At 48.8% G+C, this 70,718-nt stretch overlaps 1 protein-coding gene across 1 annotated transcript; it reads left to right on the top strand.

Annotated features, from left to right (window-relative positions):
* Positions 1-30,375: 30,375 nt before the first annotated feature.
* On the top strand, positions 30,376-60,291 carry IGFBP2 (insulin like growth factor binding protein 2). Its single transcript, XM_007520035.3, has 4 exons — positions 30,376-30,894; positions 56,117-56,346; positions 57,874-58,014; positions 59,779-60,291. Exons 1-4 carry the CDS (start codon positions 30,513-30,515, stop codon positions 59,941-59,943), a joined length of 918 nt encoding a protein of 305 aa, XP_007520097.2. The 5' UTR covers positions 30,376-30,512; the 3' UTR covers positions 59,944-60,291.
* The last annotated feature ends 10,427 nt before the right edge of the window (positions 60,292-70,718 follow it).

The following is a 70,718-nucleotide window of genomic DNA, read 5'->3' as shown; positions in this document are numbered from 1 at the left end:
GGTGCTTCTTCCCGAGCAAGTGCTCTCTGTGTTGGAGAGAACTCAACTGGAGCCAACCTAGGCTGCTGCATTGGAGAGGGATCAGGAACTCGTGCCAAGCTAGCATCGCAGGAGATAGACTCTGGAACTCTCAGAGCCAGAAGGCAATTCCAAGTGTGTTAAAACAGAAGAACAGCTGTATATATACTCACCAAGTAGGGTGGAAACAAGATGTGATGTAGAGAGGGTGGAGCGAAAGAGAGTGGTGGAAATCAGGGTGACTACGAGAGGAGGTGGAGCAAAAAGACATCATGAACCAGTGGGGATTAAACCAATGCCCTGTAGGCAGGGTGGTTCCTAGGTAACTAGTTATATAAATAGACCGCAGTGATAAGCAGGGGGAAGTTGGCGTACTGCCCAACAGGAGGTGGCACAGTGATAAAGCTTTTTGAACTCTCAAGCATGAGGTCCCAAGTTCAGTCCCCGGCAGCACATGTGCCAGAGTGATGTCTGGCTCTTTCTCTCTCCTCCTATCTTTCTCATAAGTAAATAAAATCTTTTTTTAAAAAAAGGTTTATTTATTGACACAAGAGAGAGTGAGAGGAAACCAGAGCATGGTTCTGACATATTCAGTGCTGGGGATGGAACTCAGGACTTCATGCTTTCAAATTCAGGGCTCCTGCCCCAGTGCCAGCCTTCCTAAGAATTTTAACCCCTTTGTGTTTGACTTCAAAGGGATCAGACCTGCAGTGGGAAGGGTCACAAGACTGGAGTTCCAGGCCAGGAGAGGAAATGGGACTGGACTACTGCAGAGCTGCAGAGAAGGGCCACGGAGGAATGAATGACACGGAGGAGTCTGTGTGCTTAGTTCCCACGGGCAGAGAGTCCCACTGGCTGCCAAGAGCTGAACACGTCCCTTCCTGCCTATGCTTCCAGGACCCAGTGCCCCATCACAGCTCAGCAGGACCCAGCCACTCCAGAGAGGGATGTTCTCGCAGGCTCTGTCCCTCTGTCCTTTGGTGGAGAGAAGTCAAGAGCACACCTGTGTTCTGCTTATTATTATTGTAGTTATTATTGTTGTTGTTACTGATGTCGTCATTGTTAGGACAGAGAGAAATGGAGAGAGGAGGGAAAGACGGGGGGGGGGAGAGAAAGAGAGACACCTGCAGACCTGCTTCACCCCGTGAAGCAACTCCCCTGTATATGAGGAGCTGGGGGGGCTCCAACCAGGATCCTTACTCCCGTCCTTGCGCTTTACACCACATGTGCTTAATCCGCTGTGCTACCTCCCGACTCCCTGTGCTCTGCTTTTTTTTTATATTTATTTTATTTACTTACTCCCTTTTGTTGCCCTTGTTGTCTTATTGTTGTAGTTATCATTGTTGTTGTCGTTGTTGGATAGGACAGAGAGAAATGGAGAGAGGAGAGGAAGACAGAGAGGAGGAGAGAAAGACACCTGTAGACCTGCTTCACCGCCTGTGAAGCGACTCCCCTGCAGGTGGGGAGCTGTGGTTTGAACCGGGATCCTTATGCCGGTCCTTGTGCTTTGCGCCACCTGCGCTTAACCCACTGCGCTACAGCCTGACTCCCCATCTGCTTTTTTTTTTTTTTTAAATATTTATTCCCTTTTTTTGTTGCCCTTCTTGTTTTTTATTGTTGTAGTTATTATTGTTGTTGTTACTGATGTCGTCGTTGTTAGGACAGAGAAAAAATGGAGAGAGGAGGGGAAGACAGAGAGGGGGAGAGAAAGACAAGATACCTGCAGACCTGCTTCACCGCCTGTGAAGCGACTCCCCTGCAGGTGGGGAGCCAGGGGGCTCCGTTTTTCACCCAAATGGTGCTTGTTCTTTGTCAGCAAGTGGGCAAGCCTCTGCCCTGCTAGGACCCCTGCTCGGACCCCGTGCAACACCCCAACTCTCCTTCTCCTTTGGATGTTCCAACAGCTAGAAGAAATGGCTTTCCAACCAGAGCACCCGCATCTCCAACTCCCAAAACTCACAACTAGCTTCCGGCCAAGTAGGGTGTGCTTTCTTCTCCTAACGGCATTTGCACGTGGCGGGAGGGCACAGGATTTTTATCTAGAAACCCAGAAAACTGGTTTCACTTCGCAAATCAGCCGGTTCTGCGATTGAGACTCTAATTCGACGGCACCAGTACTGGTGGTCTTGGATAAGTCAACCAGCCATACCAAGTGGACCCATCCATCAGCTATAGCCCAGCACGTCCCCCCCCCCCCACTTTCCACAGCAGTCACCCCACCACTTTTTGGCTGGGGTACCAGACATCTGTTCTGGGGTCCTACACCTTCAAATCATATGAGCTAATGGATCCCCCATTAGTTGACACCGCTCACTTTTCTCTTTTTAGTTTTTTTTTCACATAATTTTTTTTAAATTTTTAAATTTTTTAATTTTATTTAAGAAAGGATAAATTAACAAAACCATAGGGTAGGAGGGGTACAACTCCACACAATTCCCACCACCCAATCTCCACATCCCACCCCCTCCTCTGATAGCCTTCCCACTCTCCATCCCTCTGGGAGCATGGACCCAGGGTCGTTGAGGGTTGCAGAAGGTGGAAGGTCTGGCCTCTGTAACTGCCTCCCCACTGAACATGGGCGTTGACTGGTCGGTCCATACTCCCAGTCTGCCTCTCTCCCTCCCTAGTAGGGTGGGTCTCTGGGGAAGCAGAGCTCCAGGACACATTGGTGGGGTCTTCAGTCCAGGGAAGCCTGGCCGGCATCTGGAACCTGTTGACTGAAAAGAGAGTTAACATACAAAGCCAAACAAATTGTTGAGCAATCATGGACCCAAAGCTTGAAATAGTGGAGAGGAAGTGTTAGGGGGATACTCACTGCAAACTCTAGTGTACTTCTGCTTTCAGGTATATATTTTGCAGTAGTTTATGGATACGTGTGAACATATGCTCTCTCTCACAGAAACTGGTGTATGGGACTTTGTTAGAAAGTGAACTACCTGAGATGAAATTAGAGTATACTATGAAAGGAAAGGTCTCACCCGAGTAATGAAGCTGAAGGGTTGTCATTCCACACGTGAAGTCTCTGGACACAGTCTGAAGTGAAGCATGTTGAGGTGGCAATCATTGCATTGATTAGGTTGTGATTGGCAGATGCAACATTATTTGGTATGGATTGGGAGAGCATACGGGAAAGTGGGCCCTATCCAAGGGTTCCAGGACTGGGGGAAGTAGGGGCTCTATAGAGGAGATGTGAGGTTCCTGCTGTCTTAGGGTTCAAAAAGACAATCGATAGTTAATGTTATCATCACATTATTTGGTAATTGGGTTAACTTTGAAAAGTCCTTTTGTTAGGGTTTGCTGTACAGTACCCAGTATCTTGTATATAGCTGTGCTATTGGTTGCTTCTTCTCGTTTTAGTTTTTATTTATTTATTTATTTATTTATTTATTTATTTATTTACCTATTAGAGACAGAGGGAAAATGAGAAGGAAGGGGGAGATAGGGAAAGAGAAAAATAAACAAATAAATTAGGGCAGGGGGTAGATATCATAATGGTTATGCAAAGAGACTTTCATGCTTGAGGCTCTGAAGTCCCAGGTTCAGTCCCCTGCACCACTGAAAGCCAGAGCTGATCCGTGCTCTGGTTAAAAAAAAAAAAAAGGGTGGGGGGAAGGGTGGGGGAAGACAGTATAATGGTTATGCAAACAGACTCTTATGCCTGAGGATCTGAGGTTTCAGGTTCAATCCCCCACACCACCATAAGCCAGAGCTGAGCAGTGCTCTGGTTGAAAAAAAAAAAAAGAGGGAAAGAGAGAGGCAGTTGCAGTTGTGTTTCACCACTTGTGAAAATTTCCCCGTGCAGGTGGAGACAGGGGCTTGAACCCAGGTCTCTGCACACTGTAATGTAACCAAGTGTGCCACTGTGTGGTCCCCTCTATTTTTTTCTTTGTGATTAGTAGTTGACTGTGAGATTGCAAGATTACAGTGTACAATTCCACACCACACCCACCACCAGAGTTCTGTCCCCCACCCCACTTCCCTAGGATAACCACTATAGTTCTCATAATTCTTAGAAACAGTTCGCTTGCTTCTGCCCCTCCCAGGTTCATGTGTATCAGTTCTCTAGATTCCACATATGAATGAAACCATCTGGTAGTTGTCTTTCATCTCTTTACTTACTTCACTAAGCAAACCACCTTCTGTTCTATCCATTTTGCCCCAAAGGCCACAATTGGCCTGTCATCTTTTTTATTGCAGTATAGTATTCCACGGAGTGTATTTCCTGTGGTGTCAGGCCACTGAACCCAGGGCCTCACACATGGGAGCCACATGCTCTCTCACTGAACTCATCCCCAGTTCCTAGTTGATCCCTTGTGATGTCGCCAGAGCTTCCCTCTGCCATTGTCCCCACTGCTCCTGACTGATGGACCACTATTACTTACCGTGTTTGTTTTTCATTTTCTGATTCACATAAACATTTGAGTGTGCAAACCCTTGTCCACACATAGGACTCTCACAGATCTGCTTCAAGTGAGGAAAACAGCACCTGGCAGGGGTCGCCCCAGATAACTCAGCGCCTCCAAACCCAGTATCTGCCAGAGCAGGTCTGTGCCCACAAGAGATGCTGGCTGGTTGGAGGGAGAGGGGGATGGTCAAGTCCATCTGCCAGTTTATCTGGGGCCTAGCAGCCTGTACTCGTGCTCCAGGAACAAAAGATCATTTTGTTTCCAAGGGGAGAACGTGAGTCATGACAGCAAATGGGCTAGGCAGGTGACTAGCTCCCCACCTCCATCACCCATGGGTGTGTGAAGGGGACTTACCCAAAGGTGCTCTGGGGGCGAGTCCATGGTCAAGGTCAGCAGTGTCTCTCTTCCTGGTCTCTCCTTCCTGCAAGCTCTGTTGACCTTGGGCAAACTGCGTTCTCTTCTCAGAGTCCCCCTTCTTAGAGATAAGACTTATCTTGAAGACTGCTGCTGTGAGAGTGAGGTGGGGACGATGGCGTCCGCCGCCGCTTTGCTGAGAGACGGGCCCCTGGCAGACCACCTCTTCTCCTTCCTCCTCCACCTCCTCTTCCTCTATCTCTCCTTCTCTCTTTATCTTTTCTCCTCCTCTTCTTCCCCTATCTTTTCTCCTCTACTTACTCCTCCTCTTCCTTTCCTTCCTTTTCTCTTTCCTCCTCCTCCCCTTCTCCTCCTCTTTCTACCCACTGCCACTCTCTTCTTGTTATCACCAGCTAGCCAGCCACTCTGGTGTTTTTTTCAGGAAAATGCTGATCATGTTTACACAAATAACCCCTTATGACTACATAGGTTTGCCCACATGCATGCAAAGCACCTCAGTGGCACCACTGACTGCAACCCGTGGCTTTCTACTGGGGGCTTTACTGGAAACTGCATTTGTGTTCTCTGTCCAGCGTGAGTCTCTCCTGCTCAGGCTCACGCAGGCCCCTGGCTGCTTCCCACACATTCTACCCACCCAGCAGGGAGAAGCTGTCCACCCAGCCCCAGGGGTACCCCATCCCTCCTAGACCACTTCAAAGGGAAATCTGCCCACCTCTCAAAACCTGTATTTTAAATGAATACACTTGAAATAAACCCTTCAGACCAGGTGGAAAAAAATCTATCCAGGCATATTTAAGTAGAAGTGGGAACAGAGGGGTCGGGAAATAGTGCAATGAGTCAAGCACACAGCGCGAAGCACAAGAACTGGTGTGAGGATCCTGGTTTCAGCCACCCCCCCACTTGCAGGGGGAGGGGTCGCTTCACAAGCAGTAAAGCAGGTCTGCAGGTGTCCATCTTTCTCTCCCCCTCCTTTCTCCATTTTTCTCTGTCCTATCCAACAACGACAGCAGCAGCAACAACAACAACAACTATAAAACAAGGGCAACAAAATGGAAAAAAAAATAGCCTCCAGGAGCAGTAGATTCGTGATGCAAGCACTGAGCCCCAGCAATAACCCTGGAGGCAAAAAATAAAATAAAATAAAATAAAATAAAATAAAATAAAATAAAATAAAATAAAAGTGGTGGTAACAGAAAATCTGATTTTTATAGAAAGGATACCTGCACGTCTGCATGATAGAATGAAGATTAGGGTGGGTTGGTAGTGTGTGTCATGAGAAAGACACAGGGGGTGGGGATGGGCCTTGGTGTCTGGGTTGCAGCTTCCTGGAAGGCCACGTTAACTTCCTGCCTAGTGCGGCAGAGGGTGACCCAACTGGCAGAGGGTTGGACTCACATGTCAGGTGCCTGGGTCGTTCTCCAGTGCCATGTGTACTGGAGGGACACTCTGGTTTGTCTCTTTCTCTCTGTCTCATGTGAAACTCTCTCTTGGGCCAGCAAAATAGCTCCTGTGGGTAGTGTGCTGCTTTGCCCCAGGTGTGACCTGGTTTTGAAGTAAATATCAGTGCTATGGGTTCTGACGGAAAGATTAGGCGTGTTCAGGGGGGTATAGCAGTGGACGGTGCTGAGGTTTCTTTCCTTCTCTCTTGGTCTTTCTGCCTCTCCGTCTCTATCTGAAAAGAGCCAGGCCAGAGCAGTGAAGGTCTAGAGATGACCAAATAATGACAGTAAAATAAAACAAAAGAATCAAAGACAGAAGCTCTCTCTCTCTCTCTCATATATTTAGTAATTAAATCTTTAAAAAAGGGGGGGGTCAGGCATAAGTGCACATATTATGAAGGGCAAGGACACAGGCAAGGATTCAGGTTCAAGGCCCCAGTTCCGTGAGTCGGCTGATGGTGCAGCAGGTTCAGTGCACGTGGCGCAAAGCGCAAGGACCGGTGTAAGGATCCGGGTTCAAGCCCCTGGCTCCCCACCTGCAAGGGAGTCACTTCACAGGCGGTGAAGCAGGTCTGCAGGTGTCTATCTTTCTCTCCCCCTCTCTGTCTTCCCCTCCTCTCTCCATTTCTCTCTGTCCTATCCAACAACAACATCAATAATAACTACAACAATAAAACAACAAAAGGGAATAAATAAGTAAATATTAAAACAATTTTTTTAAAAGCCCCCAGTTCCGCACCTGCAAGGGGATCTCTTTACAAATGGCAAAGCAGGTCTGCAGGTGTCTATCTTTTTTTAAAAAATATTTTATTTATTTATTTTCTCTTTTGTTGTCCTTGTTGCTTTTCATTGTTGTTGTAGTTATTATTGTTACTGATGTTCTTGTTATATAGGACAGAGAGAAATGGAGAGAGGAGGGGAAGACAGAGAGGGGGAGAGAAAGATAGACACCTGCAGACCTGCTTCACCACTTCTGAAGCGACTCCCCTGCAGGTGGGGAGCCGGGGGCTCGAACCGGGATCCTTAAGCCGGTCCTTTCGCTTTGTGCCACGTGTGCTTAACCCGCTGAGCTACCGCCTGATTCCCTGCAGGTGTCTATCTTACTCTCTCCCTCTCTGTCTCTCCCTCCTCTCAATTTCTCTCTGTCTTATCAAATAAAATGGAAAAAAAAATGGCTGCCAGGAGCAGTGGATTCATAGTGCTGGCACTGAGCCCCAGCAACAACCCTGGAGGCGGGGTGGTGGGGTGGGGTGGTGGTGGTGGTTATTGGTGGTAGTTGTGTTGTGGAACTATACCCCTGTAATTCTACCATCTAGTAGAGCACTGGAAAGTCACTAATTAAAACAAACAAGAGTTCTCTCAAATTGGCAAACTAGCTCACCTGCTATATGCTAGTATGCCTGTTTGGAACGTGTGAGACCCAGCTCAAGCCCAGAAGCTTCAGTGCTGTGGTGCCTCTCCAATCTTCCAGCTTCCCCCAGCCCAGTATCCCCCTCCACCTCCATCTTCATCTCCATCTCTCTTTTTCTATCTGAAAAAAATCAGCCCAGAGCATCTCTGGCCATGAAGGGAGAAAACAAAAGTATTAAAAAAAAATCAAAAGAAATCTCACTCTCTCATTCCTTTCCAGTGTTGAGGAGCCGCCCTTGAGTGACAGGAGGGACTCTGGCTCCACTTGCACAACTGTCCCAAGGCCATCAGGACAGTAACAGGACAGATTGGTGCTGAAACACCCCCTCCCCACTCCCACTGTGGCCGAGAAAGGACTAGAACTCCACAGGATCGAGGCAGAGTCACAAACAAGTGCCCTGGCCACATAGCACTGTGCTTATCTCAGCAAATATTGACTCTAGAGAATCAAACAAATGGCCAGAAAAACAATAATATTTTCACCTGGGAGAGAAGGTCTTGTTCCAGGTCTGAGTGTGTGGGGGTGGGGGCTAGGGTAGGGTGGACAGGCAATGACAGAGAAGGTTCATGTGCAGGTGAAGGTCACCCTGGGGATGCTGTCTAGTCCCATAAGCCCCTTCAGTATCCTGGACACCAGTGCAAGGGGGCTACTCAGGACCAGAGTTTGCAAAGTCAGGGCTTGGCCTGGTAAAGCCCCAGCTGGGTTCAGCAAATAGGAAGCTGCACCTGTTCTTTGGGCTGGGGCTTCTGCCAGCGGGGCTTCACAGGCTTGGTGGTGTGACCCCACTTGGCAGATAAAGACACTGAGGCAGTTTGGTGACTTGTGACGGGTCACCTTGTGAGTTACCAGACAGAGACAGCATCAGCAATCCTTTCTGCTCCACCACGCCCCCCATAACTGAGTCTAAAGTACACTGTACTCAATTCAATGTTTTTAAGAGACATGTCCTTGACCTTGTAAACAGATGCCCCTTTTACCCACCGCGGGCCCCAGAGAGCAGAGTTCTAGACAAAGAAGAGGAACTAAGGTTGCTGGCTTGGCTGAGCTGTGGAGTTGTTTGCTACTTCAGAAAGATGGGAATGCAGATAATTATCAAGTCTCTGTTCCTGCTCATGGGCAAGAGTCACAGTTTGGGGAGTAAAAGGCAGATACCAAATGCTGCATTCTGACTATGCAGTGTGTGTGTGTGTGTGTGTGGTAGGGATTCATGGTGACTCCAGACCTACTCTCTGCCTGACTGGAGGAAGCTAGAGGATGATACTGGGAGTCACCAGGTCACTGCCTGTCCCCATAGAGTAGCAAAGCCACTAGAACTGTTTCCTGCAGAAGAGAAGAGCAGGGTCCTAGGGGAAAAGGCTTCTCCATGCCACTGGGCTCTGGGGTAGAAATGATGAGAATCATGATGGAGAAAAAAGAGGGGGCCAGGCAGTGGCACACCCAGTTCGGTGCACAGGGTACAAAGTGCAAGGACCGGTGCAAGGATCCTGGTTTGAGACCCCAGCTCCCCATCTGCAGGAGGGGATGTTTTACGGCAGTGAAGCAGCTCTGCAGGTGACTGTCTTTCTCTTTCCCTTCCTATCTTCCCTGCCTCTCTCAATTTCTCTCTCTAATCCAAAAATTAAAAAATAAATAAAATAATAAAAGACCATAGAAGCAGGGCAACAAAAAGAAAAAAAAAAGACCATAGGAGCAGTGGATTTGTAGTGCAGGCACCGAGCCCCACTACACCTGGAGGTGAGAGAGAGAGGCAGAGTAGGCAGAAAGAGGCCAACTCCCAGATGCACTACAGTGTGACAGAGAGGGGCGATAAAGTGAGAGACAGAAATAGTTGCAGAGAGAAAAACACTTCCGGGAAAGTGAGGAAGACAAGTTCCCCTGGAGGTGGCAGCCTAAAAGACTGCTGGTGGGACCAAGATACTCACAGGTGGGTGGGTAAGAGTGGGCAAGCGGGGAGAAGGGCTGAGGCTGAGAGGGGACTCAGAGTGGCCAGGGGGTGCTGAGCCTTAACAGAACCCCTCCCAGAGACACAATGTTGTGTCTTTGGGGGCTCTGGTGTCCTAAGCCCCCCAAAAAAGCAGTGATGTGGGAGAAGGAAAAAGAACTCTAGAAACAGCCTGAAAGCCCAGGAGCCAGAGTTTTGGTTTCTAATACCACCTCCAAGAAGCCTCCTGAGCTCTCTATTAAGGCTGCAGAGCTCCCTAGGGCTCATCCATGGGTGCCCTGCTTCTTTGTATTGCAGTTATGCCTCCAGAGAAGCACAGGCAGAGTCTTAACCCCTATAGGCTTTCTTATTTGTGATCTCCACGGGGCTGGTCATTTTGTCTTTTAATAGCCTGTATATTCCACTACTATTTCTCTTACATCTCTTTTTCCAGTATCTGGTACAGGACTCTGTTTTTTTGAGTGTATTCATACTAACAGATACATTTATGCTCTTTTAACAATTCATACTTTTTAATTTAATTTTAATATTTATTTATTTATTCCCTTTTGTTGTCATTTTTTTGTTGTTGTAGTTACTATTGTTGTCGTTGTCACTTTTGGATAGGACAGAGAGAAATGGAGAGAGGAGGGGAAGACAGAAAGGAGGAGAGAAAGACAGACACCTGCAGACCTGCTTCATCGTCTTTGAAGCGACTCCCTTGCAGGTGGGGAGCTGGGGGCTCGAAGCGGGATCCTTCGCCGGTCCTTTCGCTTTGTGCCACCTGAGCTTAACCCGCTGCGCTACCGCCCAACTCCCCAATTTATATATTTTTTAAAAGTTCATGTTTCATGTTCTTTTTAAAGGTTTATTTATTCATTAATGAGAGAGAGAGAGCGAGAGGAGAAAGTGGGGTAGGAGGAGGGAGAACCAGAGCTTCACTCTGGCACACGTGATGCTGGGCATCAAACTCAGAACCTCATGCTTAAGAGTCCAGTGCTATATCCACTTCGCCACCTCTCAGCCACTCGTGTTCTTTAGATATATACCTAGGATTGGTATTGCAGGATCCTAGGGTGTTTTCACCTTTAAAAGTGGTAATCAGAGGGAAGGAGGGAGGGAGAGGGGGGATAAGAGTGAGGTTCCACAGGGACAGGAACTTTGATGGTGTACCCACACACTCTCTCATAAAGATGTGACACCATAGTCTTGAGCTCTTAGCAATATTATAAATCAATCTGAAATCAATCAACTTTTTAAAAATAATTATTTATTCCCTTTTTGTTGCCCTTGTTGTTTTATTGTTGTAGTTATTATTGTTGTTATTGATATCATCGTTGTTGGGTAGGACAGAGAGAAATGGAGACAGGAGGGGAAGACAGAGCGGGGAGAGAAAGATAGACACCTGCAGACCTGCTTCACCACCTGTGAAGTGACTCCCCTGAAGGTGGGGAGCCAGAGGCTCGAACCAGGATCCTTCCGCCGGTCCTTGTGCTTTGCGCCACCTATGATTAACTTGCTGCGCTACTGCCCGACTCCCCAATCAACTTTTTTTTTTTAATTCCATGCTAATTAAATTCAATACCAGTGTCCTGGCCATGTCTTCAAATAGAAATTCCCTTTCTAGTGTTGAATTCATAGGCATACAGTGCTGAGTTCAATACTCGGCACTACATATGCTAGAGTGTTTTCTGGTTCTCTCTCTCTCTGCTAAATAAATAAATATTGAAAAGAAGGGGAGTCCGGTGATAGTGCAGTGGGTTAAGCGCAGGTGGCGCAAAGCACCAGGACTGGCATAAGGATCCAAGTTCGAGCTCCCAGTTCCCCACCTGCAGGGGGGTTGCTTCACAGGATGAAGCAGGTCTGCAGGTGTCTTTCTCTCCCCTTCTCTGTCTTCCCCTCCTCTCTCCATTTGTCTCTGTCCTATCCAACAATGACGACATTAATAACAACAACAATAATAACTACAACAATAAAACAAGGGTAACAAAAGGAAATAAATAAATATTTTTAAAAAAGAAGAAATTCCCTTTCCAACTGATAGCTCTTTATACTGCCTCTTGCTCTTCATAGATGTTTATTATTGGGAATGGTAGAGCAGATATTATTATACCTATTCTATAGATGAGTAAACTGAGATTCAGAGACTTGTGTAAACTACATAACCTGGACAAAAGATGAACATATCTTCTACATGCTTACTAGTGTAGGGAACACAAGCTGATTTGGGCCATGTCTAAAGAACTGCTTCTTCCTACCCTTTGCCTCCTCCTCCTCGAAGAAGGCAGACAGGCAGAGGGAGGGAGAGAGAGAGAGAGAGAGAGAGAGAGAGAGAGAGAGAATGAGAAAACCAGACAGCAGCACTAAAGCTTCCTTCAATGTGGTAGGAGTCAGGCTTGCACCCAGGTTGCACACACATCAAACTAAGGAACAGAGGAACATCTTCTATTTGACAGGTTATATGCTTTGCTCCCAGGTAACAGGAAAAGTGACATGTTAACGCTGTGGTTGTACATATGCACCCCTATGTTCACAGCTGCATTATTATTCAAAATAGCCAAGACGCCCATCATCAGATGACTGGCTGAAGAAGTTATGGGATATATAATCCATGGAATATTACTCTGTAGTCAAAACAGATGGTATTGTGTCTTTTGGGACAAAATGGCTAGACTAGAAGGTGATCCTGCTTTGCAAAGTAAGTAAAGCAATGAATGGCAACTATCAGATGGTTTCACTCCTATGTAGAACTGATACACATGAACTTGTAAAAACAAACAAACAAACAAACAAACAAAAAACCCAGGAGCAAACAAACTGTTTCTAAGACATGTGAGAACTATCTTTGAGAGGTGAGAGGGTGGGGACACAGAGCTTTGGTGGGTGTGGTATGCAACTATATACCCTATAATTTTACAATCTTGTAAAAAAAAACCCTCCAAAAAAAAAAAGAGAACCACCATAGTTCTCACAATGGGCACACTATTGTTTGCAGAATTTTGATAAAATAAATTATTTGATTTAGCCATACATATTCAAGAGCTGGGATGGTGAAACAACTCACCCGGAGAGCACCTCTAATGGGCCACACGTGACCTAGCTCAAGGGCAGCCTGCACTGCACTGGAGAAAGCTGTGGTGTTGTGGTGTCTTTTCCTCTGTCTTTCTCTTCTCCTTCTCTTCCTCCTCCTCCTCCTCCTCCTCCTCCTCTTCCTCCTCCTCCTCCTCCTCCTCCTCTTTCTTCTCCACCTCCTCCTCCTTATATAGGATAAAAGTAAAGGATTATTAATCCTTATTTATTGGATAGAGATAGCCGGAAATTGAGAGGGATGGAGAATATAGAAAGGGAGAGAGAGAGACCCCTGCAGCCCTGTTTCACTACTGGCAAAGCTTTCCTCCCTGCAGGTGGGGACCAGGGACTTGAACCCAGGTCCTTAAACATTGTAACATGTGAGCTCAACCAGCTGAGCTACCAGCCTTGCCCTCCTCTGTCTTTCTCTATATCTAAAAACAAACAAACAAACAAATGCCCCCAAATGGTAAGTAACGTCTTAGTAACAACAAAAGAAAAGACTCAGGAGCTAATAATCAAGATGGTTCAGGGAGTTGGGCTGTAGTGCAGCTGGTTAAGCGCAGGTGGCGCAAAGCACAAGGACCGGCATAAGGATCCCAGTTTGAGCCCCGGCTCCCCACCTGCAGGGGAGTCGCTTCACAGGCTGTGAAGCAGGTCTGCAGGTGTCTATCTTTCTCTCCTCCTCTCTGTCTTCCCCTCCTCTCTCCATTTCTCTCTGTCCTATCCAACAACGACAACAACAATAATAACTACAACAATAAAAAACAACAAGGGCAACAAAGGGAATAAATAAATAAAATTAATATAAAAAATAAATAATAAAAAAAATAAAGATGGTTCAAAGATACACAAACAAACTAATAAGAAGCAGATTCTGGAAGACTGATGCTTAGGAAACAGGGCTTGATGGCAGGCAATTCAGTACAGAGAGGCACTTGGTCAGGTTGGGGGTGGGGTGGGGGTAGGGGGAAAGTGCCTGCCCATGTCGAGCCAGGACAGAGGGCTAAGACTGTGCCACTTGGAGTGGGCAGCTCTGGGGGTGACCCATGGAGCAGCCCAATGGTCTTGATGGAGGGAGACTACCAGGTAATTTTTTATTAGTGATTTACAAAATTATAAGATAATAGGAGAATAATCCCATACCATTCCCACCACCAGAGTTCTGTGTCCCCATATTCTTCCAGCAGAAGCTGCAGTAGTTCCCCTAAGGTCACAGATGTGGGTTGACCATGTATAGCTCCTATCTGTCTGGCTATCTATCTATCTATCTATCTATCTATCTATCTTTTTTTTATTCACTTATATAGCCCTGCCTTCATTTCCCATGTCACACCTACACCTGTTACTGTTAGTACTTCTGGATGATTGAAAAACAAAAATTGGGGAGTCAGGCGGTAGCACAGTGGGTTAAGAGCACGTGGTGCAAAGCGCAAGGACTGGAGTAAATATCCCGTTCGAGCCCCCGGCTCCCCACCTGCAGGGGAGTCACTTCACAGGCCGTGAAGCAGGTCTGCAGGTGTCTGTCTTTCTCTCCCCCTCTGTCTTCCCCTCCTCTCTCCATTTCTCTCTGTCCTATCCAACAATGATGGCATCAATAACAATAACAATAATAACTACAACAATAGAAAAACAACAAGGGCAACAAAAAGGGAAAATAAATATTAAAAAATAATAATAAAAAATAAAGTTAAAAATATTTTTTAAAAAATTCCCGCAAGGACCAGTGTAAGAATCCCGGTTCAAGGCCCCAGCTCCCCACCTGCAGGGGAGTCATTTCACAAGCGGTGAAGTAGGTTTGCAGGTGTCTATCTTTCTCTCTCCCTCTCTGTTTTCCCCTCCTCTCTCCATTTCTCTCTGTCCTATCCACCAACAATGACATCAATAACCACAACAATGTTAAACAACAAGGGCAACAAAAGGGGAAAAAAATTCCTAGTGACAAATGTTTTGGGTCCTGGTGGAACTGGGGTTTGGAGCCCTCCAGTCATCATCTTCCCTTAACACTTCCCTTCTTGGTATGGACCAATGTTCTTTTAGGGGATGCAGGAGGAAGTCATCCTGGCTTCTGTAATGGCTTCTCTGCTGGACATGGACGCTGGCTGATCAACCCACACCCTCAGCCTGCCTCTATCTTTCCCTAGTGGGGTAGGAGCGGGGAATCTTCACAAACCTGGAGCAAAGGCAGGCAGGCAAGTGGCTCTCTCTCTTTCTTTCTCTCTCTGTCTCTCTCTCTCTGTGTGTGTAGGAGGCACCCAGGAATCAAAGAACCAGTACCTGCCCTCACTGAGCTTCCCTGGGGGAGGCAGAAGACCCCACAAAGAAACGCAGAGCAACTGCAACTCAGACCTTGGGTGGGGAGCTTCACCCAAGGATAATCTTTTTTTTCCCCCAGTATTTAATTAATTCTTTATTTATTTTATAAAGACAGAGAGAAACTGGGCCAGATTGTGGTGCACCTGGTTGTGTGCACATGTTACAATGCACAAGGACTGGGGTTCAAGCCCCCAGTCCCCACCTGCAGGGGAAAGCTTTGTGAGCAGTGAAGGCGTGTTGCGGATGTCTCTCTTCCTCTCTATCACCACCTCCCCTCTTGATTTCTGGCTGTTTCTATCCAATAAATAAATAAAGATAATTTTTAAAAATTTAAAAAAGAGAGACAGAGAGAAATTTAAAAGGGAAAGGGGAGATAAAAAGGAGAGACACCTGCAGTATTGCTTTACCACTTGGTGAAGCTTTCCCCTTGCAAGTGGGGACTGAGGACCTGAACCTAGGTCCTTGTGCATTGTAACTTGTGCACTAAACCAGGTACCCCACAACCTGGCCCTCACTCCAGGATAATCTTTTTAAAGAGACCCAGACTACAGCGAGTCTGGTACATGCACTGGCAGAGATTAAACTTGGGACCTTATGCTTGAAAGTCCAACACTTTATCCACTGTACCATGAAGTGACTACCCCAAGATCATCTCATCAGGCACCTGGACAAGGCTGCTGGGGGGGGTCCTCTACCAGGAACAAGGCTGCTGGGGGGGGTCCTCTACCAGGAATGAAGCAAGAGCCCCATTACAGGAGAGCCTTCCTCTCAAGGGGAACAGAGACTGCCCCTCACCCTCACCACCCCTGGAAAGGACTCTCCAAATTGACTGAGGACCCTACTCTCAATTTCCAAACTCCATTCTTCCCTCATTTCCTCTCTCTCCCTGCTTGATCTCAGCTGTGTCCTTGAAGCCTCCCCCAGCTGAGAAGGAAAAGGGCTGCAAATTTAGTTACTGAGCAAAAAAGCAGAAAGCAGGCCAGCTTGTGAAACTGTAGAGAAAGCAGGGAGGCAGCAGGATGTTGTTTCACTCACTTCCCCACCAGCCAGCAACACTTTTGCAAGGGACTAAAAGTGCCTGCAGCAACTTGGTGCTGTTCCCATTCTCTGCAGAGACCACAGTTTCTGGAAAGGGGAGTGGGCCCCCACACACTCCACCAAGGCCCCCCCACAGTCCCCTCACACCACCCTCCCATCCCCACCCCTCACACACAGCTGGGCAGGGAAGGGAACAAAGCAGAGGCTGGGGAGAGGTACAGGCCTGTGGGGGATACACAGATTCTGCAGCCCATCACATCAGAGATGGACTGAGGTTTCACCCAGAGTAGGGGCTCTGTTTTTGTTTGTATGTATGGTGATTTGGGTGGGGGTGTGAGGAGTGGGGGGTGGGGAGGCTGTCCCAGAGGGGTGGAGGCCAGCTGGGCTAGGGAGGTTGGGATTTCATAGCACCAAGGCCTTGGGGAAGCCGGTTGGGTCCTAACTGGACCTTTATTTGTTTAATTTTGAATTTTTCCCCCAGTGGCCAAGAGTGGGTGAGGGTGGGGGAAACAGGGAGATAAGACAGTATGGAAGCCTGAAGAAGTTTGCTTAGAGGGGGTTGTATGTCTGAGATCCCTGGACTGAAAGAAGGGTGTGTGTGTGTGTGTGTGTGGGGGCTCTATAAAGAGAGGGGGATAGAGACAACAATAACAAGTCAACAAGTGTGGGAGATAACACAATAGTTATGCAAAGAGACTTTACTACCTGAAGCTCCAATGTCCCAGATTCAATCCTGGCACTACCATAAACCAGAGTAAAAAAAGGAAGGAAGGAAGGAAGGAAAGAAGGAAGGAAGGAAGGAAGGAAGGAAGAGAAACACACAAAAAAGGAAACAAAAAACTAAGCACAATTTTGAAAGTAAGCAGGAGGACTCTAAAACAAGAGTGTCCTGCCAGGGCCCCAAGGTGGAAACCAACCGCCTGTCCGGCTAGAGAGAGGCCCAGGCTGGGATTTACATGGGGGGAGGTGGGCTAGCCCGGAAGAAGACAGATGGAGGATTAGGAGTCTGTGGTATTTCAGGCACTCCCCCGCTGGAGTAAGACGGGCTGTTTGCTAGGGCCCAAGAGGTTGATTTAATGATTCCAGATAGACCATAGCCAAACAGATGTACTCTTGTTCCTCGAAAGAAAAGCAGTGGGGGGAGGGGGGCAGCTAATGGAGACGGCAGCCCCATTTCAGTTTTTCACAGATGCTGGAACATTTTCAGGAAAGCCTGCATTCTCTCCTGCTCTGACTGGGGGGGGGGGGGGGGGGGGGGGCTGCTGCCTGTCCTGGCTGCCTTTAGATGGGGGAACACCTTGACTATGAGTTTTGTTCTGGATTTCTGGGAAGGTATTTGTAGAGTCTTGGTCATATTCCTGAGGAGACTTTGCTGGAGATGCTGGGGGGCATCCACCACACACACACACACACACACACACACACACACACACACACACACACACACACACATATTGCAGGACTGGGTGAGGTGCAGAGAGTTGAGGTAAGGAAAGAAGCTGAGGGAGCACAGGGCATTTGTAAGAAATATGACTTTGATGGAGTTTATGATTCCAGTGGGCACCCTGGTGCTCCCTTGAGGGAGATGAGATGGCGGCCTTCAGTGGGAAGCCATACTCCCAGGTCTGTATCATCTCCCAAAGCCTGACAGTTGCAGGCCTGCTCTGTGTCACTGAAGAGGTCTAAGAACAGGGGTCTGCACGCTGGGACCTCAGGCCAATCCTGGTGTCCATCTGGTCTTGTAAAGAAAATATTGCTGGAACACAGCCACACTTCTTTGTTTAAATATTGTCCATGGCCACTCTGGGGCTGTAATGGCAGAGCTGAGTGTTGTGAAAGACACCATATGAAGCCGGGGAAAGTCGAAACTATTAGCCACAGGGTCTTACTCCAAAAGGAGTCAGCCCACCCACTCTGGGCCTGGAGAATTCAAGCGGAGAGGTCCTCAGAGTCCTACAGGCATCAAGGGTTTGAGTAACCCCTTGGCCTCCATAACCTCCCCAGGAAGAAGTTGTGATTTTCTAAGGGGGAGGCCCCCACCCAGCCAGGGAGCTCTGCAGTGATGTCTGTGAGAGTCTGCACCGCAGGGAGTGGAGAAAGCTCAGTGGAGGGGAAAGGGCCAACTCCCTTTAGTCCTCTTGGACTTCATTTTCTTCGTCTTTGCTCCCCTGGGCAGCAGGCGGCCTCTGTTTCCAGGGGAGTAACCAGCAGTTTGAGAAACTGAGGTTGAGGGAGACCAGGTCTTCCGGGTAGAGGGAGTGGAGGTTGTGCCCATTGTACCTTCCACTGATGTGCCTCCACAGTGTCCTCTGCCGGTCTGCCTGCCGTATCTCCACCAGATGTGATCTCTCTCTCTCTCTCTCTCTCTCTCTCTCTCTCTGCCAATCCTTTCTTTCCCTCCCTTGCTCTCCCCACCCCTCCCCTCTCCTCTCCTTTTCTTTGTTTAGTGACCAGGATTATCACTGGGGCTCAGTGCCTGTCTGGCTTATCTATTCCCAGCAGCTTTTTCCCCCTCAGAGTGCTGCTCAGGTCTGGCTTATGATGTTGCTGAGAAATGAACCTGGAGACTCAGAGCCTCAGGCATGAAAGTCCTTTGCATAATAACCCTGATTCTGTTTCCCCAACCGGGCTTTTTATTTTTATTTTAAATAGAGGAGAGTGAATGTCAGAAAGAGATAAGGAGAGATACCTGTAGCACTGTTTCACTGCTCAGTGAAGCTTCCCTTGCAGGAGGTGGAAGCCAGAGACTTGAATCCAGGTCCCCACAAGTGGCAATGTGTACACTCTCTTGGCAGAGCCTCTCTTTTTTATCTCTTTTTTTGTTGATTTTATAGTATGTGGGCTTCTACTGCTCCCAGGTCCTATTTATTTAACACACACACACACACACACACACACACACACACACACACACACACACACACACACACACACTGAGAGAGAGAGAGGATGAGACAGAAAGAGGAAGGACACCATAGCACCACTCAACCATAGCGCATGCTATTGGGGCCACTCTTAAAAAAAATACTTTTATTTATTTATTGTTGGATAGAGACATAAAAATTGAGGGGGGAGGTAGGGAGAGAGACAAAGAAACACCTGCAACCCTGCTTTTTCCACTTACAAAGCTTGTCCCTGTGGTGAATCTGGGCCCCTGCTCACTGTAATGTGTGCGCTTAACTGGGTGCATCACCACCAGGACCCCCATCTTACTAATTAGCTAATTTATTTATTATTATTTGTTTTTACTGCTGAGATCTGGTTTATGGTTGTCTAGGAGATTGAACCTGGAAGCTTCAGGCATGAGAGTCTTTTTGCACAACCATTATGCCACCTACTCCCCCCCTCCCCTTGGTGCCATTCTACTAGATGAGCTATCTCCTAGCCCCAGGGCATTTCTTCTCAAAATGTCCTCCATGTCCTGAGTAGCCCACAGCTGCATGAAGAAACCAGAAGCAGAGGCACTGTCCCGCAGGGCAAGAAGGGCCCCGGGGCTGGGCTGCTTGGTGGTGACTTCCTGAGCAGCCCTCAGGTGCCAGACCCACAACTGGCTCTCGCCGCCACCACCGCTATGCTATCACCTCTGTCTTCAGAACATCCTGACCAAGCGCTTCCTCCAAGGTGCTGGCTCAGGCTTTCTTTTGCCTCCAGTCCTGGCCAGGGGAGTGGACAATGCTCCTCCTCCTCCCCTCCACCTCCTCTCCTCTTCCTTCTTCCCTCTTCCGTCTCCTCCCCTCTTCCTTCTTCCCTCTTCCTTCTCCTCCCCTCCTCCCCTTCCTCCTACTCCCCTTCGCCTCCTCCTCTGCTTGTGTCTTTTCCTGCAGGTCAACTGAGAGTCATCCAACCTGAATCACCAGTTTCTAGAGGACTAGATGATACAGAAATCTCACCAATGCTTCCTAGAACCTCACCTCTCCAGAGCCATACCCCACTGGTGAAAGATAGAAACAGGCTGGAAGTATAGATCCACCTGCCAATGCCCATGTCCAGCGAAGAAGCAGTTACAGAAGCCAGATCTTCCACCTTCTGCTCCCTATAAAGAATTTTGGTCCATATTCCCACAGAGGTAAATGTTAGGGGAAGATGACGAGAGGATTCTGAACTCCAATTCTATTAGAACCCAGAGAGAGAGGAGGGTGGGTGGGAAGGAGGGGACTGAGAAGTAGTAGGTATGACTTAAAAAGGAAGAGAGGACAGGACATAGGAAAAAAATATAAATATAGGTAGATAAATATAGAAATAATCAACCCATATCTGTGATCTTGGAAGAACTACTATAGTTTTCAGTAGAGAGGGTGGGATCACGGAACTCTGGTGGTGGGAACTGTGTAGAGTTATACCCCTGCTACCTTATAATTTTGTAATTCAATATTAGATCACTTAAAAAAATGAAGAAGGGGAGTTGGGCGGTAGCATAGCGGGCTAAGCACATGTGGTGCAAAGTGCAAGGACCAGAGTAAGGATCCTGGTTGAAGCCTTTGGCTTCCTAACTGCAGGGGAGTCGCTTCACAGGCGGTGAGGCAGGTCTGCAGGTGTCTATCTTTCTCTTCCCTGCTCTGTCTTCCCCTCCTCTCTCCATTTCTCTCTGTCCTATCCAACAATGACGACAACAATAATAACTACAACAATAAAACAACAAGGGCAACAAAAGGGAAAATAAATACTAAAAAAATGAAGAAAAGAAAAAGGAGGAGGAGGAGGCCCAAGAGTACATTTGTGCATTTGTGAGCCCTGGCTCTGAAGAGAAGAAAAATAAAGATTTTTAAAGTCTGTGACAGGTGTACACAAGGTGATATTAGATGTGACTGAAGATATTTAATTATTAGGCATAGGCATGGCAAAATATAACATTTTATGGCATGGGTCCCTTTAAAAATATTTTACTTATTTTAATGAGGGAGAGAGAAAGAGAGAGACAGAGATCCCCACAGTACTACTCAGCTCTGGCTTATGGCGGTGCTGGGGATTGAACCTCAGAGCCCAGGACATGAATAATCTTTTGTGGAATCATTATGCTGTCTCCCCAACCTGATATGATTCCTTTTAAAAATTCTTTTGTGATTAAAAGATGTTCAGCTCTGTCAGTCAATAGGAACTAAAATATAAAACCACCAGGAGATACAATTAATCTACAAGAATAATTATGTTGAAGGGGATGGGCAGTGGCACTCCTGGTTGAGTGCACATGTCACCATGCACAAGGACCTGGGTTCAAGACCCCGGTACCCACCTGCAGGGGAAGCTTCATGTGCAGTGGAGTAGTGCTGCAGACGTCTCTCTTTCTCTCCCTTTCTATCCTACTTCCCTCTCTATTTCTGTTTCTATAAAAAGTACATTACAGGGAGTTGGGCGGTAGTGCAGTGGGTTAAGCGCAAGTGGTGCAAAGCGCAAGGACTGGAGTAAGGATCCCGGTTCGAGCCCCCGGCTCCCCACCTGCAGGGGAGTCACTTCACAAGCGGTGAAGCAGATCTTCAGGTGTCTATCTTTTTCTCCTCCTGTCTTCCCCTCTTCTCTCCATTTCTCTCTGTCCTACCCAACAACGATGACATCAATAACAATAATAACTACACCAATAAAACAACAAGGGCAACAAAAGGGAATAAATAAATATTTTTTAAAAAGTAAATTACAGGAAGTCAGATGGTAGTACAATGGGTTAAGCGCAGGTGGCACAAAGGGCAAGTTCCAGTGTAAGGATCCCCCTGGCTCCCCACCAGCCGGGCAGTCGCTTCACAAGCGGCGAAGCAGGTCTGCAGGTGTCTATCTTTCTCTCCCCCTCTCTGTCTTCCCCATCTGTCTCCATTTCTCTCTGTCCTATCCAACAACGACGACAACAGTAATAACTACAACAATGAAACAACTAGGGCAACAAAAGAGAATAAATAAAAATAAAAAAGTAAATCACATTAAAAATAATAATATTTATTTATAAAAAGAATAATTATGTTGGAAAAGAAGGTGAAAATTGCCAAGTCATGGCTAGGATGAGGAGAAAGTGGAGTGGAGCCCTGAGAGTCTTCTGAGTGGAGTGTAATGTATACAGTCACAGAAACTCAACACATGGGCTGGGGAGGCAGCACAATGGTTAAGCAAAGCACTTTCATGCCTTTGGCTCCAAAGTCCCAGGTCCAGCACCACCATAAGCCACAGCTGAGCTCTGGTGTCTCTGTCAATATTCCACTTCATCCTGTCCCGTCCCATCCCATCCCATCCCATCCCATCCCATCCCATCCCATCCCATTTCTTTTTTCTTTTCCTTTCTTCCTCTGTCTCTCAATAAAATACAATAAATATTAAAAAAAAAAAAAAACCTGAACAGAAATTCCTCATCTAAGTAGAGACTCAACAAAAACAGCATATTCTGGGATGTTCATTACAACTTTGTCTATAACAGTGAAAAACTGAAAACAATTCAACTCCACCCCCACCAAGAGACTGGGTACGTGGCATTGTGGTAGTGTCATACCTTGGGACTCTCCTAAGCAATAAGAAGGACTCCACCATATGCAAGAACAAGGGTGGATTTCACAAGCATAATGTTGAACAAAAGAAATTGTAGACAAAAAGACTATATATTGTCTGTTTCCACTTATGTGAAATGCAATTAACAAGAAAACTCACTCAAGCTTGTAGTGGTCAAGATAATGTTTATATGCTCAGGGGAGATAATAATTGGAAGGGGGCATGAAGAGGACTTCTTTTAGGCTTTTTTCTTAATTTTAATTTTATTTTTCTAATATTTATTTATTTTCCCTTTTGTTGCCCTTTTTTATTGTTGTAGTTATTATTGTTGTTGTTGTCATCCTTGTTGGATAGGACAGAGAAAAATGGAGAGAGGAGGGGAAGACAGAGAGGGGGAGAGAAAGACAGACACCTGCAGACCTACTTCACCACTTGTGAAGCAACTCCCCTGCAGGTGGGGGAGCCGGGGGCTCGAACCGGGATCCTTCTGCCGGTCCTTGTGCTTCACGCTTAACCCACTGTGCTACCGCCTGACTCCCTTATTATTATTATTATTTTTTTTATGAAAGGAGAACTTGCTGTTTCTCTCTCTCTCTCTCTCTCCTCTCTCTCTCTCTCTCCTCTCCTTTTCTCTCTCTCTCTCTCTCTCATGTTTGTTTAATTTAGTTAGTTATTTTTACCAGAGCACTGCTCAGCTCTGGCTTATGGTAGTGGAGGACTTGAAACTGCGATTTGGAGCCTCAGGCATGAGAGTCTGTTTGCATAACCATTATGCTATCTACCCTCCATCTTTTCTCCTCACTTTCTAGAGATTTGTTTATTAACATGAAAGAGAGAAGGGGGCAGAGGAACCAGAGCACCATTCTGGCACATGTGATACTGAAGATCAAACCCAACCCTTGTGCTTGAGAATCCAAAGCTTTACCCACGTGCCACTTCCAGGGCTGCTAAACAACTTTTTAAAGTAACTTTATTTTTTATTGTCTGCCAGGACCTTAAGCCTGCATGACTCCGTTGCTCCTGTAGGATTCACTGTTCCTTTTAAAATTTCAGATAGACAGACACAGAGACACAGAAAGAGGAGAAGACAACACAGCACTGTTCTGTTGCTCAGAGTTTCCCTTGATGCAGTGCACAGTGTGCTCATATGGTACTGGATGGAGACTTGAACCTGAGACCTTGCACATGGCAAAGTGTTTATTCTTCTTTTTAAAGATTTGTTTTTGGGGGCTGGGTGGTGGCACACTCGGGTAAACACACATAGCATGAACAAAGATCCAGGTTTGAGGCCCTGCTCCCCACTTGCAGGGAGGATGCTTCATGAGAAGTGAAGCAGGTCTGCAGGTGTCTTTCTCTCTTCCTCTCTATCTCCCCTTGCCTCTTAATTTCTCTCTGTCTTGTCAAATAAAAATACAGTAGAAAAAAAGAGGGGGGGGCAAAAATGGCCTCCAGGAGCCATGGATTTGAGGTGCGTGCACTGAGCCCCACAATAACCATGGTGGCAAATAAAAATTCTTTATTTTATACATTACTGTTATTATTCCAGAATACAGCTCAGTTCTGGTTAACGGTGGTGCTGGAGATTGAATCAGGGACCTTTGGTGCCTCAGGTAGAGAAGTCTTTTTGCATAACCATTATATATCTCCTCAGTCTTTTTATTGTTTTTTTTTTTTTATGGGCAAGAAAGCTAACACCGGAGCACTGTTTGGGCATATGTGGCATGGGTGATTGAACCTGTAGCCTCAAGGATGTGCTCTACCCTCTGAGCTAACACTGAGTGTCATGAAGAGGTCTGCTGTAGTGCTGTTTCTGGTCTGGTCTCTTCCTTTAGCTGGGCTCTAGTTCTTCCGGCTGGCCAATCTGTGAGAGCTTGTCAGGTTTATGGTACCTGTACTTCTTCCTGGCATGTATGTTACCTTTCTTTTCTTTTTTTTTTTTTAAGTCTTTGACTAACTAGTATTTTAAAATATTTATTTATTCCCTATTTGCTGCCCTTGTTTGTTACTGTTGTAGTTATTATTGTTGTTGTTGTTGGATAGGACAGAGAGAAATGGAGAGAGGAGGGGAAGATAGAGAGGGGGAGAGAAAAATAGACACCTGCAGACCTGCTTCACCACTTGAGAAGCAACTCCCCTGCAGGTGGGGAGCCGGGGGCTTGAACCAGTCTCCTTATGCCGGTCCTTGAGCTTTGCTCCACGTGTGCTTAACCTGCTGCACTACCGCCCACTGCGCTACTGTCCGACTCCTGTATGTTACATTTCAAGAAACTGATTGAAAAGGAACATTCCTCTCCCACTGCTAATGACTTAACGGAGAAACGCTCAGCTTGGGTGTGGCTTGCCCTTTCATCCTCCGCTCCTCATCTTTTGAAGAGAGAGTATGCAACAGTATCTAGTGCATTGCATCCCCCCTTTTTTTCTTTCACCTGCTTATTTATGGTTGTGATACAGTTTCTTCTAAAAAAAATAGCTTGAGGGGCTGGGTGGTGGCACCCCAGATTGAACACACACCTTACCAGATGCAAGAGCTCCAGCTAGAGCCTCCACTCCCCGCCTGCAGGAGGTGAAGCAGATCTGCAGGTGGCTTTCTTTCTCCCTCTCTACCTCTCAATCTCTCTCTCTCCTATCAAATTAAAAGAGTGAAAAAGAGGGAGTCGGGCTGTAGCGCAGCGGGTTAAGCGCAGGTGGCACAAAGCACAAGGACCGGCATAAGGATCCTGGTTCGAACCCCGGCTCCCCACCTGCAGGGGAGTCGCTTCACAAGCAGTGAAGCAGGTCTGCAGGTGTCTATCTTTCTCTCCTCCTCTCTGTCTTCCCCTCCTCTCTCCATTTCTCTCTGTCCTATCCAACAATGACGACAACAACAATAATAACTACAACAATAAAACAACAAGGGCAACAAAAGGGAATAAATAAATAAAATAAAATATTTTTTAAAAAAAGAGTGAAAAAGAAAGGAAAAAAGAAAAAATGGCTGCTGAGAGCAGTGGATTTGTAGTGCTGGCACTGAGTTCCATTGATAACCCTGGAGACAAAAAAAGAAAAAAAGGTTAAAGGAAATATTGTGCAAATAACAGTACAGGTGGTACTTAGTTACAGTAAGCCTGGAGAGGGTGGGGTTCTTGAAACACTTTTCAAGTGGAAAAGGGCGGGGACTGAGGGGAAGCGGGAAAACCAGTTCCAGCCCGTTCTCTCCTGAAGTCCTATGTGGCATGGACAGGTCCTCAGCCATGCCTTTTGACAGAGGACTCAAGAAAAAACTGCAGCAGGAGTTGCTGCAGGAGTAGAAGGGGCAAAGCAGGAGACAGAGACTAGAGGTTTTTTTTTTTATATATATATCATTTGTTCTGTTTCAGTTTAAATAAGTTTTTTATATTTATTTCCTTCTTGTTGCCCTTTTTTTTTTTTATTGTTGTTGTAGCTATTATTGTTGTTGATGTCGTCGTTGTTGGATAGGACAGAGAGAAATGGAGAGACGAGAGGAAGACAGAGGGGGAAAGAAAGATAGACACCTGCAGACCTGCTTCACTGCCTGTGAAGCGACTCCCCTGCAGGTGGAGAGCCAGGGGCTCGAACTGGGATCCTCATTCCAGTCCTTGCGCTTTGTGCCATGTGCACTTAACCTGCTGCACTACAGCCCAACTCCCAGACACAGACGTTTTTATTGAGTTTCTGTGTGGCAGGCACTGGTGATGAGCAAAATGGTGGAGCCCTGGGTCAGACAGGAACCCAGCCTGGGGCCTTGCTTATGTCTCTGATTCTCTACCTTTAGCTGACAGAGAATGTGCTGTGTTGTCCGTTGCAGCAGCTGGTCTTTTCAGGAGTAGAACTCCCAGCCTATAGGCGCTAGGAAAGGAATAAAGAGACAAGAGGACAAGGTTGCTGATTTGTGTGTCTGTGTACTGGAATGGAGCACAGAAAATTGCATTGTTAACTGGGGTATGAAGAGAAACAGAATTGGGTGTGGTCTTCAGACTCCTCAGGCAGAGAAACTGAGTATTTTGTATTTGTAAAGATAGACTTTCTGGGCCAGGCAGTGTCACACCTGGTAAAGCGCACACATCAAGTGCACAAGGATCCAGGTTCAAGCCCCTGGCCCCCATCTGCAGAGGGAAAGCTTCACAAGTGGTGAAGCAATGACATAGGTTTCTCTGTCTTTCTCACTACCTCCCTCTCCCCACTCAATTTCTCTCTGTTTCTATGCAATAATAAATAATGTAAAAAAGAAAAAAAACTTACAGGCTGGCTCACATCTGTGGTTTCTGACTAGAATTTTCTGTCTTTTTTTTTTTTTTTTTTTTTTTTTTTTGTACAAAGAGGTCAGGAGAGAAGAGATGGAAGAGATGAGACCAAAGCATGGTGGGGGCTGGGTTTGAACCTAGCATATGGCAAAGCAGTACACTGCCAAAGTGAGCTATTCCACCAGCCCAAGATCTACAACTTTTAAAGGAGGTGGTACAGCATGTCTGGGGTTTGATTCTCTGCACTGGTGACACTTAGATGCTGTGGTACTCTGGTTCTTTCCCAATTAAAAAAAAAAAAATTAAAGGAGGTAAAAGAAGGATGATTCTCGAAACATTAGCTCTCAGCATCTCCAGCTGATGGAGATGGAAAACACAGAGGTTCTGTCAAAAGTGCTTTTAAACAGTTCCCCCCCCCCCATTTCTCTTTACTTCTCCTCTTCCTTCTCCTCCTCAGCAGAGCACTGCTCAATTCTTGCTTATGGTGATGCATGGGACTGAATGAACCTGGCACTCTAGAACCTCAGAGACAGAAGTCTTCGCATAACCATTATGCTATCTCCCCAAGCCCAGCATTTTTTTCATTCATTCATTCATTCATTCATTCTATTGAGTGTCCCTGCTGTGCTATAGATCTGAGCTCTGCACAATATGATGGTTACTGAGCACATGTGGGGACTGGGCTGTTGGCTGTTGACTGCTTTGCACCTGAAATGTGCTGTCAACACAGAACACGCATCAGAGTCTGAGGATTTAACATTACAGAAAGAATGTGAAATAGAGATTTTTCATCCTGATAGCTCATTGGCATGGCGATAGTTTGAATACAGTGGACCACATAAAGTGTACTTTTAAAAAAATATTTGTTTATTTTCTCTTTCGTTGCCCTTGTTTTTATTGTTGTAGTCATTATTGTTATTGATGTCTTCGTTATTGGATAGGACAGAAATGGAGAGAGGAGGGGAAGACAGAGAGGGGGAGAGAAAGATAGACACCCTGCAGACCTGCTTCACCACCTGTGAAGCAACTCCGCTGCAGGTGGGGAGCTGGGGGCTTGAACTGGGATCCTTGCACTTGGTGCCATATGCGCTTAACCCGCTGCGCTACCGCCCGACTCCCCAAAGTATACTCTTAAAGTAGTTATTGCCTGTTTCTTTTGGCTACAATTATTTATTTAGGATAGAGACAGAGAGAAATTTTTTAATAAAGATTTTTATTTATTTATTAATGAGAAAGATAGGAGAGAGAAAGAACCAGACATTACTCTGGTACATGTGCTGCTGGGGATTGAACTCAGGACTTCATGCTTGATAGTCTAGTGCCTTAGCCGCTGCGCCACCTCCTGGGCCACAGAGAGAAATTGAGAGAGAAGAGGCTTGTGAAACCCTCTCCCCCCAGGAGTTGAACCTGAGCCTTGAAACTGGGTCCTTGTGCATTGTAATATGTGAGCTCTACCAGATGCGTGACCACCTAGCCCTCTCTTTTGACAACATTAAAAAAAATATTTATTTACTTTCCCTCCTGTTGTCCTTGTTGCTTTTTATTGTTGTAGTTATTATTGTTGTTGTTAGATAGGACAGAGAGAAATGGAGAGAGGAGGAGAGAAAGACAGACACCTGCAGACCTGCTTCACCACTTGTGAAGTGACTCCCCTGCAGGTGAGGAGCCTGGGACTGGAACCAGGATCCTTCCGCAGGTCTTTGAGCTTCGCATCACCTGCGCTTAACCCACTGCGCTAGCGCCCCACTCCCTTTTGACGACATTTTAATGTGACTACTAGGACACTTAAAACTGCACCTGTGACTCACCTGGGTGGCTGGCACTGGGTTTCCATTGTGAAGCATCATGTCAGATAGACACTTGGTGTCCGGACAGAGAAGGCACAGCTGGGGTTAACAGAAACACCTGCCATTAATCAGGCAAACATAAGTTGCCAAGACATGCCACAGAAAAAGATAAATGCCTAGCAGCCTCTCCATCCTTTCCATGCCTCTCTTTTTACTCTTGTCAGATATGCCCTAGAACAGCTCCAGCGCTTCCAGAAGCCCAGTTCCACTTCCTTCCTCTGCTCAAACACAGGCACTGCACCCCCCACCCCACCTCCCACCCCACACTGCACTAAATGATGCCAAAGCTCCACATAAGCCAAGTGCATTTCCTGCCAATCTCCTGCGTGCCTCCCCCACCCCTCCCTTCCAACATTCTGCTGGCTGAAGTGGACTTCCTTTCTCCAACCTCACTCTCCTGTTTCTTCTGTCCTCGATCTGGCAGGCTGCTCTGTTGGGGGATGCCCTTGCTATCACTCCATTTCCCCCTGGAAGCATTCCAAGCTTCAGTTTCCATTCACTCCTAAATCCTCCGCCCCGGGCCCCCACCCCCCACCCCTCCATTAGTTCCTTGAGGAGGGAACGGGCCTTCTCATAGATATCCAGACGGCCTTTTAGGTCCAAGTGACCACTTAATAAGTTAAGTGTTGAGTTGAATCAGACAGTTCTAAGGCGAGGAAGAACAGCAGTGGAGGGGTCTGGTGCCAGGAAAAGTGACACCAGATAAATGAGATACTGAGAACATGAGCCTGGCTTGGAGGCAGCTTCATGATCTACCTACCCCTCACTAGGCGAAAGCCTTCGTTTTGATCAAAGCACTCTGCTCAGCTCTGGTTACTGGTGATTTGGGTTGGGTATGTGTGTGTGTGGTGATGTCAAGTCTGGGACTTCTCTCATGTTCCTTGTGTGTACATCTTCCCAGCTCCAAGACAATCTCTCTGACAAGGGACTTAGGGTCACAGCCCAGTGGGGGGTGGTTATTGGTGGATCATTATGGCCTGGTCTGGCCTGGAATGCTGGGGGTTGGGCACAGCTGGGATAGATGACCCAGGTCATCTGCCAGCACAATGAAGGGAGGGAATGGACGGCAATCTTTGCGCTCCGAGACAATGTCATCAGTGCTCTCACCCTGGGCCTCTCATACCTAATTTAACCTCTTCAAGACCCCAGGATGAGATGCTTTGGGTTCCAGCAGCAAATGTCTCCAGACTTGCAGATGGGGTTCAGGTCACAAAACAAGGGTGCTTTTCAGAGAAGGGGGGGTTGCGCATCGGGTCGTGGAAACTAGCAGATTTCTCACTCTGGGGAGAATGCATTTCTGGCAGATGCTCGCAGATTAGGGGAACCCACAGAACTCGCTCAGCTGGGGAATGGAGTGGTGGTGGTGGGAAGCTGCGGACCTTTTCGAGGTTCATCGGACACCCTAAGCCATTGTCCCAGACCAGCGTTGGGTGAAAACACGACGACGGAGGGAGAGGAGCTAACGTTAATCTTTTGAGGTCAGGACTGCGCCGTCCCCAGCGCGGAGCGGGGTGCGCGCCACTCGGAAGGGGCGCAAACCCAAGACAAAGGCTCTCTCCCCTCCCCCAGCGCCCCCTGCTCCCGCGCTGAGCCCACCACGCCTCCAAGTTTCTTCTGCAAAGTCAGGGCGTGAAAGGGGACAGAGGCCGGGGGGGTGGGGGGGGGCAGGGGACCCACCAAGCCAGGAAGGAGTCTGGGTGGGGGTTGGGGTGGGTGTGCGCGCTAGCACTAGCAGGCGTGCAACGCGGGGGCGTGGGGAGGGGCAGGGGGTGGTCTCCCCCAGGGGGAGGGGAGAAGGCAGGGGGCGGGGAGAAGAAGGGCCCTTTAGGACCCGGCTGCCTGCGGGGGAGGAGGGATCCTAGCTGAGGAACAGGCGCAGGAGGAGGAGGGAAGGAGAAGAAGGAGGCGGCTCCCGCGCTCGCTGGGCCGCGCCACCTGCCCGCTCGCCCGCCCGCCCGCCACCGCCGACATGCAGGCGAGACCCGGCGGCCCCGCGCTGCTGATGCTCCTGTGGCCGCTGCCGCTGCTGCTGCTGCTGGGCGCGGGCGGGGGCCGCGCCGAGGTGCTGTTCCGCTGCCCGCCCTGCACGCCCGAGCGCCTGGCCGCCTGCGGGCCCCCGCCGACCGCGCCCTGCGCGGAGCTGGTCCGCGAGCCTGGCTGCGGCTGCTGCCCCGTGTGCGCGCTGCTGGAGGGCGAGGCTTGCGGCGTCTACACCCCGCGCTGCGCCAACGGGCTGCGCTGCTACCCGCGCCCCGACTCAGAGCTGCCCCTGCACGCGCTGGTCCACGGCGAGGGCACCTGCGAGAAGCTGGGCTCCGGCGCCGCGCTCGCCGGCCCCAAGCAGGTGGCAGGTAATGCCCGCCGCCAGTTCGGGGAAACTTGGGGGCGGGGGTTTCCCTCAACGAGGCCGGAGTCCTTCTCCAAATTGCTGGGGGGGGGGGTAAAGCACAGATCACACCTCGGAGGGAACCCGGACTTGGAAGTGCCCCCAGGTACTAATTAAATGGGGGGGGGGCCGCAGGCGGAAGAGCGCCCCGCCCGGCCACTAATTAAACTAAGGGAGACCTCCGTTTCCATCATCTTCCCTAGTTGAAAGTAACCCCGCAGTTTATTTTGGGGGTGGGGGGTGGTTATCGAGAACTAGGCTGCAGGTGAGACCAGTGGGAAGGCGGCGAGCTTTATTCAGGGCGCAGCGGGAGTCGGTGACCTCCGGCCAGAGGGTCAAGGGGACCCCTGGGAGCTTGGGGGGGCCTCTAGGAGAAGGCGGAGGTGCGCTTGGAGACACACTGTTCTCCCAGTCCTTCGCCTTAGAATGGGCTTGTGGGAAGCTGGGACTTGATACTTCGTGGAGGGGGTGGGGTGGCCCTTAGGGAAAAGAGCATTAAGAAGGAACGCGGGTCTTTTACAGCGAGAACGAAGAAGGTTCTTGCAAATCTGTGAGGTGCGCACATAAAAGAGGAACACTGGAAAGGCACAGAAGAGAACCCCACGGCCCAGTTCAGTCCAATTTCGAGACTCAACTTAGCTGCGGACGTGGGTGGGTGGGGGGGGAGAAAGGCTGTGGGGGAGGGGAGGGGGTGCAACTGTTCTTACTCTTACCCAAGTGGGGTGTTACTTACCCAGCCCCAACTGGATTTGAGGGCTCTCTCCGGATCGGAAACAATAGCAGGGGTCCTTGAAATTCTTCCTAAAGGGCTCGCTCACTCCCGGCCCCCCAAGGTGTTTTTTTTTTTTTTTTTTTTTAAGAAAATCAGGCTATAAAGGTTATAAGGATCTCATTTTTAATCAATTGTTATTTTTTTCATTGTAAAAGCCTCCTGCTCCAGTGGCCTGGGGGAAGTTGTGATTTTCTTCCCCCCTGCCCCTGGGACTCAGTGGTGTGCTCTGTGGACGCTGCCTTCTGCCGCTGTTTGAAAAGTGAGCGACTTGGACTGTTTCTGCCACTCAAAAGAGCAGGAAGAGTAAAGAAAAAGGGGAAGTCAGTCTCTCTCTCTCTTTCTCTCTCATTTCTCAGCTTCTGTGGTCATTTAAGACCCTCCTGCATACCTCACCCCATCGCCCCTTTCTCTGTAGAATGGAACTAGGGGTCAGAGTTGAAATCTTATGTTTCTCTGGTGTGTTACTACCTTTCGTGCAGAACAAACTGGGGTTCAAGAGTATTCTAAAGGGAAACAGACCCTGCCAGGCACCCATAGCTCCCCGTCCTGAACTCCTGTGCCCCCCCACACCTTGGGGTCCACTTAGGAGGCACTGTTCCCTACCCCCCCAAGCTTTGCAAAAATCTCCAATTTCTGAGTGTTTGGATAAAGTGCACATTTTTATGGGCGGTGAGGGAGCGTGCATTTTCCCCCTCAGCCTTCTAGTCTTTTCACTCTCATTTCTCTCTGTCAGCCTGACCCCCAAGCCCACCCCCAGAAGCAGGTCAGAGATGGGGACACATGCACAGATTCTCCGCTCTCTGCTCGATGGAGTTTGGAGACAATGGACTGAGCGCCTGGGAAGAATGTCTGCCTGGCTGTGGGGCTCCACCTAGCCCCAGCTGCTCCTGGGGGCCCTAGTGTCCCCATGCCCTGACACCTTTAGTATTTTTCTTTTGAGCTGTAGACACGGAAGGGGGGGGATGGTGGGGGTTAGAGCTGGGGGCTACTAAAGTGGGGTCTGCTGGTGGAGGGTGGGCGAATGGGAAAGAAGTCACAGAGTAGGGCGTGGGGCGCAGGGGTTGAGGGGAGAGAAGCTGGGGTGCAGGGAGAGAAGCGTTTTGAGGCTTCTGTGCTGGAGCTGGCCTTGTGTTGGGGTAAGAATGGGGGTGCAGGGGCTGGGGAAATAGCTCACTTGGGTAATGTGCTGCTTTGCCATGTGCAGGACCCACGTTTGAGCCCACCTCCCACCACATTGAAAGAGGCTGTGGTCTTATTCACTCTCAAAAAATAAATAATTAAAAGGTGCTGCTTAAGAGAATTGAGAGGAGTTGCGGAGATGGGACTGGAGCCCTGCATACTGCTTCTTCAAGCTCTTAGTACCCCCATCTCTCTCTCTCTTATCCATGAATAAGCCTCCCCTCCACCCCCTTGCATTCCTCTCGGAGCAGGTTGCTTTTGAGAATGTTAAACATACTCTCTATTTCCAGGCAGCAAACTCCAGCAGTTCCGGCTTTGCTGTGAGCTCTTTTGTCTTTGTTCCCAGGACTCAGAGCTGTGTGACTGGCTTCCTGGGGATGACTGGGATGCAGGGGGTGGGGGTGTGGGGATGGGGCCACGTTAGCTGGGTGCTGAGCCTGCATCCCCTAAGGGTGATGGGCTGGGACTTGCTGGTGGGAAAAAAATGGGAGGTCCCACCCCCCAATACACATAGCCGCCTGCAGACCGCACCTTCATGTCCTGTGGGTGTGTTGTGCTAGGACTGGTAGAAACTCTAAAAAGTTGGGGGGCGGGCCAGAGAAGCCTGGCCGGGCCGGGCGCACCCCCTTTTAGTATTTAAGCTGGGCTAACCGCCCTCCCTCCACCGCACAAAGCCCAGGATGATAGCGATGGGTGGAGCGTCCTTGAGCTGACTTGGGGGGGCCCCGTGTTGCGGGGACGCCTTGAGTGTACAGCCCGGGGGGGGGGTGGAGCGTGTTGGAAGTCGACGAGTGCAGAGCTCTGATTTACAGGGGTTGGGTGCAGCTTCGAGGAAGAAAAAGAAGAGTAGGGAAAAGCAGAGACTTCTGGCTCCAGACGCTGCTCTGCATAAATTTGCATACTGAGTTCAAAGTCGGAAAATAGACTTTGGAAGCCCCGCTGTCACTGAATTCTGACCCCACAACCTTAGCCCTCAGTCCTCCTCCTCCCCCCTTCCCTGGGCAGAATACCCAGACCGGGTAGCCTAGCAGCGCCCCCTGGTTGAGCTGGAAGGGCCATGGCTTCTGGGTCTCCCACTCCCCATGTCCCTGTTAGGGTATGGTCGAGTGCATTCTGGCCTGGGAGGCTGAACTGGACTGGAGAGGGGCCCTACAGGTCCCCAAGATCCTGGGAGTTGGTTTCGGATGGCCTTAGGTGGAAGCCGTGCTTGGAGTGCTGGGCTCCAGGGTCTGCTGTGGCCTCCATTTGTGTCCAACGTGTCCACTGTTTACAGTGTCCTTTGCATGACAATAATGACACCATTCCTTTGACAAGATGTTTTGGGGGACATTTTGAAAGAAAGAAAAAAGGCTCTGTCAAATGTCCAGAGAGCTCTTAGACACAACTAAAAGCAAGACTAATAAGGCATCTCTGGATTAGTTTAGATTGGATGGTGGAGACTGGAAGAAGAATCCATTTGTTGTGGTCATGGGGGGGGATTCTGTCTATACTGTGGTTCTTGGTCAGATTGGGTGATTTGAGTTTTCCTAGCAGGCAGAGGGAAAAGGGAAACTTAGTAGCTCTCACTGACCTTAAAAAATAGTGATTGCAGACAAATCATTACTTGGAGTTAGTGGACCACAAGGAAGTTAGTGCATAGAAATGATTAAGCAGCGGGTTAAGCACACGTGGCACAAAGCGCAAGGACCCATGTAAGGATTCCAGTTCGATTGCCAGGCTTTCTACCTGCAGGAGAGTCACCTCACAAGTGGTGAAGCAGGTCTGCAGGTGTCTATCTTTCTCTCCCCCTCTCTGTCTTCCCCTCCTCTCTCCATTTCTCTGTCCTATCCAACAACAATGACATCAATAACAACAACAATAATAAACTACAACAATAACATCAATAACAACAACAATAATAACTACAACAATAAAACAAAGGCAACAAAAAGGAATAAATAAATATTTTAAAAAAAGAAATGAGTACCTAGAGCAGGAGCATCTTCATTCACTCAGAGTCAAAAACCTTGGCTTATTTATTTTTACCACAGCACTGCTCAGCTCTTGCTTATGGTGGTGCTGGGGATTTAATCTGGGATCTTTAGTGCCTTAGGCTTGAAAGGCTTTCTGCATAGTCATTATGCTCTCTCCCCAGCTCTTTGAGAATATTTATTTTGGATAGAGACAGAGAAATTGAGAGGGAAGGGGGGGGGAGGTAGGGGGTGAGAAAGAGAGATACCTGCAGCACTGCTTCACTTCTTGTGAAGCTTCCCTGCTACAGGTGGGGACCCAGGATTTGAACTTGGGTCCTTGTGCTTTGTAACATGTGCACTCTACCAGGTGTGCCACTGCCTACCCCCTTTTTGGGGTTTATTTGGGAGGATCGAGGCTCCCTTGCCCAGTGAATAGCTCAGCTTCTACTTGGTTCCTAGGTTAGCTGCTCTGGGCTGCAGGTGCTGGGACACACACCTGCCAAGTTCTTATTTTATTTTTAATTTTTATTCTTGGATAGAGACAGAAATTGAGAGAGGAGCAGGCGACAGAAAGTGAGAAAGAAAGACAGACACCTACAGCCCTGTTTTAGCACTTGTGAAGCTTCCCCCTCTGCAGGTGGGGACCAGGGGCTTGAACCTAGGTCCTTATGCATAGTTATGTGTGTGCTTAAGCAGGTGCACCACTGCCTGGCCCCTACGGTGTTTTTTTTTTTTTTTTAAAGTTCTTTAAAAAAGTTTTTTTTAAAAATTATCTTTATTTGCTAAAGACAGTCAGAAAAACAAGAGGGGGGAGGGGGGATAGAGAGAGAGCCACCCGAAGCCTTGCTTCACCACTTTAAAGCTTTCCCCTGTAGGTGGGGACCTGGACTTGAACCTGGGTCCTTGTGCAGTGTAGCACGTCTGCTCAACCAGGTGTGCCACCACCTGGTCCCCGGCTGCTAACTTTTGCTAGAAGGAAGTTCTAAACAATGTCAGCTCTCATAGTGACATGGAGGAGTTGAGTCAGGTACTGTATGTGCAAAAAGCACAGTACAAAAAGAAGAAGGCTTTTAAAATATTTATTCATATATTCTTTTCTAGGACAGAGAAATTGAGCAGGGAGAGGAAGAGTGGGAGAGAGAGACACCTTCAGCTCTACTTCAGCACTTGTGAACCCCCTCTTCCTCTTTTAGGTGGGAATTTAGGAGCTTGAACCCAGATCATTAGGCATTGTGACATTTGCACTCAACTGGGTTTGCCACCATCCTGGCCCCAGGTTATGTTTTTTAAGAGATTATATATGTAAGGACTTTGGGACTTCCTGCAAATGTAGTGTCTCTGTATGACCAGGTTCCTCTCGCTTCTCCTCCCCTGCCTTCTCATTCCCTATAGAACATTCACCTTCTCTACCTGACCTGTATTGTCAGTTCTAAAACTCCCGACTAGATGTCAACAGGACTCCAGAAATTCACCCTCCTGCTTCTCCTTGCCACACTGCAGTCACCTGAAGACCCTTGTCTTCTCTTCTGTCCCCATCCTCTCATGAACCCACTCTTGGCCTGTTCTTTCTCTCGTCTGCAACATTCCTGCCAGAGACTTTTTCCTTCATTTTAAAGGATCGGACTCTGGAGGTCACTACTCAGTAGGTAAGTTGTTCGGTGACAAACCCAGCCGCAGGCCACCTTCCTCTGTCCCCATTGCCGAGAGGTGGAATGGTTGACAAAGAAAGCCTTTGGGGAGAGGGGCAGGTGGTGGCATACCCAGTTAAGCGCACATATCATTGGGCTCAAGGACCCAGGTTTAAGTCCCTGCTTTCCACCTGCAGGGACCAGGTTTAAGTCTCTGCTACCCACCTGCAAGGACCAGGTTTAAGTCTCAGCTCCCCACCTGCAGGGACCAGGTATAAGTTTCTGCTACCCACCTTCGGGGACCAGGTTTAAGTCCCAGCTCCCCACCTGCAGGGACCAGGTTTAAGTCTCTGCTTCCCACCTGCAGGGACCAGGTTTAAGTCTCTGCTTCCCACCTGCAGGGACCAGGTTTAAGTCTCAGCTCCCCACCTGCAGGGACCAGGTTTAAGTCCCTGCTCCCCACCTGCAGGGGACGGGGGAGGGGAGGGAGCTTTATGAACGGTGGAGCAGGTCTGCACATGTACCAGGTCTATTTTTTAAAAATACTTTATTTATTAGATAGGGACAGAGAAATTGGAGTGGGGGGAGATAGGGAAGGAGACAGACACCTGCAGCACTGCTTCACCACTTGTGAAGCTTTCTCCCTGCAGGTGGGGACCTGGGGCTTGAACCCAGGTCTTTGTGCACTGTACTGTGTGTGTTTCACCAGGTGCGCCACCACCTTGTCCCTCTACCCTAAAATGAAAGAGAAGGGTGGTCATTCAAAGTCTCTCATACCTGAGGCTCCAGAGTCTCAGGTTCAATCCTCAGTGCTACCATAAGGCAGAGCTGAGCAGTGCCTTGGTAAAAAACAGAAACAAAGAAAACAGCAGAACTTCCAGGAAAGATGGATTTGTTTTGTAGGCGGACAGCCCCGTCAATAAACATGGTAGCTAAAATCAAAAAGTCCCAGGCTGTGTGGAAGCAGCCTTTGCTGTCAGAGGCTGGGTAACAGAGCAGAATTGTCTCTCAGAACCTGAGTGGTGATGGCCAGAGTCCTCAAGTGCCAGCTGCTCAGCCGATGAAATTGGGGTGATGGTTTTTTTTGCTTTCTCTTTTTTTCATTTTTATTTATTTATTTTCCCTTTTGCCCTTGTTTTTTATTGTTATAGTTATTGATGTCATTGTTGTTGGATAGGACAGAGAGAAATGGAGAGAGGAGGGGAAGACAGAGAGGGGGAGAGAGAAAGATAGACACCTGCAGACCTGCTTCACTGCCTGTGAAATGACTCCCCTGCAGGTGGGGAGCCGGGGACTCGAACCGGGATCCTTCCGCCAGTCCTTGCACTTTACACCACGTGTGCTTAACCCGCTGTGCTACAGCTTGACTCCCCTTTTTAAAAAAAAAATTTTTAAAGACTTTTTTTCCCTTTTGTTGCCATCGTCGTTATTGTAGTTATTGATGTTGTCATTGTAAGATAGGACAGAGAGAAATTGAGAGAGGAGGGGAAGACAAAGGGGGAGAGAAAGACAGACACCTGCAAACCTGCTTTACCGCTCGTGAAGTGATTCCCCTGCAGGTGGGGAGTCAGGGGCTCAAACTGGATCCTGATGCTGTTCGCTTTCTGTCATGTGTGCTTAACACTGCGCCACCCCCAGCTCCCCTCTTTCTCTTTTTTAATTGCCTGCAGGGTTATTGTTGGTGCTTTGTGCCTGCAGCCATTCCTTATTTATTTATTTATTTATTTATTTATTGAAAGAGCAGAGAAATCGAGAGGGAAAGGGAGAGAGAGAGAGAGAGAGAGAGGAAGATAGAGAGAGGCAGGCACCTACAGACACCACTTGTAAATCTCCCCCTTGCAGGTAGGGATTATGGCCTCGAACCTGGGTCCTTGTGCATTGAAATGTGTGCTTTCAACTAAGTGCCACCACCTGGCCTGGTGATGGCTCTTTAGGTGAGCACCTGTGAGGCCCACGGGTGGCAATGGAAGATGATGTCACACAGTAGGGCCACATCCTCATCACCTAATTTCATCTCAGCAAGTGAGGTCTCCTCTCTGGGACTTAGCTGGTCTGTCACCAAAGGCCACATGAGCCAAGTGTCCTGCAGGCCACTTGTCCATCTGCTGTGACTCAGCTTTGAATCCAAATCCAGTTTTACTTTTTTCTTTTTTAATTTTTAAAAATTGATTTATTAATGAAAGGGATAGGAGAGAGAAAGAACCAGACATCACTCTGGTACATGTGCAGCTGGGGATCAAACTCAGGACCTCATGCTCTAGAGTTTAACACTTGATGCACTGCATCATCTCTTAGGCCACCCAAGTCCAGCTTTCTACCAAGAGCTGGTCACTGGGGCAGTTTCTTGTAGAGCCTCAGTTTCCCTACTTGTAATTGGAGACCAACATTTAAAAAAAAAAAATTTATTCGGGAGTCGGGTGGTGGTGCAGCGGGTTAAGGCAAATCGCCAGGACCTGCGTAAGGATCCCAGTTCGAGCCCCTGGCTCCCAACTTGCAGGGGAGTCGCTTCACAAGCGGTGAAGCAGGTCTGCAGGTGTCTGTCTTTCTCTCCTCCTCTCTGTCTCCCCCTCCTCTCTCCATTTCTCTCTGTCCTATCCAACAACAACGACGTTAATAACCACAACAATGTTAAACAACAAGGGCAACAAAAAGGAAAATAAATAAATAAAACTTAATTTATTAAAAAATATATATATATATTTATTCCCGGGAGTCGGGCTGTAGCGCAGCGGGTTAAGCGCAGGTGGCGCAAAGCACAAGGACCGGCATAAGGATCCCGGTTCGAACCCCGGCTCCCCACCTGCAGGGGAGTCGCTTCACAGGCGGTGAAGAAGGTCTGCAGGTGTCTATTTTTCTCTCCTCCCCCCTGTCTTCCCCTCCTCTCTCCATTTCTCTCTGTCCTATCCAACAACAACAACAATAATAACTACAACAATAAAACAACAAGGGCAACAAAAGGGAATAAATAAATAAAATAAATATTAAAAAAAATTAAAAAAAATATTTATTCCGTTTTGTTGCCCTTGTTGTTTTATTGTTGTAATTATTATTGTTGTTGTCATTGTTGGGTAGGACAGAGAGAAATGGAGAGAGGAAGGGAAGACAGGGGAAAAGAAATATAGACACCTGCAGACCTGCTTCACCGCTTGTGAAGCAACTCCTCATGCAGGTGGGGAGCTGGGGCTCGAACCAGGATCCTTACACTGGTCCTTGTGCTTCGTACCACCTGAGCTTAACCCGCTGCACTGCCACCCCAGGGACTCCCAGGGACCAACATTTTTTATTGTGTGTGTGTGTGTGTGTTTATGCACACGGAAAGGTAGCTGATACATTTGAAGTAGAGCACTTGGGTTTTTCTTTTTTTTCTTTTCTCCAGGGTGATTGCTGGGGCTTGGTGCTACACTATGAATCCACTGCTCCTGGTGGCCATTTTTTCCCATTTTATTGGATTGAACAGAGAGAAATTGAAAGAGGAGGGTAAGACAGATAGATAGAGACCTGCTTCACCACTTGTGAAGCACCCCCCCCCCCCCCCCCCCGCAGGTGGGAGCCAGGGGCTCAAACCCAGATTGTTGTGTGGGTCCTTGAGCTTAGCACTATGTGTGCTTAATCGGGTATGCCACTGCCTGGCCCCCTTTTTAAAAAATATTTTTAAAATTTATATATTTCTTGGATACATTTTTTAGATTTATATGTTTCTTGAATAGAGACAGAGCAATAGAGAAGGCAGGGGTGGGGGAGGAAGCCTTGCAGATCTGCTTTTCCTCTCAGGTAGCTTTTCCCCTGTAGGAGGGGGCTTGAACTGAGTCCTCCTGCATGAGAACATGTGCGCTCAACTGAGCTCCTTTTTCTAACAAGTCGCTTTCTATCATGTCACTTATCAAATGGAGTCCCCGCACCTCTGACCTACTTTCCCCAGCTGCAGTGAAGCTGTGAAAAGGGTGATGAAACTGCCCTCTGAACGGCAGTGGAGATCCAGTGGACAGAAAATAAAAGTCTTTGAGGTCAGCGGGCTTTGCGTTTTTATGAAGAGTGAGGCCACGCACTGAAGTCCAGGGCTCCCACACCTGCTTTCCCTGGGACCTCACTCCAGCACCTGAACTGGCACTGCGGTGACTCCAGACCTGGGCACTGTGCTACCCTACCCCGGCCCCAGATCCTGCCCTCTCCTGACCAGCTCATCGACAGGTCCCCAGTCCTGCGGCTGTGGTCGGCACCATCCCTGAGGACACATCTCCTTTCTCCTAGGATGACCCTTTGCAGTGGCTTTAGAGTGACGGGGGCCAGCCAGGTAAGGGTCAAAGTGGCCCTCAGTGCACCTGGAACTTGTGCAGCCACAGAGCTGTCCCAGCCAGAGGACACCCATGCGGCACCCATATCCTTCTGCAGGAAAACGGGCTTTCACATCCATCCAGCCTGGGGTGCCAAAAAGTTGAACGTGATCCTGGCAAAGAAACTGCATGTTCCATCCAAAAAGTGATGCTCCCTTACCACACTTTCTTCAGAATTGACCTCATTCACTGGCTTGGGGGGAATTCTTTTTTGGGGGCATGTCATTTGCTGAGAACTGATGGGACCCTCTTTTTTTTTTTATCCTTCTGGCAGGGTTCTCACTGGGGCTCAGTGCCTGCGTGATGAATTCACTGCTCCCTGTGGCCACATCCCCACCCTCACCCCACTCTTGATAGGATAGAGAGAAACTGAGAGGAGAGTGAGAGAAAGAGACACCTGCAGTCCTGCTTTGCAGCTCATGAAGCATTGCCCCTGTAGGTGGGGACTAGGGGGCTTGAACCCTGATCCTTGTGCCTGGTAGCATGTGCACTCAACTGGGTGCGCCACGGCCCAGGCCCTGGGACCCTTAGTGTCCTGACTCTGCTCAGTCTGGGGGGTCCTCTTCTGGGTAGCAACCTGTGTGGTCAGTAATGTCAGGTGGCCGTCCCCAGGTATCAGGTATGGGAGGCGAGACTCTAGAAGCAGAGATGGAGGCTGCTTGAGCCTTTGGGGGCAGTAGTCTCACATCACATCTGCTTGCCAGGACGGTGGGGACAAGCCCCAACCTTTATGGTATAGGGTGAATCCATTGGTCCTGAGAAGGGGGTGGGCTTTCAGGTTCTGATTATCTGTCTTTCCCTCCCCGTGAGGCGGCTGTATGGGACAGATTTTATTTCCCCTCCTTGATAATGGGTCATCCTTTCCATGCTTTCTGCTTGGCTCCTCACCCTGGACCCTTCCCCCCTGCCCTCCTCCTGGGTCCCAACCACTCCTACCCCTTCACAAAGCCAGGGAAGATGGTGCTGGCACCTGTCCCAGCTGTCAGTCAGGCCCGAGAGGAGACCTTGCCCAGAAAGACTGCTCCCCCGGAAAGAAATACAGAGTGGACTGTAGGCGCGAATTGTTTCTCTTTACTTTTTTTTTAATGTCCAGGAGGAAGGGAGTATTTGGCAGCCCTTGGGGTCCCTTCTGGCCGCCAGCCCCACATCCCTTCCTGGCTGTTGGAGGCAGAGCAAGAGTGAAGATGGGGGTGTGTGAAGGGGCTGGCGGACCGGCCAGGAGAACTGGCCCCAGTGATAGTCTGGAGAGGCTTGCAGTTAGTGCAGATGAGTGAGGCTGTGTTCAGTCAAGGCCCTGAGCTCTGGCAGAGATGGGGGGGGGGGGTCTGGGGAGACCCTGGTAAGGTGGGGAGGTGAGATGTGGGAGTCCAGCTGCAGGAATCCGTGTTGGATTGTGATGGGACAGGGTGCAGTCAGCTATCAGTAAGAGGTAAGATAGCAGTCACTTTTACAGAAGTACCTGGAGGTATTTCTTTCTCTGAATTTTTTTTTTTTTGTCTTCACCAGAGTTATTTCTGAAGCTTAATGTCTGCTCCTGGCAAACCCTACTTTTTTTTCCCTGTGATAGAAAGTGAGAGACATAGAGGGTGGTAGGGAGAGAGAGAGAGAGACAGACAGAGAAGGGCACCTGCAGCCTAGCTCCAGTGCTTGGGACGCTTCCTCCCCTGCAGGTGGGCACTGGACTTGAACCTGGGTCTTCGTGTACAGTGATGTGTGCACTCTGCTGGCTGTACTGCCGCATGGACCCACTTTCTTTAACTTTAAACCAGCTCTGTTTTAGCCTTGGGATCCTTCTCTTGTGCCTCTCCAGTCCTGTCCCCACCCCCCGTCACTTGACATGTGGAAGAAAGCGTAGCATCCTTCTGGCCCAGATGCCAAGGCAAAAGGCCAGCACCCACCAGAGTGGACAGACCTGCATGGAGTCTGGCTCTTCACACCCCCGTTCCATCAGACTCAGGCAGGCAGAGCAGCCGTGAATTACAGACTACAGCTCTCTGACAAGCTCCTTTTTCCTGGTAGGTAGTAATTAAGGCAGGCATAACGTCTCAAAAAAAAAAAGTTTCTTAACTGCAACTCCCCAGGAAGTTCCTTTTAGGTCTGTTGTTGTGGCTTCTGCTAGGAGGTGCCAAGTTGCCTCTGGATGGTGAAGCTGCTCACTAAAGAGCCTGAGGCCAAGATAAAATGCCTGGTGGCTTTACAGCGTGGGGTGGGGTGGGTTAGGGGGGATGGGCTGGTGGGATGGCTTTTGAGGTTGGGTGGGGGTCAGTTGGCATATGATTGACAGCTGCTTTCTCTGGGAAGGGGAAGTGGAGTTAACAGAAGGAAAATACAGAAACACGGGAGCAGCCAAATGCCCCTCTGGTCCAGAGCTCCCCAGCCAAACCCCTGCCTACGTGACTTTAGCAGCTGGCTCTTTTGTCAAGTACAAGAGGGGTGGTGGCGTTATCAGCCTTTGGTGCTTGCCAAGTGATAGGTCGGAGTTAGTTATACACACTGCTCAGCGTAGTAACCTGGCGTTAAAAACCCAGATAATCTCTGGATGACGTTCTCGACTCTCCGTGTTCCAGTGTCCCTCCTCCCTCACAGACCAGAAGAAGGTGCAAAGGCCTGAGTTTACATGTTCAACAAAGTTTATTTATTTGTTTGCCTTCAGAGTTATTGTTGGGGCTTGGTGCCTGCACCACGAATCCACTGCTTCTGGAGGTTTTTCCCTCCCCCCTTTTGTTGCCCTTTTTTTAAATCATTGTTGTGGTTATTATTAATTACTGGTGCTGCTGTTGTTGGATAGGACAGAGAGAAATGGAGAGAGGAGGGGAAGACAGAGGGGGAGAGAAAGATAGATACCTGCAGACCTGCTTCACCACTTGTGAAGCGACCCCCCTGCAGGTGGGGAGCTGGGGGCTTAAACCGGGATCCTTAACGCTGGTCCTTGTGCTTTGCTCCATGTGCACTTAACCCGCTGCGCTACTGCCCGACCCCTCAACCAAATTTTAAGAGGCACTTAGGAGTCCTATTAGGCTCCGTGGCTTGCTTCTACCTAAAGAGCTAGCTGCCTTTTGCTTTGGAAACTCAAGTACACACTAAGCAGATCAGTGGGCCATCAAACATTCCAACACCACTGTGCCTCCTTTTTTTTAAAATGAGGTTCCTTTTTAAATGCTATCTTTTTTATTTTATTTACTTTGGATAGAGACAGAAGTTGAGAGGGAAAGGGAGATAGGAAGAGGAAAGAGAGACAGACAAACATCTGCAACACTGCTTCAACATGCATGAAGGTGGGGGCTGAAGGCTTGAACCCGGGTCTTTATGCCCTGTAATGTGTGTACTCTACCAGGTGCACCACTACCCAGCCCCCATTCTTTAGGATTCTACTTTTGGATATATTTCTTGTTTCTTTTTGAGAAGACAGAAATTGAGCGGGATTGGGAAGATCGGGAGAGGCACACACAGACACATGTCTGCAGCACTTGTGAAACCACTTGTGAAACTTCCCTTCTGCAGGTAGGGACTAGGGCCTTTTAAAAAATTATTTGTTTATTATTGGGTAGAGACAGAAATTAAGAGGGGGGAGGGGAGAGAGTGAGAGAGAGAGAGAGAGACCGAGACCTGCAGCCCTGCTTCATCACTCATGAAGCTTCCCCCTACAGGTGGGGCCCAGGGGCTTGAACATGCATCCTTGTGCAGTGTGATATGTGTGCCAGGTGCACCACCACCTGGCCCCAGAGGCTTCTGTGACAAGAGCACTTCACAGTGCTGGCTTCTAATAGTATTGGGAATTGCCTTTGGGAACTCACTTGCCTCAGGCATGAAAGTCTTCCACAGAATCTCTGTGCTATCTCCCCAGCTGCGCCTTAGGCTTCTGTCCGTGACTGATGACTGAGGTGGCATAGATGCACCCCAGAAATGAGTGTTCTGGACTGCTGCTTATCTCTGAGTCTGTCTGCTGTGTCTTCAGCGGGGCCAGCAGAAGCAAGGCAGCCCCCTGATGAAACGCACCCAAAGATCAGCCAGAATCAGTGAACTTTGAGCTCAAGGAAGAGGAGGGTGCGGTGACCCATTTAAAGACACTTAATTGATATTCAGGACACTTCCTGTGCTGGTTTGAGAGTGTGGCCTGTCTCAGACATCTTTGCAGGTTTCCGTTTCCTGTTGTGCCCATTGGGCTCAGTGTGTCAAGCTATAGCTGGGATACAGCAGTGTGTGTGTGTGTGGGGGGGGGGCAGTCTTTGTGACTGCTTTTTAAAATTTTTTTATATTTATTTTCATTTCCTTTTAGTTGCCCTTGTTTTTTATTGTGTAGTTATTGTTGTTGATGTTGTTGGATAGGACAGAGAGAAATGGAGAGAGGAGGTAAGACAGAGAGGAAGAGAGAAAGATAGACACCTGTAGACCTGCTTCACTGCCTGTGAAGTGACTCCTCTGCAGGTGGGGAGCTGGGGGCTTGGATCCTTATGACGGTTCTTGTGCTTTGTGCCACCTGTGCCACCAGCTGCCCTACCACCCGACTCCCTATGACTGCTTTTGAGCTGCTTCTTGGAGTTTCTTGGGAAACTTCTTGAGTGTGGGCATAGTGTTTTGAATGTGTGTCCATAGAAGGGAGTGGATACCTAGGACTGGGGGACTCTGGGGCAGGGAAGGGGGGGTGCATTGGGTGCTCTTTGTATTGTTGGCCTTCCTACTATTTCAACATCAATTGAGCACCTACTATGCATGCAAGCCACGAGACTATAAAAAAAAGCCAGCCCAAGCTTTTGACTTCGGGAACAAGGAGAGAGAGCAGTTTTTGAAAGTTGAATACTAGGCTGGAGAGGCAGCATAATGGTTATGCAAAAAAGACTTTCATGCCAGAGGCTCTCAGGTCCCAGGTTCAATCCTCAGTACCAGCATAAGTCAGAGTTTTGGTCTTTCTGCAAGAGCGCTTTGCCTCGGAGGCTCTTTGTCCACATGTCCACATGTCCATATTGTCCTTTCTTTAAGTGGTTTCTTCTAAACTATACCAGATACTCCGCATTTTTTTTTCTTCCTTCCTTTTTTCTTTTTTTGCCACTAGGGTTATTGCTGGGGCTCGGTGCCTGCACTACGAATCCACTGCTCCCGGAGGCCATTTTTTCCTCCCATTTTTGTTGCCCTTGTTATTATTACTGTTATTGTTGTCATTGTTGCTGGATAAGACAGAGAGAAATGGAGAGAGGAGGGGAAGACAGAGAGGTGGAGAGAAAGATAGACACCTGCAGACCTGCTTCACCGCCTTGTCCCTCTCCTGAACAACCAGAAGCATACAGTGTGTGTGTGTGTGTCTGTGGGGGGGGGGGGAGGGGGGAGAGGGAGGGAGAGTGGGAGAGTGAGAGAGACGGTGAAGGGATGGATGGCCAGTATCTGCAGCTGCGCTCTGAAACTAAAGAGATGATAAGAGCTCTGACCTCCCTGCAGGTGGGGAGCCTGGGGCTTGAACCAGGATCCTATGCCAATCCTTGCGCTTCGTGCCATGTGCACTTAACCCAGTGCAGCACCGCTCGCCCTCTTTTTTATTTTTAAATCCCCATCTACAGTTTGTCACTTGACACTTTGGGAGGCTTCAAACTGGAAACTCCCCTTTCAGTAGAAGGTTCTCAAAGAATTGGACCTACTCCCTTTCCTTGGCCCGAGAGCAATCCTATCGTTCTGTACCAGTGGGTGCTTCTCAGAGCCTTTGGGTGAGCTGTCTTAAGGCCTTCCTCTTTTTCTCTTTGACCGTATGACCTTTCTCCCACTACCTTTTCCCAACTCATTTCTGAGTTCTTCATGCCACAGAGATCCCGCTTGGAGCCCGTGGCCATTCTCCAAAAGGCAGACACGTGACCCTAATGACTACACTAGCCCCCGAGAGCTGGTGAGGTTGACCAGGTTACTGTTCAGCCCTCTTCCAGCCAGTGGGGGTTCCAGGGGCACCTCAAGGTTTTGATGGCCTTCTTTTAAAGGATGGTGAGGAGTAGATGGAGTAAGAAAAGGGACTGGTCTCAGAGAAAATTTACAAAAATGCAAAGAGATCCTAAGAATAGCAGAGCACTTAGTCTACTGCCAGAACTGGGAGTGGTTGGTCTTTTGTCCAGTTTGCTGTGAGTGCTCCCCCCAACCCCAGACTCCCTCTGATGGCCTTTCTCCCTGTCCTCCTTTTCCTTGTCCCTCTCCTGAACAACCAGAAGCATACAGTGTGTGTGTGTCTGTCTGTGGGGGGGGGGGGGGGAGGGGGAGAGGGAGGGAGAGTGGGAGAGTGAGAGAGACGGTGAAGGGATGGATGGCCAGTATCTGCAGCTGCGCTCTGAAACTAAAGAGATGATAAGAGCTCTCAGGAACAGGTTTCTGAGTCCTCATGCTGACAGATGGAGGTAAGAGCGGTTCTTTTTAATAGCCATGGGCTGTGCTGCCCTTTTGATTGCCCACTCACCTTTTAAAAGGCTTTTCAACGAGGTTTCTAAGGTGTTTCTTGCTATGACCAGTGTTGCTGTTGTGCATTTTTGTGCACATGCCCTCGTTCACATGTCAGGGAGAAGCAGAATTGCTGGGTCAGGCATCTTCCTGTTTTCAGAGATCCTGGTCTGAGTTTGTTCCTCAGCATGCTGTCCACTTACTTGGGCCCTGGACAGCTAGATGACTTCACCCGTGGGATCCTGGGCTTTAGCTGAACCAGCAGAGAAGTGTTTGGGACCAGTGGAAAGCTGATAGGTCTGTTTGCCATCTTTCGACAAGAAGTTTCTCTGACTCATCAAAGACAAGGCTGGTTCTCGGGGCCCCAGAGGACCTTGGCTGAGTACATTTTTGTTTTCTCAAGCTGTCTGCCTCAGCCCTGACCCTCCCCAGGTCTGTGCGATTCCAGGAATGATCCTGGTGTTTTTAAAGAGCCCTTACAAGTGACTGTACAGTTTTTGTTCACTCAGAGAGCACATCTTCTAGAATTCTCCATGATGTCCGCTGTAAACCCTGCAGCAACAGGTGGCAAGAATTTGTGAGGCTGTAGTCTACAAAGTGTCCACATGATGCCCCAACTCTTTTAAAAAAATTTTTAAAAAAATCATTTATGTATTGGCTTGAGACTGTCAGAAATGGAGAGGGAAGGGGGTGATAGGGAGAGAGACAGACACCTGCAGCCCTGCTTCACCACTCGCAAAGCTTTCCCCTTGCAGGTGGGGACCAGGGGCTCTGAACCCAGGTCCTTGTGCATTGTATATCCCAACTTTTTGAGGAGAGAGATATCTTTGTCCCATCACCATGGGTTTCTTTGGGAAAATGAGTCAGGAGAGAGAGAGTCACAGTGGAGGAGTGGGGGTCCAGGAAATGCCAGAGATTCCTTAGCCTTTGCCCAGACTTCCTGTTTCAGCCTCTAGGGCTCAAGCTTTTCCGATGATTTCTGATGGGCACTGGGAACTCAGTTACTTGCACAGTCCCTGAACTGATGGGTGAGTGCAGGGCAGCTCAACATCTGAAACACCTGCCTCAGAATCGCAGGCATGATGGTGATGTCACCTGTTTTTAGAAAACTCTGATGACCTGGTGCCGTAGGGTGACTTCTGGAAGGTGACAGCATGGAATCGGGCTCAGAGCGCAGGGAAGGGCCAGATGCACTGACCAGGAGAGTGCCGCTTACGGAGTTGGAATGTGTCCACAGTGCCAGTCTGCACCACCATGGGTATCCATTCATGTGCTCTTGTGAGTTTCCATGCCAGAGGTCACTGTTGTCTGCTGCCTCTGACCTTTTAGGAAAAAGGGTTAATCAAGATCCATAAACAATGTCTGTTATCGAAATTTAAAAAAAAAATGAGAAAAAAAATAAGAGAAAACAAAACCAAAAAACAACGTCTGTTATCCAGAGAGACTGAGGACCTCAGGCTAAACTTGAGCTTAGGGAATCGGGCTGTAGTGCAGTGGGTTAAGCACACATGGCGAGAAGTGCATGGACCAGCACAAGGGTGCAAGGATCCCGGTTCAAGCCACTGTCTCCCCACCTGCAGGGAAGTCGCTTCACAAGCAGTGAAGCAGGTGTGCAGGTGTCTTTCTTTCTCTCCGCCTCTGTCTTCCCCTCCTCTCTCCATTTCTCTCTGTCTTATCCAACAATGACGACGACATCAATAACAACAACAATAATAACTATAACAGTAAAAAGGGCAACAATAGGGAATAAATAAATATTTTTAAAAAATTGAGCTTAAAGGTAACAAGTATCTGCTTTTCTACCTATCCCCACCTACGTTCTGCCTCTGAAGATCAACATGACCTCTGCCTTTTGTTGGAATGATTGAACACAGTGGCGATGTGTCATCCCATTCCTCCTTCCTTCTCTATATCCTGTAAACAGATCCCAAAAGTAATGCATGCAGATCCAAGCTAGCCCAAGGGCAAGAGAACTTTGGCTGGTGTCACGTGTCTACCTCTCACCTCTCCATAGGTGTGTGAGAGGCTGTGGACACTGCAGGTGCTGGAGATGACCCTCTGAGGAGAAAGGCCAACAGGATTTGTAGCATCCACAAAATCTAAACTTCAGAAGGAATATTTAAGTAGTGTTGGGAGCTCTCTTACAGCTCACTTCTATGCATTTGGACATTTTATAGAACAGATAACCCCTCCTGCCCATGACAGAGCAAATCATACACCTTTCAACTGCCCATTCAAGAAATAGGCTATCTGCACACTAGTTCTCTCTCTCTCTCTCTCTCTCTCTCTCTCTGTGTGTGTGTCTTTCTGTGATAGCGAGATATAGATCACAGCACTGAAATGTCCCTTTAATTCAGTAGAAGCCAGGCTTGAACCTGAGTCATGCACATGGTGAAGCAACACACAACTGAAGTGGGCTATTTCAACACTTCTGCACATTACGTGTGTGTGTGTGTGTGTGTGTGTGTGTGTGTGTGTGTGCGCGCGCGCATGCGCGTGCACGTGTGTGTGATTTAATAACGATCGACAAGATTGTGGGATAAGGGGTACAATTCCATACCACTTTCCACCACCAGAGTTCCTTCCCTGCTACTGGAAGGTTCCCTATTGTTTATCCCTCCTGGAGTATGGACCAAAGATCTTTATGGGGTGCAGAAGGTGGAAGGTCTGGTTTCTGTAATTGCTTCCCTGCTGGACGTGGACATCACTTCCAAAGTTTGAGTCTGTTCACACTGGGAGTTTGAATACTAATGGTACTGCAAAAGTGGAAAGCCAGAAATGAAATTCAGGGCTTTTCACTCTGTGTTGTTTTGTTTGCTATTTGAGTTTCTGGATGAATCCTTCATTGCTATCTTTATTAATGGAGGAACTATCCAGGGAGGAGCAGGAAGACAGTAGTATTTTATCGTTCTGTCTAACATGTCAAGGTTAGGGGCATTGTGGGAGAAAGCAATGACAAAGAAGGCCTGTGAGTGCTGGGTGGAAGCATGAAGTCAACTAGTTTTCCCTGACCCAGAATCAATTTTCCAAGGGCCTGGAAAGCTATTACCTGTTGAAGAAGGTAAGTCTACTAGGGGCGAAGTGAACTGCTAGATTGTGGTGTTTTTTTTTTTTGCCTCCAGGGTTATTGCTGGGGCTCGGTGCCTGCACTACGAATCCACTGCTACTGGAGGCTGTTTTTTTCCTTTTGTTGCCCTTGTTGTTTATCATTGTTGTTATTATTGTTGTTGTTATTGCTGTTGTTGGATAGGACAGAGAGAAATGGAGAGGAGGGGAAGAGAGGGGTAGAGAAAGACAAGACACCTGCAGACGTGCTTCACTGCTTGTGAAGCGACCCCCCCTGCAGGTGGAGAGCCGCGGGCTTGAACCAGGATCCTTACACCAGTCCTTGTGCTTCATGCCATGTGTGCTTAACCAGCTGCACTACCATCAGCCCCCCCCCCCCATTGTGAGTTGTTTTAGGTTATCTCAGTACTTTCATTTCTAGACATTCGTAAGACAGGCTAATGAGAAGGCTGGAAAGTGGCTCCAGTTTCTCTGGAAATGGTTTGGGAGAATAAATGTGTTTTCTTTGCAAGTCTTGTCTGAACACAGATGTCTCACCCCATAAGCTAGAAGGAGCAGGGGCTCTGGGACTGAAATGGGGACACAGAGCTCTCAGCATGTCGCACTTGTAGACAGTAACGCAGGAGAACAAGAATCTCATGGGTTTTGATTCAGAGTGAGGTCATCAATGCTATGATGAAGTAAGATTCCACTGGAGAGGAAAGGCCATGTCTGATTTTTTTTTTTTTTAAGATTTTATTTATTTATTAATGAGAAAGCTAGGCCGAGAGAGAAAGAACCAGATATCACTCTGGTACATGTGCTGCCGGGGATTGAACTCAGGACCTCATGCTTGAGAGTCCGATGCTTTCATCCACTGTGCCACCTCCTGGATCACATACTTGATGTTTTAAAACCGAGATGTACCTGGACATAGTGTTTCCTCCTTGGGTGTCAGCCTCTAGCTGTTCTCCTAGTTACATCGGTTGGGTATAGCCCCCATGTCAATTGTGAAGCAGTTCTAATGATGTTAGAAACGTCATCTGTGCTCCTGTAATCCCAGCAGCCACCTTCCTGGGTCTTACATTGACCATCTGTAAAACGAGACAACTTGTCGACCTGATGTTCCTAGTCCCATCTCTTCGCCCAGGTACCTGAAGTGGAAAGTACACCCAGGGCAGGTGGGACATCTCCCTGCTTTCCAGGTCCTTTGTGAACAAGCCTGGGATGCTCCTCTCCCTTGGTGCCACCCCCTCTGCCCCCCACACTTATTTTGGGAAAGCTTTACCTCCTGTGCAAACTATTTCCGCATTGACCCCAATTCCTGGGTCCCTCTGAATGAGAGAACAGATAATTTTACTAACCCTCAGGGGAGATTCTTCCAGGTTGCTAGCAACCATCTCTAAGCTGTAGGCTGTTGCTGGTTATGCAGTCTGGACGGAAGGCTGAGAAGAACCGTTTCTTACAGCGACCTTTGTGCTGCGGCCCACAGAGCTGCATGCATAAGTGGTTGCTTAATAAATATTATTCTGAACCTAACTCTCTCAGGCAGGGGAAAAAAATGCAACTTGGTATTTTTGGACCGAGGGAAAATTCCATCTCTAGCTGGAGTTCTACATCTGGAATGTTTTCCTGTGGACTCACTTCTGTCTCCCAAAAGAGGCTATATAGAAAGCTCTTGGCCACATGCAATGGTGTCCTTACCCCACTGAACCAGGGGGTAAGAATGCAGAGTCAGCTCTGTGCTAAGTGCTGTATGTGCACAGCATGGCTCTGGGCCTTCCCAGCTTGCTCACTGGGAGTGTGGGAGTGGGCATTTTAGAAACGGAGAGTGAAAGCACAGAGAGCTCAAGTCACTTGTCTTGGGCTACACAGCTCAGCTGAGTCAACTTTGGAGCTTCAACTCTTGAGTGTCTTTGGCTGGGAGTAGTAACAGATAATATAGTCCATTGTCTTTGCTGGTGGCCATTTTCATCTGCTTTCCTTGCACTTCCATTTTGTTCTTAAATTTTTTTTTTTAAGATTTTATATTTATTTAAATCTATGGGGCAGGGGATGGGGAGATTAGTAGACTGCCCAGGTCTAGCATGTGGTGGTATGGGGTTTGACCCAGAGCCTCTCTGGACTTGGGTCTCAGGCGTGGAAGGACTGTGTGCTGTGCTCTAGTCTACAGCTGTGTCCCTGGTCTCTTGGGCTTCCATTTTCAGAAGTGGAATAGCAGCACCTACAAGCCAAGCCCTGGAGTATCTTTATCTTTCTCTTTTTTAATTGCCACCAGGGATATCACTTCTTCTTCTAGCGTTTGCCCTTCTTCCATAGCCAGTCAACAGCGTCAGGCTGAAAGCTGTCAGGAGCTGCTTGTTGCTGGCTTTGAAAGTGACTGGGATCCATGTGGATTCAGTCGGCTAGGAAGGATCGTCAGTTTCCCCAATGAATGGGTACTCACGGGATGCACCACGAGAAGGTCGATCCAATGTTATCACTGAGACTTGGTAGCTGCATGACAAATCCACTGCTCCCAGTAGCCTTCCCTCCCCTCCCCTCCCCTCCCCTCCCCTCCCCTCCCCTCCCCTCCCCTCCCCTCCCCTCCCCTCCCCTTCCCTCTTTCCTTTTCCTTTTTTCTCCCTTCCCTTTATTTGATAGGACAGAGAGAAATTGAGAGGAGTAGGGGAGATAGAGAGCAAGTGAGACAGAGAGGCACTTGCCGCACTGTTTTACAGATTGTGAAACTTCTCCCTAATAGATTGGGGACCAGGTGCTTGAACCCGGGTCCTTGCACATGATAACATGTACTCAGTACAGGTTGTGCTACCATTCAGCCCCCCCCCCCTTTTTTAAGTTGCCACCAGAACTCAAGGCCTTTATCACTGAAGGTCCCCAGGCTCTGTCTGACACCCTGAGGGAGCATGTGCGGGATTCCAGCCTCGACCTCCTCTGCTGTCCCTCTGCATTTACTCCCTGCCCCACCTCCTTTCCTCCTAAACACAGCTCTAGCTAGCACAGTCTCACTGACTCATGTGTATGTCCATCTGTCTGTGAGTCCCACCACCCTTCCCACAATGCTGAGCATCCATAGCACAGAAATCTCATCCTGAAGCCTCCCCCCATAGGTGGAGAGTGGGGGGCTTGAACCCAGGTCTTTTAGCACAGTAACTTGTGCTCAGCCGGGTGCACCACCACCCGGCCCCCTTCTCTGAAGGTGGAATGGAGAGGGAGGAGCAGCAGGCGGAGGGTCCCCTGGGCTGATCCCCTCCAACCAAGCTGTGGGCTAGTAGGTTGAAAGTGTGTTTGGGGACGGTGCAGTGAGGTCATGGAGGAGTCTTAGCTGAGGAAGGTAGGGACTTTAGTAGAGCTAGGATTCGCTTTATGTGGGACTGATGGCTGGCTGAGGCATTTTTTTAAAATTATTCATGATTGGATAGAGACAAATTGAGAGGGGAGGGGCAAAATGAGAGAGACAGAGAGACATCTGCAGACCTACTTCACCACTTGTGAAGCTTCTCCCCTGCAGATGGGGACCAGGGACTTGAACCAGGGTCCTTGTGTACTGTAATAAGAGCGTTTAATTGGGCACTTAACCGCCTGGCCCATGTGGCTGAGGCAGTTGCCACGTTTGTTTCCATTATTAAAAAGTGATGTGGCCTCCAGCACAACGTGGAGTTCCTGTAGTTCATATCTTTTTTTTTTTTTTTTGCCTCCATGGTTATCCTGGGGCACTTGGTTGCAAATCCACTGCTCCTGGAGGCCATCTTTTTTGTTGGTGGTGTGTTGCTGTTGCTGTTGTTGGATCCGATAGAGAGAAATTAATAGAGGGGGGGGGGTAGAAAGACACATGCAGACCTGCTTCATCGACTGTGAAGTGTCTCCCCTGCAGGTGAGGAGCCAGGAGCTCCAACTGGGTTCCTTGTGCCGGTCCCTGCGCTTTGTGCCATGTGCACTTAACCCACTGTGCTACCGCCCCCCCCCCCCCCCCCGGATTATATCTTAACAGCTTCGACTCTAATGCTCATCTGCTCATCAGTGGGAAGTGTTGTCAGGGCCAGAAGAATGAATAGCTCACTGGGTAGGGTGTGAGTGGTTCTCTGTTTCTCTGATCAGTAAGTAAATCTTTAAAATAAATTAAGTCACCAGCATCTTTGAAAATAATATGTACTGATTTGCTGGTATAAGAAAAGGAGCAGAGAGGACCAGAGTATGACAGGCATATGTGATAAGGTGAATGACGGTAGATGAGATTCCTGTTTTAGGGACGCTCAGCATTGTGGGAAGGGTGGTGGGACTCACAGATGGATGGACAAACGTACATGTGAGTCAGTCAGTGGGACCGTGCTAGAGCTGTGTTTGGAGGGAAAGGAGGTGAGTGAGGCAGGGAGTAGATGCAGAGGGAGAGCCGAGAAGGTTGGGGAATAGATCCTGGTGTGTGTGGCCTGCATGTGCTCCCTCAGGGTGTAGAGCCTGGTGACCTTCAGTGACAAAAGACCTTGACCTGGGAGTCAGTGGGGATGGGAGCTGGGACTGCTTTCTAGGAAGCAGGGTGGATCCCTCGTCCCCACCCATGACTCAGTCCCATTTCAGATGTGTTTCTACTCTGTTCTCTTCCTCTAAAACGGATGCAGAAAGGCTATAAAGGGAAAACACGGAGCGGTACTTGGGCTGGGGGTAGTATGTTGCACCAAAGCAGAGGACTGGGAAAGGAAGGGGAGGGGTGGGGTGAAGGGACATTGGGGTCCTGGTGTATGATGGCGGAAAAGGTCTTAGGTCAGGGGGAGAGAGCATCTTGCAGACATCAGTTATGGGGAGATGACAGATTGTGACTCTGCCAACAGCTATATTGTGAACCATTACCCCTCCAATAAAACGGGGCAGGGGTTGGCAGGGGGAGCTGGAGGCAGAATCTCAGGTGTTTTTTCTGGAGCCAGAGAACCTGCATTCAAATCCTGGTTTCAGGGGCTAGGTGGTGGCCCAGCTGGTAAAGCACACACCATGTTGGGATCTGGATTCAAGCCCCCCCCCCCCTTTCCCCACCTGCAGAGCACCCGGGGGAGTGAGGGGAGGCAGGGCTTCATAAAAGATGGAGCGGGGCTGCAGGTGTCTCTTCCTTCTGTATCTCCCCCTCTATCTCTATTGCTGATTCTCACTTTATGCTGTATTCCATCAACCCCCTCCCCCCAAACATAGGTGGTGAAATAGCTCACTTGGAAAGAGTTTTTTTTTTCCCTTTTGTTGCCCTTGTTTTTTATTGTTGTTGTGGTTATTCTTGTCATTTGCTGTCATTGTTGTTGGATAGGACAGAGAGAAGTGGAGAGAGAAGGGGAAGACAGAGAGGGAGAGAGAAGACACCTGCAGACCTGTTTCACCGCCTGTGAAGCAACCCCGCTGCGGTGGGGAGCTGGGGGCTCAAACTGGGATCCTTACACGGGTCCTTGCACTTTGCGCCATGTGTGCTTAACCCTCTGCGCTACCACCAAACCCCCAAAATAGCTCACTTGGATAGTGCACTGCTTTACCATGTGCATGACCCAGGTTCGAGCCCAGCCTCTGCTGCTGTGAAGAAAGCTTCAGTTCTGTGGTCTCTCTCTTTTGTTCTCTCTTTGTCTAAAAATAAATGGTTGTTGAGAGCAATGGCGTTTTTGCAGGTACTCAGTGATGATCTTGGTGAAATGATGATGACAACAAGTCCTGGTTTCCTCACCTCAGCCAGGCCACTAACCCCTGGAGTGTGTACTTTGTCACTGAAGGGGGAGTGAGCAGAGACTGAGGAGCTGCTGTGGGTGTTGGTGGCCTGCAAGCTGGTTACCTCCATCCTGAGGGTCCAGATACTTCCATGGGGGGGGGGGGGAATCCTGCAGCTTCTCTCCCCTTCCTGTCTCTGCAGAGAACGGTGAGGAGCACTCAGAAGGAGGCCTGGTGGAGAACCATGTGGATGGGACGGTGAACCTGCTGGGTGGCGGAGCAGGCACAGGCCGGAAGCCCCTCAAGTCGGGCATGAAGGAGCTGGCGGTCTTCCGGGAGAAAGTGTCAGAGCAGCACCGGCAGATGGGCAAAGGCAGCAAGCACCACCTTGGCCTGGAGGAGCCCAAGAAGCTGCGGCCACCGCCCGCCAGGGTCAGAGGGGGCTGGGGTCGGGCTGTCTGGGGGAGGGAGGGCCCAGCAGGATCAAGGTGACAGCCTGGCCTTTCTAGTTCAGAGGCCTCTGAACCTGCCAGTGTCTTGCTGCTGGAGTGATTCACTGTCTCTGACTATGAAACAGGCTGGCATGACGGTGGCTTGCATTCCTTCCTTTCTTTTTTTATCTTCCTCCTCCCATTTTTACATTTTTTTGAATAGTAGCGGGTTGCAAGATTGTAAGGTTATAGAGTTCCACACTGCACCCACCATCAAAGCTCTGTGTCCCCACCTTCCCAGAGATAACTATCATAGTTCTCACAACTTGCTTCTTTTTATTTATTTATTTATTCCCTTTTGTTGCCCTTTTTTAGTGTTATTGTAGTTATTGATGTTATTGATGTCATTGTTAGGACAGAGAGACATGGAGAGAGGAGGGGAAGACAGAGAAGGGGAGAGAAAGATAGACACCTGCAGACCTGCTTCACCACTTGTGAAGCGACTCCCCTGCAGGTGGGGAGCCAGAGGCTCAAACTGGGATCCTTAACGCTGGTCATTGCACTTCACACCATGTGCACTTAACCCACTGCGCTATAGCCCTTCTCCCCAACTTGCTTCTTAAAAAAAAAAAGATTTTATTTATTCATGAGAAAGATAGGAGGAAAGAGAGAATCAAACATCACTCTGGTACATGTGCTGCTGGGGACTGAACTTGGGACCTCGTGCTTGAGAGTCCAATGCCTTATCCACTGTGCCACCTCCTGGACCACTCTTTTCCTTCCTTTCTTTATAATAATTATCATTTTATTTTTATTGACACCAAGAGTTTTTGCCGTGGCTTGGTGCCTGCATGGCGAATGCAGCATTCCTGGTGGCCATTTTTTCCTATAGGAAGCCCTGCTCTGCCCCTCTGCCACCTTCTGGGGCCTTACACAGGACCCCTTCTGGCCCCTGAGAAACAGCCACAGGTGGAAGAAAGAAGCGAAGACTCACACACCTGCACCTCTTTCCTTTGTTTTCTTTCTTTTTTTCTGGGCGGGACAAGCAATCCTCAGATCCCAGGACTGGGCGGGCAGCAGGAGCCCGGCTTATAGTGATGCCAGGGATTGAACCCAGGACCCTTGGGGCCTCAGCCATGAACCTCTGTTGCACTCCCAAGGGTGGCCTGGGGATTTGCTTTTATTTATTTATTTTCCTTTTTTTTTTATTTTATTGTTGTCATTGATGTCATCATTACTAGATAGGACAGAGAGAAATGGGGGGGGGGGAGACGGGGAGAGAAAGACACCTGCAGACCTGCTTCACCGCCTGTGAAGCGACTCCCCTGCAGGTCAGGAGCTGGGGGCTCGAACCGGGATCCTTAACGCTGGTCCTTGAGCTTTGCGCCACGTGCGCTTAACCACTGCGCTACCGCCAACTCCCTGGGGATCTGCATTTTAACAAAATCCAGTTGAGGGGGAGACAGCTCCCTGCTGAGGTTGGTTGCCCCTGGAGCCCCAGCTCACAGGACCCCCCCTTTCCTCCTAGACCCCCTGCCAGCAGGAGCTGGACCAGGTGCTAGAGCGCATCTCTACCATGCGGCTTCCAGATGAGCGAGGTCCCCTGGAGCACCTCTACTCTCTGCACATCCCCAACTGTGACAAGCACGGCCTGTACAACCTCAAGCAGGTGAGTGCTGCCACCTGCTGGACCCCTCAGAGGCCGTGGCTTCCGGGACAGGAAGGGGATGAGGGGCTCCAGGAAGAAGGTGGAACACTGATGAGGTGAGGTAGGATGGGGTGGGGTCCCTTCCTGTGCCCCGGCCTGTCCTAGAGGTAAGCTGTGAGCTTGCCTTGTGCCTCTCAACTTTTTTTCACTTTATTTGTTGGATAGACAGCCAGAGATCCAGGGAAAGAGGGTGATAGAGCGAGAGTCAGAAAGACATCTGCAGCACTGCTTCCCCTCTCAGTAAACTTTCCCCCTGCAGGTGGGGAAATACTTTTTTTTTTTTTTGCCTCCAGGGTTATCGCTGGGGTTCAGTGCCTGCACTACAAATCCACTGCTCCTGGAGGCCCATTTTCTCCATGTTATTGGATAGGACAGAGAAATGGAAAGAGGAGATAGAGAGGGAGAGAGAAAGAGAGACACCTGCAGACTTGCTTCACAGTTTATAAAGTGTCCTTCTTGTAGGTGGGGAGTCAGGGGCATGTGCACTTAACTCAGAGCACCACCACCTGGCTCTTCACCTTTGAGCTGTAGAGTGATGTGGAGCTAGGTGCGCCCCAAGAGAGTGCTGTTCAACTAACAGGAACGGTTGTAGTTTTAAACAATTTATGTATTTTTTAATTATTCTCCCTTTCTTTCTTTCTTTCTTTCTTTCTTTCTTTCTTTCTTTCTTTCTTTCTTTCTTTCTTTCTTTCTTTTTTTGCCTCCAGGGTTATCACTGGAACTTGGTGCCTGCACTACAAATCCACTGCTCCTGGAGGCCATCTTTTCCCCATTGGTTACCCTTGTTGCTTATCATTGTTGTTATTATTGCCATTGATGTCGTTGTTGGTCAGGACAGAGAGAAACTGAAAGTGGAGGGGAAAGCTGGAAGAGAGAAAGACAGACACCTGCAGACCTGCTTCACCACTTGTGAAGAGACACCCCCCCCCGCAGGTGGGGAGCTAGGGGATTCTTACGCTGGTCCTTGCACTTTGTGCCATGTGTACTTAACCTGCTGCGCTACCACCTGCCCCACCACCCACTTTTTTTTGGTTTCTTAAAGCATATCAGCCCCCCCCGGGGGGGGTCACTTCACAGGTAGTGAAGCAGGTCTGCAGGTGTCTTTCTCTCTTCCTCTCTGTCTTCCCCATCTCTCAATTTCTCTCTGTTCTGTCCAACAACAACTATAGCAGTAACAACAATGGCAACAAAATGGGAAAAATGGCCTCCAGGAGCAGTGGATTCGTAGTGCAGGCACTGAGCCCCAGCGATAACCCTGAAGGCAGAAAGAAGTTTGAGAGCCAGCAAAATGGCTCACTGCTCTGCTTTGCCCTATGCATGACCTGAGTTTGAGCCCAGGCCTCACTGCATTAAAGGGAGCTTAAAAAACTTTGTGAAAAAGTTGATTGATTTATTCTTATTAATGGGGGAGGGGGAGAATCAGTGTCACTGGTATAAACGATTCTGGGGATCGAACCCGGGACCTCACACATGCAAGTCCTGCATTCTAGTGCCGGTGTGCCCTCCTCCCTGGACGTCTCACCACCTCCCAGTCCCACCTCTCTGGTCAGTGGTTTTTGAGACCAGTGATTGTGGAAAAGTCCACAGTCCATCAGCGAGTCAAGTTCCAGTGGGAACGAACGCCCTCCCCTGCCCCCACCACAGCGGCCACTTCGTGGATGTGGAGCTGAATGAAAGAAGGTCTTTCTGGGGTTTCCTTCAAGGTCTTCTGTGTTTTCTCCACAGTGCAAGATGTCTCTGAACGGGCAGCGTGGGGAGTGCTGGTGTGTGAACCCCAACACTGGGAAGCTGATCCAGGGAGCCCCCACCATCCGGGGGGACCCCGAGTGTCATCTTTTCTACAGTGAGCAGCAAGAGACCCGTGGAGTGAACACCCAGCGGATGCAGTAAAACCACAGCCGGCCGGTGCCTGGCACCTGCACTCCCACCCCCTTCTCCAGACTCCCTGGGGAGGAGGGGCACTTGCCTGATGGGTGAGTGGGGAGGCTTTTCCAGGAGTTTTCACATGTGTATTTATATTTGGATACCAGCACCGAGCTTGGCATATCCCCACCCCTGCCACCTCCCCTCTCCTCAGCTGACATACCTGCACCCCCTTTTTCTGTCACTATTGGGGAACTGGGGGAGGGGGTTGCAGTGACTCAGCTGGGTCAAGGTCTAGGAGGAGGGGAAAGAAATTTTTATTTTTGAACCCCTGTGTCTCTTTTACTTAAGATTAAAGGAAGGAAAAAAAACCCACCTATGTCTTTTGCCTGAGTTTTTTGGGGGCCCCTGGGAAAAAGAGTCCTGAGGCCTGCTGAGTCTCCTTCCTTCCCTCCAGCTTTGTCCCTGACCCCCTGATTCCTGTTCTAAAGCAGGACCAGAAGGAGGGGGCGGGAGAAAGGGGACTCCAGTGGGGGCCTTGCGTGCTGTCCTGGGAGGCTGCTGTCCCCCCTTGGGCTCCCAGTGGAGGCTGGGGTGGGCCTGGGGCTGGGAGGTGGGTGTCCAAGGTGCACATGAGCTGCTGGGGCGGGGGGAGGGGAGAGGGTGACACAGAGCCTGCTGCAGAGATTGGAGACTGGGAGACACTGGAGGGTTTTTTTTGGGGGGAGCTTTCTGTAGGAGATTGCCTTCCTGTTGGGTGGGGGCATTAGTTCACACACTGGAAGGTGAGGATTGGTGATACACCGCTGTTTGACTACCTGTCACCAGAGGCTGAGAGGCCACAGAAGCACAATTCTGAGGTTTTTTGTTTTGTTGTTTTCTTTTTGCCTTCAGGGTTACCGATAAGGCTCGGTGCCAGCACTACAAATCCACTGCTTCTCGTGGCCATTTTCTTTCCATTTTATTGGACAGGACAGAGAGAAATTGAGAGGGAGAGGGACAGAGACACCAAACCTGCTTGACCACTTGTGAAGCTTTTCCTCCTGCAGGTGGAGAGCGGGGGCTCATACCCGGTTCTTTGCACAGATGCAAATTCTCTGTGTAGCTCTGTCTTGTTCTGTTGTCTCTAATGCCCCCTTCCTCTCCTCCCAGCCATGAATTCCACTGACTCCTCTACTTTTTTTAAAATATTTATTTATTTATTCCCTTTTGTTGCCCGTGTTTTATTATAATTATTATTGTTGTTGGATAGGACAGAGAGAAGTGGAGAGAGGAGGGGAAGACAGAGAGGGAGAGAGAAAGATAAAAGACACCTGCAGATCTGCTTCACTGCCTGTGAAGCGACTCCCCTGAGGTGGGGAGCCAGGGGCTCAAACCAGAATCCTTCTGCGGGTACTTGTGCTTTACAACACCTGTGCTTAACCCGCTGTGTTAGCGCCTGACTCCTTCCACTTTTTTTTATTAGTGATTCACAAAATTGAAAAGAGAACAGAGATACAACTCCACACCGTTCCCATCACCAGAGTTCTGAATCCCCAATCCCCCCATTGTAAGCTACAGCTGTTCTCTTAAGGTTGCAGATAAGGGGTTAGCTATTGTTTATACAACTGTCTATATTTGTGTATATTTGCTCCCAGAGATCAGCCAGAGATCAAGGGGAAAGGGGTGATAGAGGAGGAGAGAGACAGAGAGACACCTGCAGCCTTACTTCACCACTTGCAAAGCTTTCCCCCTGCAGGTGGGGACCAGGAGCTCAAACCTGGGTCCGTGTGCACTGTAGCATGTGCGCTCAAACAGGTGTGCCACCACCCGGCCCTACATCTATACCTTTTACTACATCCAAATGTCTCTCCTTTCCCCCCACTTCTTTCTCTGGGTCCAGATGGAGTTGGAGTTCAGAAGCCTCTGGTCATCTTTCCTTTATCATTTACCCCTCTGGGAGTATGAATCAAAAAAAAATTTTTGAGGGGTGTAGAAGGTGGGAGTTCTGGCTTCTGTAATTGCTTTTCCACTGGACATGGGTGCTGGCAGGTATATCCATAACTCCAGCCTGTTTCTATCTTTCCCTAGTTGGGTAGGGCTCTGGGGAGGGGGGGTTTCAGGACATACTGGTGAGATCCTCTGCCCAGGGACTGACTTCTCTACTTCCCAGGAGACTGGGGAGGGGAAGGATGTTCAGGCCCACTGCTTCCCCCCATAGCTCCTTTCCAGCACAGGACACAGCTCTTCCCCTTCCTCCCCACCCTCATCTTTTGTGCCCCTCCCCTTTCCTGTCTGAACTTTTCCTGCCATAGAAGAAGGGACCAGAAGCAATTTTAGCCAACCTGCCCCTTTCCCAGCTGTCCAGCTACCAACTCTGAGGGTTGAGACACATCCAGGATCCATGGGGCTGACAATTTCTGTAATTTCTCAAGACAGGAGTCAGGGTCTGTGGAGCCAGAGCTCCAAGTCTGAGCATCTTGCAACAATTGGCAGGCACCCAGGGAGAAAGGTACAGGACATCGCCCTTGCAGCCAAGGAGCTGCTCAGATTGCTGGGAGTGTTACAGAGATTTGTTACGGTCCCTGCAGCCCTTCTGCAGATGTCCCTTCTCTATTGTGTCCCCTTGTTAATGAACCATTTTTATGCCTTTTGCCAATGTAAGCTTTGTTGGAATTCCTGTGACATATCTAATGTACGTAACTAATAAAAATCCGGAGACAGTGAAAGTCAGTGCTGCATTAATTCTGTCTTCCTAAAGGATGGCCAATGTGTCAGCCACTTCAGGTCCCCAAAGTCCCAAACTTGAGTCTTTGGATAGTTACTTATTTGTGTTAATTATTTAATTTAATTTAATTTAATTTAATTTATTTATTCCCTTTTGTTGCCCTTGTTGTTTTTTATTGTTGTAATTGATGTCGTTGTTGGATAGAACAGAGAGAAATAATAACAACAACAACAAAACAACAACAAGGGCAACAAAAGGGAAAATAAATATTAAAAAAAAAAACAGAGAAAGAGAACAGAGAGGAGGGGAAGACAGGGAGAGAAAGATAGACACCTGCAGACCTGCTTCACTGCTTGTGAAGTGACTCCCCTGCAGGTGGGGAGCTGGGGGATCAAACTGGGATCCTTATGCCAGTCCTTGGGCTTTGCACCACGTGTGCTTAACCTGCTGTGCTACCACCCGACTCCCAGTTGCATTAATTCTATGTGGAGATTAAGAGTAAAGAAAATGAACAGAACACAGGTCTCTGTGTCTGTGTGTAACTTCTCTCCCAGGAGCAGAAAAGAAACAGGTCCCCCAAACAGGGTTCTAGGCTGCATCCCTTCTGGCCAGCAGGACATTTGGTTACTGAGGGGCTTGTGGCCACAGAAGTACATGAGAGTAGTGACTCCTCATGAAATCACAAGTGAACACTTCTATTATATTTTTATTAGTGATTTAATGTTGGTTTACAAAATTACAAGATAATGGGATGTCAGGCAGTGGCGCATCTGGTTAAGTGCACACACTACATGTGCAAGGACCCAGGTTCAAGCCCCTGGCCCTACCTGCAGGGGGAAAGGTGAGCGAAGTAGAGCTGCAGGTGTCTCTCTGCCTTTCTCTCTCTCTCTCTCTCCACCTCCCCTCTCAGTTCCTCTCTATATATCTAATAATAAAGTAAAATTTAAAAAAGAACTGATAAAAAAACTTTCTGAAAAATTAAAAGATAATGGGGGAACACTGTTCTCATCACCAGAGTTCTTTGTCCTCTTCCTCCATGGGAAACTGCAGTGGTTCTCTCAAGGTCACAGATATGGGTTGACTATTATTTCTATAGCTATCTATCCATCTATCTATATTTTTGCTCATTTTTTTCCTATGATCCTGCCTTTTTTTTTTGCCTCCAGGGTTACCGCTGGGGCTCAGTGCCTGCACTATGAATCCACTACTCCTGGAGGCCATTTCCCCCCTTTGTTGCCCTTGTTGTTTATCATTGTTTTATTTATTATTATTGTTGTTATTGCTGTTGTTGGATAGGACAGAGAGAAATCGAGAGGAGGGGAAGACAGAGAGGGGGAGAGAAAGATAGACTCCTGCAGACCTGCTTCACCACCTGTGAAGTGACTCCCCTGCAGGTGGGGAGCCCGAGGCTCAAACCTTATGCCAGTCCTTGCACTTCGCACCATGTTCGCTTAACCCACTGCTCTACCGCCCAACCCCCTGACCCCCCTACCTTCTTTTTAAAGTCACACCTACACCTTTACTACACCTTCTTTTCTAAGTCACACCTACACCTATTAATACTAATTAATACATTTCATCCCCCCCCAATCCTGAAGGAATTGGGTTCCAAAGCCCTTTAGTCATCTTTCCCTAACATTTCTGTCTAAAACCTTTTAAAAATTATCTTTATTTATTTGATAGAGACAGCCAGAAATCAAGAGAAGCCTTCCCCCTGCAGGTCCTTGAACCAGGGTCCTTGCTCATTGTGACATGTGCACTCAGCCAGGTGCGCCACCACCTGGCCCCTCTTTCCCTACCATTTCTACCCCACTGGGAGTATGGACCAAAGTTTTTTTCTTACAAATTTTTTATTAAAAAATGGATGGAGACAGAAATTGAGATAGAGAGATAGAGAGGCACCTACTTCACTTGTGAAGCTTTCCCCCTGCAGGTGGGGACCTGGGTCCTTGCACACTGTAATGTGTGTGCTGAACCACCTGGCCCCTCCCCAGATTCTTTATGGGGTAAAGAAGGTGGGAATTCTGGCTTCTGTATTTGCTTCTCTGTGGGACATGGGTATTGTCAGGTCAGTCCATACCCCTAGCCTGTGGGGTAGGGCTCGGAGAGGCGACATTCTGGGACACACTGGTGAGGTCGTCTGCCCATGGAAGTCAGGATGGTGTCAGCACCTGCCAGTTGGTGTCTGAAAGGCAGTTAAGATATGAAGCAGGCCAAAATTTTTTAATAAACAGGAAGCATAGGGCAGGGTAGGTAGCATAATGGTTATGCAAAGAGACTCTCATGCCTGAGGCTCCAAAGTCCCAGGTTCAATCCCCTGCACCACCATAAACCAGAGCTGAGCAGTGCTCTGGCAAAAAAACAAAACAAACAATAACCACACACACACAAAAACCAGGAAGCATAGAAATAGAACAGATAAGAATAGGGGCTTTAGGGTGGGGAGAAGGTAGGAAGTCTATTTTAGATATGCTCCCGAGGAGTCCATGACTTCAGTTATTTATGCTTGAGCTTGATGGTGGATTAAGAATATTGTCCGGGGGGGGGGGGGGCGGTAGCAGGGGGTTTTAAGCTCACATGGCGCAAAGAGCAAGAGTCAGCTTAAGGATCCTGGTTCGAGCCCCCAGCTCCCCACCTTTGGGGGGGTCTCTTCACAAGCGGTGAAGCAGGTCTGCAGGTGTCTTTCTCTCCTCCCTCTCCTCTCCTCCCTCTCCTCCCTCTCCTCCCTCTCCTCCCTCTCCTCCCTCTCCTCTCCTCTCCTTCCCTCCTCTCCTCTCTCGATGTTCTCTGCTCTACCCAACAACGACAGCAATAATAACAATGATAAACAACAAGGGTGGGGTGGGGATGGCCTCCAGGAGCAGGCACTGAATCCAAGCAATAAATCTGGAGGCAAAAAAAAAAAAAAGAAAAGAATATTGTCTGGGAAGGTGTAGCCAAGAGTTGATAATAGAACTAGAAAGCTGGATTAGGGCAGAGAGTAACTCCTAAACTTGAAGAGACTATATAAATACAATTGACTGTTTACTACATCAATCTGACTCGGGGTCCATGTTATTTATATATTTTTAAAAATTATATCTACTTACTGGATAGAGACAGAAATCGAGAAGGAAGGGAGAGATAGAGGGAGAGAGACACAGACACCTGCAGCTCTGCTTCACCCCTGGTAAAGCTCCCCCCCCCACATGTGTGGACCAGGGGCTTGAACATGGGTCCTTGTGCACTAGTGTGTATGCTCAGCCAGGTGCTCCATCGCCAAGCCCCGCATATACACATTAGTGCAGGGTCCTGTATAGCCTCCGAGTCCCTGTCTGAGCCAGCACTATTATTCATTCTCCTTTAGATGAGCTAAAGGCTCCCAGAGGTGCTTCAGAGGTGCCCGGCTTCCACTGTCCCTGGGCTTAGTTGCAAGGGTCCTCAACCCTGAGTTACACTGCCCCTAGTGGACAGAAGCGGGACAACTAGTTTGGAGAGCTTGGAGTGCTCTCTGCACAGGGATTATACCTAGACACCTAGATTTTTTCATCCAGGTAGTGAGTGAGTGCCCTCACTTCCCATTCCCCCTGCTGAATTTGGCTGCTGGTGGCTGTCGTCCTGTTCTCGGGCGCCCTCTGCCGACGTTGTAGGGGAAATTGCAGTGATAATACTAACAAGTGAACATTTGAATCCACTAGAGGTGTGAGGGGCTGTGCTTAAAACACTCCTGCTAGGGCTCCACCACCAGACCTTCCGATCCGATGGATCTGGAGCGCAGTTTAGGCAGAGGATATGCTTTTATTTTCTTTTTCTTTAAAAATTTTTTTTTATTTATTTATTGGATAGAGACAGCCAGAAATTGAGAGGGAAGGGGGCAATAGAGAAGGCAAAAGACAGAGAGACACCTGCAGCCCTGCTTTGCCCCTGCAGGTGGGGACCGGGGGCTCGAACCCAGGTCCTTGCACATTGCAACATGTGCGCTCAACCAGGTGCACCACCGCTCTGCCCTGAGGATATGCTTTTCATGTCCCAAGTGATTGCAATACAGAGTCTGGGAATAGGCAAGAATTGTGGAGTTGGGATGCCTGGGATGGAATTCAGTCCTCACAATATTAACCTTTTGCCCCACCAGTTGTGTCACATGCCCCCTTGAAGCCACATTTCCTCCTCTGTGAAGATGAACTCAGCTGCAAATAGCAGAGCGCAGGTGATGGAGGTAAAGGTGCTTTGAAGATTGTAGGACAGTTTGTCACGGAGCTATGGCTGGGGTCAGCCATCCATCCTGTCTCCACACCCCAAGGATGCCACACTCTCTCTGTCTCTTCTCTTCCTTTTTTTAAAAAAAATATTTATTTATTTCCTTTTGTTGCCCTTGTTTTATTGTTGTTATTATTGTTGTTGTTACTGACGTTGCTGTTATTGATGTTGTTGGATAGGACAGAGAGAAGTGGAGAGAGGAGGGGAAGACAGAGAGAGGAAATGAAAGACACCTGCAGACCTGCTTCACTGCCTGTGAAGCGACTCCCCTGCAAGTGGGGAGCCGGGGGCTCGAACCAGGATCCTTAAGCCAGTCGTTGAGCTTTGTGCCACGTTTGCTTACCGCTGCATTACCACCCGACTCCCTCTTCTCTCCCTTTTTATTTGTTAGAGACAAAGATAAATTGAGTGTGAGATAGGGAGGGAGAGAGAAAGAGACATCTGCCTTACCACAGCACCAGTCATGCAGGGGGCCAGGGGACATGAAGAGGTCCTTGCACGTAGTAATGTGTATGCTCAGCCAGGTGCACCACCAGCCAGCCATTCTCTGTCCCTTCTCACATCATTTGACCATAGTCTCCTGGTACTCAACCCTCAGAAGTGGCTTTGACTGAGGCAGGAGCAGCTCTGCTGTGGCTTTAGCTACAGAAACCACACCAACAGATGCACATTGTCTCAAGACTTCGCTGAGGAAGAGCATAGTTGCACCAGATTAGGCTGGGTAGGGATATTGATGTCCAGCCAGTGCTTCTTGGAGGTTTAATTTAGCAGCAGGCAGACACGGGCTATACTATCACCATGTGGCAGCATGCGGAACTGCAGCCAGGGTGATCCCAGGAGTCTCCAATGAGGCGTTTGTGGATGCTTCAAACCTTTCAGAATCTGGGGCTGCTTGAGCACGGGCTTGGGAAGGAGCCTGGGAATCTGTATTGAAGGAATGTTCTCTGAATGATTCTAATTTATAAGAATTACTCAATTGTTAGGTGGGTGCTTTTGAAGAATTTCAAGAGAATAACACCACAGCACTCAGCCAAGCCTAGGCCCCGTGTGACCACTCAGACTTCAAGCCCATGACGTTGGTCTCGCACTTAGATTATATCCTATAATATTTTTAAAAATTAAAAAAAAATTTATTCATTTCCCCCTTTTTTTGCCCTTGTTTTATTGTTGTAGTTATTATTATTGTTGTTATTGATGTCATCGTTGTTGGATAGGACAGAGAGAAATGGAGAGAGGTGGGGAAGACAGAGAGGGGGAAAGAAAGACAGACACCTGCAGACCTGCTTCATCGCTTGTGAAGTGACTGCTGCAGATGGGGAGCCGGGGGCTTGAACCGGGATCCTTATGCCAGTCCTTGTGCTTTGTGCCACCTGTGCTACTGCCCGACTCCCTATATCCTATAATCTTATAATCTTGTAGCCCACTGTGAATCACAAATAAAAAATGGCTTATAAGAAATAAAAGAGGGGAGTTGGGCAGTAGCGCAGTGGTTAAGTGCATGTGGCGCAAAGCACAAGGACCAGCGTAAGGATCCTAGTTCAAGCCCCCGGCTCCCCACCTGCAGGGGAGTTGCTTCAGAAGTAGTGAAGCAGGTCTGCAGGTGTCTATCTCACTCTCCCCCTCCTCTCTCCAGTTCTCTCTGTCCTATCCAACAACGACGACATCAATAACAACAACAATAATAACTACAACAATAAAACAACAAAGGCAACAAAAGGGAAATGAATAAATATTAATAAAAAAAGAAATAAAAGAGGATTTGTTTTCTTCTGACAGCGAGAAGAGCAGAAGTGTGTTGTTATCACAAGGAAAATGTGGAAGTGAGGCTGGGGGACTAGGGGACTCTAGCTGGCAAGATGGAGGGACTTTCTCCCACAGAGTTCAGCTGGGTGGATGGCAGTATGGGTTGGTGAGGCTTATCCAGCTAGTAGTGGGGCAATGGATTCCAGCTTCTTCAGGGGAGGAAGCAGAGCTAGAGAGAACAGAGAAACTAAAAAATAAAATGGAGGCCAAAAACTTTCATTCTCCATGGACTAAAACATTGAGCTATGACTCCCTTGTGCCTCTCTCTCTCTTTCTGTTATTATAAACTGGCGTAAGTAGGCTCTCCAGATTTTCCATGGGGAATCTTTTTTTTTTTTTTTTCCTCCAGGGTTATTGCTGGGGCTGGGTGCCTGCACTATGAATCCACTGCTCCTGGAGGCCATTTTTCTCATTTTGTTACCCTTGTTGTTGCGCTTGTTGTACATGTTATTGTTGTCATAGCTGCTATTGTTGTTTGATAGGACAGAGAGAAATGGAGAGAGGAGGGGGAGAGAAAGACAACTGCAGACCTGCTTTATGCTTGTAAAGCGACACCCCCTGCAGGTGGGGATCCTTAAGCTGGCTCTTGTGCTTTGTGCCATGTGTGCTTAACCTGCTGTGCTACCGCCCAGCTCCCCCTTTTTCTTTTTTTTTTTTAATTTGACAAGACAGAGAGAAACCGAGACTAGAGGGGAGATAAACAGGAAGAAAGATACCTGAAGACCTGCTTCACTGCTCATGAAGCATCCCCCCTACAGGTGGGGAGTGGGGGCTCAAACCCAGGTCCTTGCACATGGTGATATGTGTGCTTAATCAGGTCTGCCACCGCCGGGGGAACCTTCTAGAGAAGTGAGACTCAAGGCATGGTACGTGGGTGGGGGGTGAGAATGAATGACAAAGTTAGGGCATAACAGAGCAGTGTTTCCAAAAAGTGTGACCTTGGCCTATAGGGTGGGTAGATGACCCGTCTTGGAGAATACCTCATTCATGACTACCTGCTGACAGGTAGATGGGGTGTCTTTGGGAAGTCCAAGGGCACAGTGGCCAGCGTCCAAATTGTCCAGGTCATTATGGTCATCCTCTTGGAGCTGGGGCACAGTGACTGAGGCCCAAGGCAGGGCAGAGTTCAAGTTCTCTGGCCGTGGGAAGATCGGCACCACCAAAAGTGGGGCTTGACGGTGTTGAATGCAGATGGATTTGAAGACATACTGGCTGGAGAAAGGCTCACTCCAGAGGGCTGTGGGGGTCAACTACCCCCTAATTGTGGTCCCTTGGGTCTGGCACTCATGAGAGCCTCGGAGCTCATCTTCCCTGGACCCAGCAGCAGGAGGCTGGACAACGAGCAGGGAGCCAGTGAATGAGGGTGGGAAGGGAGAGGAACCGGGAGGAGTGGGCTGGGGATGAGATGAACCCCAAGGAGGAGTAAGAGGTTGCAGAAGCTGAGTCACTACCCCGCCGGGGCATGTGGGTGGGGTAAGGTGAACAGGAGACAGTGCGGGACTGGGGGAGGGCAGGTGGTGTCCCGTGGCCCTCCTGGAGTCACCCTTCCGCCCCCGCCCCCGCGCCCCTACTAGCGCGCGTGCCAAAGAACATAGGGAAGGAGCCGGGTATCCTGCGCCACCTGGAGGCAGGTGCACGCACTGCACTTGGCCTTTGTCCTCTGCCGAGCCTGGCTGAGCTTCTGCAAAGCCAGGCTCCGACCTCTTGGGCTGGTGGCGCTGCCTTGGCACCTTGGAAGAAGTCGGTGCAGATGGGTTTAGGAAACGAGATTTCCGAGGCCCTTTAGAAAAAAGCCTTTTCAGGGACCAGGTAGTGGCGCACTGGTTGAGTGCACATGTTACAATGCACAACGCTCCGGGTCTAAGCCCATTTCCCACCTGCAGGGGGAAAGCTTTGTGAGTGTGAAGCAGTGTTGCAGGTGTCTCTCTGCCTCTCTCCCTCTCTCTCCTTCTCCCCTCTTGATTTCTGGCTGTCTCTATCCAATACATAAATAAAGGTAATACAAAAAACAACTTCTAAAGAAAGCCCTTTTCACATCTTTATGTGAATGCTCCTG

Source organism: Erinaceus europaeus, chromosome 7 (genome assembly GCF_950295315.1).
Source record: "Erinaceus europaeus chromosome 7, mEriEur2.1, whole genome shotgun sequence".
NCBI lineage: Eukaryota > Metazoa > Chordata > Mammalia > Eulipotyphla > Erinaceidae > Erinaceus > Erinaceus europaeus.
Note: the sequence above shows the minus strand (reverse complement) of the source record. Positions and strands in the feature narration are given on the sequence as shown.

Bases quoted from the DNA above. Each gene is read 5' to 3' on its own strand.
- IGFBP2 (XM_007520035.3), top strand. From the start codon at position 30,513: ATGCAGGCGAGACCCGGCGGCCCCGCGCTGCTGATGCTCCTGTGGCCG. The intron at 56,347-57,873 runs GTCAGAGGGGGC...CTTTCCTCCTAG, and splicing joins TGCGGCCACCGCCCGCCAGG to ACCCCCTGCCAGCAGGAGCT. The intron at 58,015-59,778 runs GTGAGTGCTGCC...TTTTCTCCACAG, and splicing joins GCCTGTACAACCTCAAGCAG to TGCAAGATGTCTCTGAACGG.